This window comes from Amblyomma mixtum, chromosome 2, assembly GCF_055824585.1.
Source record: "Amblyomma mixtum isolate Tamu chromosome 2, ASM5582458v1, whole genome shotgun sequence".
In the NCBI taxonomy this organism is placed as follows: Eukaryota; Metazoa; Arthropoda; class Arachnida; order Ixodida; family Ixodidae; genus Amblyomma; species Amblyomma mixtum.
Genome location: NC_143013.1, coordinates 94,380,913 through 94,453,001, shown reverse-complemented (window position 1 = coordinate 94,453,001; position 72,089 = coordinate 94,380,913). Strand labels below are relative to the sequence as shown.

General features: G+C 45.8%; 1 pseudogene; it reads right to left on the bottom strand.

Moving 5' to 3' along the window:
* Positions 1 to 50,733: 50,733 nt before the first annotated feature.
* LOC149360210 (uncharacterized) lies at positions 50,734 to 52,161 on the bottom strand (annotated as a pseudogene).
* Between the last annotated feature and the right edge of the window lie 19,928 nt (positions 52,162 to 72,089).

Here is a 72,089-nt window from a genome sequence, read left to right as displayed (position 1 = left end):
AGCCTTGTCTAGAGCGCTCGGGCGGTGCACTTCCTTGCAAACAAATCCAGATTTTGTGGCAGCCTTTAGGGTCCAGCTGCAACGCTTGCACGGAAGTAGCGCCAGATAGCCTCGTAAACAAAGCAGGCACGAAAACTTTGCCCTGTAAAGAGGGGCTGCTCTCTAATTTCGGTTTTTGTTACCAAGTGCGCACTGCTCAAGCGCTCTAGACAAGGCTGCTCACCACTGCACACAAGGAACGACGACCTTTCAGATCGCTCAGCCGTGACATAGTTGTGCACCGTAGCCACCGCGATAGGTTTATGATGTCACAAAGTGGCAGCGTTATGTGCCGCGCGCGCTTGTGTGTGCGTGTATGCGTGCGCGTGCGTGCGTGTGTGTGTGTGTGCGTGTGCGTGCGTGCGTGTGCGTGCGTGCGTGTGTGTGTGTGTGTGTGTGTGTGTGTGTGCGTGTGCGTGCGTGCGTGTGCGTGCGTGCGTGCGTGTGTGTGCGTGCGTGCGTGTGTGTATGTGCGTGTGTGTGCGTGCGCGTGTGCGCGTATGTGCGCGTGCGCGAGTGTGTGCGTGCGTTCGTGAAAGCGAAGACCCCCCCTTCCCCAGCGCCCCGAGTCAGGTGCTTCTTCAGGTGAACCCTCCGATGCGCGCACCTTCGTTCACCTCCCAAATTCTACGAACTGCAGTTACCTGAACATCCAAGGTGGGTTCCGTATAGCGCATCTCGCAGTAGAAATAACTATTTTCAGGTGGCAGTTCAGGTAGGATGTGAGCTAGTCAGAGCAGACAGTAACCGCACGGGCAAAAACAACGGTGCATGAAGGACTCCGATGCTCCCAGGCAGGGCTTATGGTGAACTCAAAATTACCACCAAACGTTACGCGGCATCTCCCCGAAGGTTCTGGCAGGAGGTTAGATGGTGAAGGTATGAATTTGCCTAAGAGTCATGTGAAAGAGGCCGATTATAATAACTACTTTCACAGAAATACCCGGCGCCGCCGAAACTCTGTCATAAATGCTGAAAATTCATACGCAACCAGGAAGACTGCAGCAGTCATTGTTTCTTTCCATTTAACCGACCAGTTGTTATCGTCAAGTGAGGCCATGCCTGTACTTCTTTTATGGTAGAGCTTCCCTGCACTCAATATGATTATTATTAGAACGAAAGACTCCTAAATAAAGCTAGCTTGAACCCTGTTCACTTTTCGCATACTATAGGCTCATGAACTTCAGGCTTGAAAATGGATATTAATAATTATAAAATCTTTCGGAAAATTTTTTTCAGTGATCCCACGCTTGCGATCAGTAACTTCACTTTCAGCAATTACGTATGTTTGGAGCCCTCTGCAGCTTATTCTGCCCACGCATCTTTTAACCTATAGCGCTTTGATATTGATGCGCCATTACACAATACTCCATGCCTGAGATACCCACGATTAATTCAACTCCGGTGAAATGGAAAAATATCAGGGCAGTTTCTTCGAGAGTGCGATAACAAAGCAACACAGGCAACGCCACACAGTAGCGGAGCCTTTGGCGTCAGAATGGTGGTACTCCAGCAAGAGCGTTTTTAAGTGACGTCGGATTTTTTTTTTCAATTTTCTTCATATATTTACAAAATGCAGCACGCTCTTCACACCCCTTGCAGGAGAAGCAATACAGTGCATCTATAGACTCCTTGGACAGAGTTTTTATTTGAAGATTAAAAGTTACCCGCACTAATTACTGACCTACTTGGGTCATCCTTTGCCGAAATCAACATTTTTCACAAGGACCCTCTGCGCATGCGCGCCTCTTCTCCTAAAGCTCCGCTGGTAGAAAACTAAACCACCAGTTTCTACTGAACATATGCAGTTCATGTTCACTCAGTAGCAGACCAATTTCTGCCACTCCCCAGAGTGGCGCACATGTTGCGAAAAACGCCGATTAGCTGACTGTTCGTGTCTATACATAATGTTAACTGCGGTTACCCCATCACTGTGCCCAGTCTTAACTAGCATTTTACGCGAAACGGAGCAAAGTGCTCCAATCTACGAGTGCGTTCGCCCTCCTTTGGGGAGAATGAAAGCGTGATGCGCATCTGCTCTGCGTGATATCTGTTCTGTCCGGAGAGCAACAGCAACATCTTTAAGAGTAAATATATGAGGAATCAGCGGATTTCGCGTGAAGCTCATATTTTAGCAAGATGATCAGTGTGCTCGATCCTGAGGGGCAACGGCATAAAAAGTTCAGGCATAAAAAATTTGGTTCTCTAAAGTGCTGCAAGGCGCAAGCCTTTTCTGACAAACTGTTTGGCATTGATATCTTAATTTCTCTTTATTTTTATTTTCTTTTATTGATTTTGAATGGTGCTTTTTTCATTCTGTTTAACTTTATTTTTCCTTTTTTAATTTTTTGTGGTTTCAATTTTAATTGCTTATTTATTTTTCTATTTTTACTATGATTTTTATTTCGTTCTTCTTAATTTACTTTATTTACTGTGGGTGACCTCATTACTCCGAATCCGCGTACTCAGACGTCATAACCATTTCGACCAACCGAAAAGTATAGCTCTGCTGACAAGCTTCTGCTGACAACTTTCTGTCGACAACCTTCTGTCGACAACCTTCTGTCGACAACCTTCTGTCGACAACCTTCTGTCGACAACCTTCTGTCGTCAACGATGAGGCATGAAAGGCCACAGCGTGTTGAAGAGCTGCCAGGGAGTCCATGGAACGCCATCGCCCGTTCGGTGCGACTCATTGCCCTATGGACAAATCGCTTGGAGTGTTAAAAGTAGGCCTCTGGAAACATTCCATCAGCCGCCCGAAGAGGTCACGAATGGGCTGCAATAACGCTGCTCCCTAAATTGGCCGTTGTGCGTCTCAGTTGTGACTGCGATTTTAGAAGACAGGAAAGAAGCAGTAATTGTCTCACATATCGGTAGACACCTCAACCACGCCGTGGGGAAGGGGGAAGTTGGTAGTGAAAGAGACAAGACAAAAGAGAGGCTCTAATGGTGGTCTGCGTCTTCGATGGCATCTCATTCGTTGACCACAACAGCACACAGACGTTTACATCACAGGCGCTCTGCGGTACGGGCTCTATGACGTCGCAATGGTTCACGCCCGATGAAATGATGCACTCACGTCCGGTCACTCGTGCCTACCCGCCTGGAGCCTGAATAAGTCGCGAAGGGTTGCACGCACGCTGCTGCCAGCAGAAAAAATGGTTTTTGAGGAAAGGAAGTGGAGCAGTACCTGTCCCACATCTAGGTGGACACCTGAACCACGCCGAAAGGGAAGCGATGGATGAGCAAGTGAGGGAAGAAAGCGAAAAAATTGGAAGTGGCTTAGCTTTGCTATGCCAGGATATACGTAGGGTAGCGTGAGGTGAGGGCGACGTGTCCACATATCGGTGGACACCTGAACCAGAGGAAAGGCGCATAACTGCCCTCTTGGAACAGTGTACGCCTCAATCGTGCTTTAAGCTAAGTGGCGATAGTGGCAGGTGTCGCTGCATGTGTTGGCATTGACAGCGTTGTGCCAGAAACGCGGGTGGTGGTGGTGGTGAAAACATTTATTACGAATGAACAGGAGGTATGTTTGGATCAGCCCGTAAGGGACCGATCCTTACAAACACTAGGTGGAGGTCCCTAGTAGGGGACCCCAGCGGTGGTTGCCGCCGCCCGGGTGCGCCCGACTAAATATTGTTGGGCCTGTAAGTCGTGGCAGCCGAGCAGGGTCGCCTCCCAGTCCTCCCGGGTTGGGTTGGGGATGGGGGGAATAGCGGGGTTGGAGGGGCAGGCCCACACCATGTGATAGGTGTCAGAAGACACTGCACTACAGTGTGGGCAGCTGCCGCTAAAGGAGGGGTCAAGATGTATTAGCGCTGCCGGGCACAGCGATGTATTGGTGAGAAGGCGGAGAAGGAGCCGCTCATCCGCCTTCTTCAGGCCTTTACATGGGCTAGGGTAAAGGCGATGACAATTTTGATATGTTGTAATATCTTTGAATGTATATACCGGATTAAAATCGGGTTCCTGATCGGATGGGGAGGAGAAAACAGCCCGGTGAGAGAGCGCGCGGGCGGCTGCGTCTGCTGCCTCGTTTCCTGCCAACCCCTGATGAGCAGGGCCCATATGAGGTAACGGTGTGCGGGGTCCGTATCCCGTATGCAATCTTGGTATATTCGATAGGCTAGGAAGGGAGTGCAGCCCTGTTCGACGTTCCGACAGGCCCCTCGCGAGTGGGTGATTATGTATTTTGAATTGCAATGTGAGGCCGCGAGAGCAATCGCGACCTCTTCTGCTTGTGTTGCACTGCGGGCTCTGAAAGTTAGGCCGTTAACTGTGTTGCTGTTGTGAACTACCGCGGCCGTGTACCATCCCCCGTGGTGAGGGCCGGAGGCGTCCACGTAGTATACACCTGTTTTGTTGCCATAATATCGGGCTAGCGCTTCCGCTCGTGCCAGGCGCCGACCATTATGATCTTCATGTGACATGTTTGCTGGAAGAGGCCGCACGTGGAGGGCACGTCTCCACAGTTCCGGGATGCGAAACCTGCCTTCCATTGGAGGGGTGTGTTGGATATGGAGTCGAGCAAGAAGGCGGCGACCCGACTCCGTTAGCCACAAGCGCGTGTACTGGTTTGTAAGGTGCGCCTCCCGGAGCTCCAGGGCTTACGAGGTAATGAGGCCGCTGACGCGGCTGCCCGAGCGCTTACTCACCGGGCTCCTCATCCCAGCTCTTGTGGCTCGGAGACTAACCAGCTGCTGCTGCGATTCAGGGAAATATTAACACATTATAGCGACAACCACCGCCTTTTCCCGGCCCCTGCAAAAGGGCTGAGTAAGACGGAGGAGCGAACTTTAAGGCGCCTGCAGACAGGTACTCTACTCTGTCCTGCATTAATAAAACATTACGATCCTAACACGGATGGGCGATGCCCACACTGTGGGGAGACCTGTGATATCTTCCACATGGTGTGGGCATGTACTCAAAATCCCCACCTTCCCCCTTCCCCTACCCCTTCCAGAGATGCATGGGAGACTGCCCTCCTCAACTGCTCCTCGCTTGAGTCCCAAAGGGCTCTGGTGAAACGGGCGAGAGACGGGGCCTCGTCATGCGGTGTCCCGGACTAGGGACGCCGACCATGTAGCGGGGCCACTCTGTGGCTCCCAAACTCTTTTTCACAAAATAAAAGTTTTCACCACCACCACCCGGAAAGTATTCACCACCCCAAGAGCCATAAGCCGGCTGTTTGAAGTAGGGATGGGGAGGTCAAGGGCACGTTTAACAATTTTGCGAAGGATGACCTCAAGGGCGTCCTCCTCTTGTTATCTCGTAGGTGGAGATAAGGAGTCGAATAGAGAATTCGACTCGCTGAAGTCATAAGCTTTCGGCGCTCGTTGTGATCATTTTAAGGAAAGGAAATGCGCATAACTGGCTCCCTGGGATAGTGGACGCCGCGGTGGCTTAGTGGTAAGGCGCTCGTCTACCGCGCAGGAGTACCCGGGGTTAGAACCCGACCGCGGCGGCCGCGATTCGATGGACGCGAAACGCAAGAGGCGTCCGTGTGCTGTGCGATGTCAGTGCACGTTAAAGATCCCCAGGTGGTCCAAATTATTCCGGAGACCTCCAATAAGGCACCTCTTTCTCTCTTTCAACATTTGGACCGATTTTCAACTTCCTCTATAAACACCGGAACTTCAGCATTCTTCATTTCCTTGGTAAGGGTCGCCAATGAAAGCTAGAGGTTAAATTCACGCGCTGAGCACAGTTTTATTATTTCTGCTATACACTCTACACGAACAGAAATGTACTATAAAGAAATGCTGACCACTAAACCTCGTAAAACCTCGCGTGCCCACACCGAAAGTTGCTTAAGCTATTCGTGGTGACGGCATTTGCTAACTGATTAGTGCTCCTGGGAGAAGGCATGACACAGTGAATGAATGAAAGTTAGCGGTTATGATAGTACTGAGTGATCCACTTTCTATAAAACGACTTAAAGGAGACCATACAGGCACAAAGATTTGTAATGATGATAATAATGATAACTGAAGACGCATGCATTTCGTTTTAGGTCTGCTACCAAGTTCTGCAATAACTTACATGATAAAAATTAAAAAATAAATCTGAAGACATAGTTTACCTGGCACACCGCATAAATGATGGAAACGAGTTAGCAGCGCTAACCGACGGGATGAAATAGAAGGACTCAGACTGATGTGCTAACAACAAAATGATTTATTCTTAAAAACCCGATCTCACGGTTGATTTGTGAGACTTTTAACATGCACATCACTGGTGAAACACATGTCAGCCATCCGTCGGGCGCGAGCCATATTTTTGTTCATTTTGTGTTACTTGCAACTGCTGTTCTTTTGTCATTTTGTCTATTGTACCCCACTCCCCTCTGTAATGCCCTCGGGCCCTGAGGGTACTGAAATAAATAAATAAATAAATAAATAAATAAATAAACAGCTTGCGCGTCTCTCATACCCTTAGTCGCTTTGGGACGTTAAACCCCATAAACCAAATCAAACAACAGCTTGCATTTATTAATAAGTTATACGATTTGGTGCACTCTGATTGCTCACAATGGCCGAATTATATTTGAAACTATGCGTATTTGCGAGCGTCTTCCCTATATACTTCCGCCTTCCCTGTCGTGAAAACCATTTGGTTGCAAGTCTGCGCATATATCTTCATTCTTCTCTGCCTTCCTGGCTATTAGAGATGTTTAGTCGTTTCTATCAACCCAACCAAACATCCCAACTAAGCCCTCTTTTTAAATCACCTAAGTATATTAAGTTTTCGCGTTTGCATACTTTTACAGGCTGTTATCTCACACGGCTTGAGATGAGCGCGACTTTAGGAAGGTTTTCTTTTTTCTTTTGCCGAATATTACTATCAAGTTCCCTGTTAACTGTTTTCGAGAACAGCATGCACTTGTTATACGACAAAGTTTCCTTCACAATATGCTCATTGCACAACCTCTGTGAATTTTTTTCGGCGACAACCATACATAGGAAAATTTCCCTAACGATGGTGCCGCTGTCGGTGCCTGAGTAGTTCGAAGACTTACGCGTTTACACCGAGCCAAGAGACTGCAGAGCAGAGGTCCTTCTCTTGAAATGTGCCATGTATAGTCGTTTGACCAATGTGTTAGGGGCGCTACAGGCACCGGTTTCATTTCCTTGTGTCTGAGAGGTGGGAAACAACGCACTCCTAATGTAGTAAGTAGTGCTCCCCACGACAACGTTGTGAGCAATGCTCGAAGAGCTGACGACGCCGTATGAACGAGCATACGGTCTTAATGGATGAGCATACACTATAGAGCCATGTTGTCTTTCATGATAGCAGCATGTGCAACCGTCTACCTCGCCTGCACGTTACGCCTCCTCTTTCGCCCTCTCCAGCTCACAATGCATGATGGGCAAGACTGAATAATCTGCCAGCAACCTTATGCTCGCTAGATCGGTTCCTGATTAGGTGTAACAATCATTCGTTCCGCCTAATCACCCCAAAACCACGTGGAGGCGAAAGTATTCAACGAGTATTATCACAACCTGCAACAACGAACCCTTATCTTGCTTACGATCTGCTGGCTTCGAATTTCAAGCTGCTCCTCTGGTTGGATAGAATACCAGCCGCACTGCACGGCCTATCCGGAAAAACGGCGCAGTGAACTTGCCAACAAAACTTCTAAGGTACAGTCGACAATTTTTACTGCGTACGTGGATAATAATATCGCGCTGCGTTCACAGGTGCGTTCTATAACATATGAACTGCTAGCTAATGGCATACCCTCAGTTCCAGAGAAATGGTGAGAACTGATACAAATTCTTCAACGGTGGCGTCTATGCAAGCCAAATTTCATTTCAGGGAGTTAAACCCAATAATTTATATTTAAAATTGAAATTTACAGGAAGAGGAGCTGAGACTAGAAAAAAAACTGCAAGTACTGTAGCATCAATAAAGTACAACTTTTGCACATGGTTTGCCACAACCAGTTGAAATGAGCGGCAAGGTACTTCGCGTTATTTTTAATTTTTTTTGCCCAGACAAGGCTGACCTCGATCTGCCGACGAATCCACCGCCATGCACGCACGGACAAGAAAACAGTATCTCTCAGGAGTGAACTTAGGCGCCAGCCTGTGAAACACTGCTGAGATGCGTTAAGTCAGCCGTTGGAAAGGTGCGGCTGTGCGCAAAAAGTTGCAGGGGTTACTAAAGGTCCGCCTTAAAGGGACATTGAGGAGAGCTCTATTATTGTATTTTTAAAAGCGAAATCCGATAGTTCGGCATTTAATGGCTTTGTTGCCACTTGGCCAGCAGCGAAAGATGCATTTATTTCTAAGAAATTTGGATTCGAAGTTGAAAAAGTTTTTCCCGCCGCTCTGATTCAAGCTTGGGATTCTCTTAAGACGACACAGGACTAAGTGACGTGAAACATGACGTGCACATGACGTAACGCAGACTCCGTGATTTCTGGCGGCCAGCGGTGCGGCCTAGCAGCAGCCGAAAAGAAAGCTACCGCCGGCCGCACGTTGAAGGCATCTATCGGCTATTGCGGCCGTCGCTACCGTCGTTTCGTTTGCGTTTGCACCGACGTTTTGCCAGCGTTACGATGGATCCCGCTCTCGAAGTCGTCAACGAAGTTCTCGCAAATAGACACCTTTAGCATACCGTGTACCTTGATACCGTTAGCGGAATAGCGGGAGCCCGCCTACCGCCGACTATTGTTGTTAAAGATTGCATTTGAGCATGCGTGGCCAGGTGTATAAGTATGCGTTCCCAAGAAGAAGTAAACAGTTGTTAGTGCGATTGTGTGTGTCTCTGGGTCTTTTCTTCGTGGTTCCTCCCGTGGTTGCGCAACCTACACCTTCACAACAATACCGCCGGTGAGCAGGCGCTGATTGGTCCCGATGCTGCAAGCGCGCGCGTAGCTGCCGGGTACGTGGCGCCATCTGGCGAGGTCAAGGAGATTTGCGCATGCATTGGCTGCGGCTCAGTGATTTGTAGCTTCTCGTGTCCTAGTGTTGCTAGAACCAATGGTTCTAGCAACACTGTTTTGTCCTATGACGTCATCACGCTTGTACTTGCGAGTTTGGCCTGTGGCGGCGACACATGTATTTTGGTTCTTGCTCTTTTCTACGTTACAACAGCTTTCTTGTTGGTATGAGTGTCGTTTTTGTAATCAGGAGGTGGTATTCTGTCGATACAAGTCAACTTTAATTTCTCCTCAGTGTCCCTTTAAGGTTATGACGCGATAGCGTCAGCGGGTTAGTAAGTGCCCATAGATGCGGAATTCACTTTAATTGGTCCCTAGGAGCCCTCGCGCCACTATGGCGCAGTTGTGCAGCGGCAAAGCGACTCACCACTGCCCTATAATGGCAGGTAATGCCAAAGTGCGTGCATGCACAGGCAAATGAGCACGTGTGTGACAAACAAGCAAACGAGTAAGCCGAAAAACACACAACGGCTAAATGCGGAGAATGGCCACTACAAGTGTGTGCCGGTGCACTAAACTGACGTGCAGACTTACATGCAAATTTTACGATTAATCATATGGGCAGCGCTTTACAGAGATGAAAGCACTGCGTAAAACAGAAATAAAACTGAGTGTGCGGAGTCGTGCTGAATAAAAAAAAAGCTAATGGTCGCATACGTGGGTCACTACAGCACTCTGCTCTGAAAAGCGGGTCACATTTTTACCAACCAGCGAATTTTTCGCTGCAGCCACTGGCCGCAGATCAGTTCTTGGCTCTGTCGTGTGTTTGTAACTATGCCCTTTCACACCTCCTAACACATTTTCCGTCTGTCAGTAAGGAATTAGTGGAAATTTATGTCGTCTGTTGTGTTTCTTTCTGCGAGTCTTGGCCTGGTTTGGAGGAAAGCATCAGTAAGTGCAAAACAAGGTGCTTGTTAAAGGGGGCTCGTTAAATATCCTCAGTTTGTTGACAAAAGCATGAAGATCTCCACTCAAGGGCGCCTTCCTTACAGTGCACAGTGTTGCTTAAGCATCCTAAATGGTTGCACTCCGATTTGTTGTCCCTAAGAGCCCAGTGATTGGGCCTGCTGAAGAATACATTTTGTCCATGCTTAATCGTAGAAGAAATTGCATCGAACTACTCAGGACATGGTGCAAAAATACAGCCACTCCATATGCGCAGTTACGCCAAATACGAATTAGGTGCGTTTGCACACTATGTTCATTGTTATTCTTTGTCTAGGTTTTGCATTCCTTGTCATAGTTATGCTTTGTGATTGATATTATTTCTACGTAAATCTGGTAGTACCTGAAATGTGTTCTTTGTGTTTATTTGGCACTGATGAAGCACAGTGGATACATGACAATATTTATTACAGTCACTCTATGTATGCACATAAGTCACGGCTTCCTTTCTGAAAAAACTCCGGCGTTGTCGTCGTGCTCTTTGGCGGTGTTGTGAGCGGAAAATAAGGTGTATAACGTTCCAAATAGGCCACGTTACCTTGTCACGTCATCACAACTTGCACACTATGGCAGGAGGTAAACGCCTCTTAACCGGAGGGCCCGCACGACAAAAACTTTTTTCGTCAATGTGGCCTTTAGTGCTAGAGGTGTAAAAAAAATGGCCTGGCTTAGCTTATGGTTAAGCCTAGGATGCGAAGCATAGTTTTGCGGTCTGGCGTGCCGCCCTCTCCCTGGCCGACATCTCGCTGCACAACTGACTCAACAAGTGCGTCACCTTTTGCGTGACGTCAGTATCTCCTAGCGGTAGGAGCAGGAGTTAGGCCGCCGGCGGAGGCTGCGCGTCCGCAAGCGAGCGCACGAGGCCCCAGCTTTCACAGCTGTTGTGACGTCATATCACGTGGTGCGCCGATGAAGGTCAAGTGGTAGCTACGCGGCCGTGCGCGGCGCAGCAAGGACGAGCTCGGTTGTGCGGCTAATATGCTTCGCATAAAAATATAGACGATCAACGCGATTCGCGAGGGAGAGCGCGCGTGAGCAAGTATTCCGCCCGGACGGACCACTCTCAAGAGAGAGAGACCACTCTCAAGAGAGAGAGAGAGAGTGTCTCTCTCTCTTGAGAGTGGTCCCATGCGCGGGGGTGATGAGATGCGGGTGCTCGGACTCTGCATCCGCAAACGCAGGCGGCCGGACACTGCATTGGCCGGGCTCCGTGGGGTGGGGGACCGGGTGGGCCGCGTGGTCCGCCGGGTTTCCAACGGGCGCGGAGGGTTACGAAGTGGGGATGCCTTGCGGCTGGCAGACGCCTTCGTAACTGGTCGAGTTCTCTATTCGACTCCTTGTCTCCACCTACGGAGGCGGGAGGGGGACGCCCTTGAGGTCGTCCTTCGCGGAATTGTTAAACGTGCCCTTGACCTCCCTATCACTACTTCGGGCAGCCGGCTTGTGGCTCTTGGGGTGGTGGATGCTTTCCGGGAGCTCCGGGAGGCGCGCCTTGCAAACCAGTGCACGCGCTTGTCGCTGACGGAGTCGGGTCGCCGCCTTCTTGCTCGACTCCATATCCAGCGCGCCCCTCCAATGGAGGACAGGTTTCGCATCCCGGAACTGTGGAGACGTGCCCTCCACGTGCGGCCTCTTCCAGCAAACATGTCGCATGAGGACCGTAATGGTCGGCGCCTGGCGCGAGCGGAGGCGCTGGCCCGATATTGTGGCAACAAAGCGGGTGTATACTGCGTGGACGCTTCCGGCCCTCACCACGGGGGATGGTACACGGCCGCGGTGGTTCACAACAGCAACACAGTTAACGGCCTAACTTTTAGAGCTCGCAGTGCAACACAAGCAGAAGAGGTCGCGGTTGCTCTCGCGGCCTCGCATTCCAATTCAAAGGGGCCTGTCGGAACGAGGGGCCTGTCGGAACGTCGAACAAGGCTGCACTCCCTTCCTAGCCTATCGAATATATCAAAATTGCATACGGGATACGGACCCCGCACACCGTTGCCTCATATGGGCCCCTGCTCATCGGGGGTTGGCAGGAAACGAGGCAGCAGACGCGGCCGCCCGCGCGCTCTCTCACCGGGCTGTTTTCTCCTCCCCATCCGATCAGGAACCCGATTTTAATCCGGTCTATACATTCAAAGATATTACAACATATTATCAAAATTGTCATCGCCTTTACCCTAGCCCATGTAAAGGCCTGAAGAAGGCGGATGAGCGGCTCCTTCTCCGCCTTCTCACCAATACTTTGCTGTGCCCGGCAGCGCTAAAACATTTTGACCCCTCCTTTAGCGGCAGCTGCCCACACTGTAGTGCAGTGTCTTCTGACACTTATCACATGGTGTGGGCCTGCCCCTCCAACCCCGCTATTCCCCCCATCCCCAACCCAACCCGGGAGGACTGGGAGGCGACCCTGCTCGGCTGCCACGACTTACAGGCCCAACAAGCCTTAGTCGGGCGCGCCCGGGCGGCGGCAACCGCCACTGGGGTCCCATACTAGGGACCTCCACCTAGTGTTTGTAAGGATCGGTCCCTTACGGGCTGATCCAAACATACCTCCAGTTCATTCGAAATAAATGTTTTCACCACCACCACCACCACCCGGACGGAGCAGCCGGTGACCGGTTATGACCACGCGCTGGTGGGCCACATCATACCCCCTTCCGTACTGCTGATCCAATCTAGCAATCAGTGTGACAAGCCATCCCCCTCTCCACTCTCCCGCCTACCCTCCGTCGCCTTTTACCCTATCTTCATCTTACCGGTCTACTTTCCTTCCCCCTCCTCTTGAACTGTGAAAATGTGAAGAGGAATTTCTCTCTCTCCCCCTGCTCATGTGCCACGGGGGCAGGTAGCTCATAAGCTACTGGGCATAATTCCACCTGCGCAGTGGCCAGGTTTGATGACGTCCCAAGCTCACGTGTCCTCTCACGACCGATCAGAAAGGTAACTGCCTTCTGCATGGGGGACAGTTTTGTCGCAATCCGGAGAAAATATTGCCACCTGCCACGATGGGCCGGTCGTGATAGATGGTTACAAGACTTTGGTTGCAGGTAAGCTACTGCTTTCCTTGGCACGCCTATACCGCCAACGTAGAATTTTCCGCTGAATGGATCCTTAATTCTCTTCCGTTATTTTTTGGTGAGCCATTTGCAGTTGTCGTTGTATGCAACACAGACGTGTGCCACAAAGTGGCAACGGCGCACGGACTTTTCTATAGAACCAAAAACCAACTTCAGTTATTACCTTACAGACCTCCTAAATTTCAGGCTGCTTTACCTGGCTGGCTCGGCCATTCACGTGTCACTTGTCAACTTAGGAATCCTTTGGTCAATCCAGTGCTTCAAGGAACTTGGTGATGGCTTCGAGCGGTCCTCATCTGATGGAGCAATTGCTTTCGAAGGAGGCGAAATATAGCTTCCACTAAAATGTTTCAGCGATTTAAAAATAAATATCCCCTTCTTATTCTGGCCTCAGCTTCCACAAGCGCTGCTCTATTTTTATTTATTCTGCAGGCGTTCGCAGTTTTAGCGGCAATGTTTCTGCTTCGGTAAGAAAATAGGCCGCGCAATTTCGCTGGATCCTCAACCTATTTTTGTAGCATTCTTTTTAAACAAGATACTCCAACCTGAAATAAGTGTTTCAATCTTCCTAAGCCTACTGGGCGCCAGAACTTCTAAACTTGCTGGAACATTAGCCGCAATGGAAGATGTTCTTTCATTATATCTTCCTGTCAATCTCATTTATTTTCTTACGCTAAAATTGTTGAAGAACGCTCTGGATGTGTTCGAGGTTAGAAGCAGAATAACAACTCTCTGCCAGGAGGTAGCGTTCCTAGTCATAGCAAAACTTTTTTCACAACGTAAGCGGTGAAATAAGGAGGGAAAATTGGTCTTAGGCCTCGCTAATTGCGCTGTGGAAAGTAATCTCGGCAAAGTTAGGCTCAAGTCGTGAGCAGAATTTTGAAGAGATCTTCTTGAGAATTCGAGCACCGGCACAACAAGCAAAAAGAAAGATGTAAATTTAAGATTAATGCTTTTATTCATGCAAAAGGGAGTACGGTAAAGCAAAATCAAAACCACCGAATCGTGGTAGCGCTCAAGTAGAAACGTCTGGCGGAACGTAATTGTAGTCATCCGAAAAAAAATTAATCGTATAGACATTCTTAGAAACCAGGCTAAGTGGTTTCGCGGGCTAATAGGAAAGACGAAACAAAATGTTTTGTTTGAGGAAATAATTAATACATTCAGTGAGAAAGAATTTTATAAAACAAGTATATCAATCTTTTAATGTTTTTTTTTTTTGTTGTTCCAGTGAACTAATCAGATTTGACCGTAAAAATTGTAATGCAACACAAAAAAGTCCATGAACGAGAAAGCTTAAAGGTATAGGGCTACAGTTCAGCTGACTGTTCTCGAATCTTTCTCTTCGAAATAATGTTTAGATCTTCGCATTCCTTTTCACCACACATTTACACAATCGTCTCCATGGTACATTTTGACCTCCTTTCACATGGTGGCATTAGATGTCTTCGCCAACACTTAAGCAGAGGAGCTGTAGAAGATAACTTTCACTGATTTTCTCAGGACGTTCCTTCGGAACAAAGCCACTAAACTCAACCTAAAAAAAAATTGCAGGGGACACTTCAGCTCCACCTTAACAATATTAGCCGATAGCTTTAATGATTTAATGCCTATATGTGTAGAATTTTCCATCCTCAACTTCCCAACCTTATAATAAGGGAGTAATTACTCACTGACATCCACCCAAGCGCAGCCGTACGGCTACAAAGGAAAGCTATACAGCTTTCTCAGAAACTTCGCAGTTAAAGAAAAATTCGTCCTGGTCCGGGGTTCGAACCCGGGTACCACCGCTTCACCGCAGCAGTCGCTCTACCAATCGAGCTAACCGGGACGGTAAGCTTATGGTAGGGCGAGAGCGAATTGATCAATAACTCGAAGCGGGAACAGTGTTGGTCAAATGTTTAGGGGAATCCTCCAAGCTGGAGTAGATTTCTAATAAGGGAGTAATTACTCACTGACATGCACCCAAGCGCAGCCATACGGCTCCAAAGGAAAGCTATACAGCTTTCTCAGAACCTTCACAGTTAAAGAAAAATTCGTCCTGGTCCGGGGTTCGAACCCGGGACCGCCGCTTCACCGGAGCAGTCGCTCTACCAATCGAGCTAACCGGGACGGTACGTTATGGTAGGGCGAGAGCGAATTTATCAATAACTCGAAGTGGGAACAGTGTTGGTCAAATGTTCCGAGTGTTTCTGAAGTTTCTGAGAAAGCTGTATAGCTTTCCTTTGTAGCCGTATGGCTGCGCTTTGGTGGATGTCAGTGAGTAATTACTCCCTATTACAAATGTTCTCCACTTTGGGGGATTCCCCTAAACATTTTTCGCAACCTTATGCCCCTGAGAGTCCTCATACCACTCCTTGTGCAATGGTGCAGCAGTTACGGGATGCGCCACTGCCCTGCGATGGCAGGCGTTGCCTCCGTTGGGTCTTGTGCGACACAAGTTTCTCTTCCGGAGTAACCTTTCGCGATCAACCATTAATTTAACTGCCACTTTCGACGCTGCTCAGTTTGCTGACAGTCCAGTAGGTAGGTTTTCAAGACCCCACAGAGTCACGTGACCTAGCTTGCCCACATAGGTTGCTTCTTCAGGGGTGGCCGCCTGAGCCACCCTACTTCTCGCTCGCAGCGCCGACACCGGATTATCTGCGTAACGATGCCTTTAACGCGAAAGCTTTAAAAACACCGCGCTGATCAAGAGTTGAATGCTGAAGACGAATGTTGTGCACATGGTGATTAAAATTTGTATGCAGCGGCCTTCCAGAGTTGAAAGAATAACTCATGATACCAGTCACTATACTCATATACAAAGCGTTATTTTTTAGCTGCAGAAAACTTTCATTAAAAGGACTGCTTAAATTAATGCATTTTTTATTCTGCCGTTTGGTACAAGGATGGCAGCCACTCGAAACACGGGTGGTTGTACACCGAGGCGCCTGATTTACAAATGCAATCTAATTACCTTTTTCATTATTTACTCTGGAGGGCATGTACCCAATAGGAAAATTCCAAATTTAAGGCGGCATTTAGATGCACCTGCGCCACGGTGAAATTTAACCAAAAAATACCGTGGAAGGTTCTACAGCGACATTATTCCACCTTCCATCCCGTCTTTAAACCAATACTGGCCGGCAAAAGCGCGAATTGTCGTAGACGTCTCTGAATTTTTTAAAGATTTCAAAGAAGCATGACCCAATGATTTTTTTAATAAAAATTGCGCACCATACAGCCCATCAATGTGTTTATTAATGCTGACGGGTCAAAGGCGGTTGATGATGTCCCAGTAATGAGCATTTAGTACGTCGACTGTTCTTTCATTTTGCAGGAGTTTTTTTCTGCAGGAGTTATCCTCCTCAGTCGAACCAATTTTCCTGAGCAATTGCCACGGTCTGTTTAGAATAAACCCCTGTCGCAGGAGTCCACACATCGTCCGAAGTCAGGCATTCAATTCTTGGTGCAAGCTGATGTGGAATGAGTAAAGTCGATGCCGTGCAAGTGCGCTCTTGTCTTGTGTGGGGTGCCCCCTGGGAGACGGCGGAATTTCACGGATGCTCGCTTCTGGCTTGCATGCCACGTGCATGAGGACGCAGGTCTCTCGAACTCTTCAGCGATGATATAGTGCTGCTTTTTCCTTCGCTCAATAACCGCTGTGCCACTTGATGTGAACTTGTGCAACACCCGTACAAAGGAAGTGTCGCCAACAGCCTAACGACCTGGATGCTGAGCAGCTCAGGGTTGAACAGCTAGGCGAGAGTTTTACTGGGCACCATAACAGGCTATCTCCATTAAGCCTAGATAGTTGAGCTACATGATGGTTTGAAAAACTATGAGATATCTTTCTAGCAGGTGGGGTCAAATCTGCCGCTGCTGAGGGTTTTCAGAGCTAGAAATATGTTTTTTTTTCTCGAACCGGCAACCTTGTCTCAACCGGCCGTGCCACTGAGGCGCGCTTTTTTTGCAGCGGTGCAGTGTACTTTCGTATTTCCTATGTGCGCTTATTAGCCTTCAAAGCCCTACAGATAGATTCGTTCTATCCAGCACGCTGCAAGAAAGACACTGGTGATCACAGCGTTTGTTGTCAGCATGACACGGGATTTTGCCGTTGCCGTAGGAGGCAAGGGAAGTTTCGCGCACGGCTGACATGGACTGCAGCCGATTTTGTCGACAGTGAAGGTGTGGACATCGACATCACCGTCTCTCGTTCGCCGGCCAGTTTCAGATTTAAGAGGAGTACGGAGGTGAAATTATTTCGCTTGTAGAACCCACAAAAAACATTCCCCCTGTTGCTTGCCGTTCGATGCTCTTTTGCAACATGCCTTTACAAGTCAGCAATAAAAATTCAATTGATATAAACTTGTAAAATAGCCGCCTGATTGTACAATCGCTTGTTTTACGAAGCTACTAAGACTTCCCTTTATGAAAATTTGGTGCATCTAAAAAAAACATCCAGTAAACCGAGGCAGCGGTAGCTGTTATTTACGACCAACTCTCGGCAGTCCTTTCATAAAGAAGGCACCTAGAGAAACGCTCGCTGGAACATAAAATTTAAAATGGAAGGTGGCGACTGTACGAAGGAGTGGCCACTGACCTGTTATAGTGAGACAGGCAAAATATTAATCCATAACCAGTGTCACAGGCGCAGTGAGAAAAACGGAGGGGGTAAAGCAACAGTGCGTAATGCATGCCTACCGTACACCATTAGCATATCATTGGTTATTGCACCCGGCTACTCCCACTCTCTGCAAAATAGATTCACTAAATCACTCAAGCGTAGTGGCACCAGCGCAACATACATCCCTCACCTGTAGCCAGAGTTACTAGACACTTCCAGTGGAATCAGCAACTGTCAACATCGAAGCTGTCGCTTTTCTGCAATGGTAAACGCCCGCGGAATGTTCTCACCGCGCTACGAATGCGATGGCGTGGGGCATAAAATGCCGTTGTTTGTAGTTTATAAACTGTTACTTTTCCCTGTGCTTTCTCGGACCGACCATCGATCTATTTTGGGATGAACGCTGCAATCATGCCGCTGTTTGTTCCGAAATTTTGCTTTTCCATCAGTTTCTCGAACATAATCATCATAATAAAACATGAAATCAAGCCCAATACAAGACAGTGCCACCAAGGTTCGCTACCAAGTACATGCAGTGGTTAACAAGCAGTAAATCTTCTCTTATGCAGTCGAGAAGTTATAATAACTCCGGTTATGTAGCTGCTTGAACGTCATACATGCGCAGAGGACACTAAGAGGCCACAAAAAGTCTTTCGTATTTTAATTTCTGTACTGAGAGGAACGTGCAGATGCGCTTGCGTAGGTAAGGTACACGCGGCTCTTACCCTGGGCCCACAGTGATCACGAATGGAAATGGATATAGACTGAGGCTCAACGACGACTCATTATCCCAAGCAGAGGATTTGAATAATCCCCTCCGCTCGCTATTTTGCTGTATAGGCTTAGTCCTTTGCGACCTCAGTGAAACCCGCCCTTTAACCGAGAGACGTAAAGGCTTAACCTCTGCGCTGAGATGGATCCTCTCATTATCCTACAAAAAGCTTTCCTCATTATGAATATGTTCTCTTGGATATCTAAATCACTTTGCTCTTCTAATTTTTACTGCATGAAATCAAAAGTAGAAAATATGTGGAAACCTTTTTTTTTTTATTTCATACCACAGCGCATCCGAGGTGTATCTACTGACTGTTTAAAAATGGGACAATAAATTGCAAACCACAGTGCAAATAAAAAGCCCTATCAGAAGCGTATCAAAGCGATTTCAGTAGAAATGCCGGCGTTTTTATCGGTATATGATGTGCTGCGAAATACCGCAGTGCTTAATAGCCATAAGGCATTAGTGTATGAGTATCCGAGGGCACTAAGCCCAGAGCAGGTGAGGGGTTTGAGGTTAAATGTTCTGTTCAGTTCGTTCTTCTGACCATGCCTGGCCTTGCAGCCTAGCAGGGCAGCTGAGAAGGCTTTACCAGTGGGTATCTAGGGATATGAGCGCGCGCCTTGCACATACGACGACACCGAAATGATCTCACAGTATGACACTCTTGGAGCTATCACTAAAATAAAATAAAAATGTCACCAGGGCATGCCTTATTCTTCTGAAGGTTTATTCCTTTATTGGTGCGAGATATTAAAAGATGCTGCAAGGCAGGGGCACCGAATGTTTTAGAGAAGAGAGAGTGAAAAATATTGCTAATGCGATCTTCGTTCATTCGTCCGTTCGCGTCTTCGCTTGTTTCTTCGTTTGCTCCCTTCATCGCTCATTTATTGTTCTCATGCAGCTTTGCATTGTTGTTTCGTTGCTTGTTATATTCGTTTGAGCATTCAGTTGTTATGCATATTTCTCACTTTCAAGTGAAACACTAGCGAACGGAAAAAAGATTTGATTACAGGTTAGGAGTCCAGGGCCCCTCCGCTTAAATACAATATCTCGTAAGAAACGAACTACAACACTCGTCCCAAATGAAAGAGGATTATTATAGATCACCAGCACATAAACGTCGAAACAAGAAGAGCACATGTCTTACCTGTTTTGAATGAAACAGCACACATATGGCGTGATTCCCCACCGGCAATAACTAGTGAATAGAAAGGCTAACCACTGAAATTCAGAAATATCAAAGCCTCACGAAATACATCACTCAGCTAACCTGGAAAAATATCCATATCCCCTTCACGACACAGATCAATGCGGCGATTTGAAATTATGCTTAATATTTTTTACGCGGTGAATTAAAGGAAAACCAAGGAAACATTACTTGGCCATTTATCCTTTAGCGATTTAGTGCACCCGTGACGACATCACCTTAGAAGTGTAGCTCCCTCTAAGAATATTAAGTTTTTTAGGAAGCTGAGAGGTGGAATGTTGATTGCATACGTTAGCAACAACTCGATATTTTTTTTTTGTCTGCGCTCGGGTTGCCTTCAGTGGCTTTGCCCCAATGATGAAGCGAATAACATACGTAAGAGGCTGACAATACTCACTATATGAAACGTTTCAGTTTTTCTGGTAGAATATAGCTCCGACATAGTAGACTCGAGTTGGCACTTCCAAACTGTTAAAAGCTGTCAAGTATCACTTGGCGTTTTGCATATCATTCAATTCCCGATTCGGATGCTCGACAGCAATATGGTTTCTTGTAGCGCCGTTCTCAGATCACTTTCGACTATGTAGCTATTAATACGAAAACATTATATGGCGCATTGGCAACTAAACCCGATGTCCATAAAAAATTGGCAGTGGCTCAGCTCAGCTAGGCCAAGATATACGTAGCGAAAGCAGTTTCGCCAACCAACATTTCTGCAGCGACACGCCTTCGTTGTCCTTCAGCAGCTTGGCGGTGTCTCTTCGCGTGACATTCCTCTCATTCTTCTGGCGTTTCGGCCGCCCGCTTAACCGTTCTCGCCTCGTTTTCACGCCTCGCCGGCCTAGTACCACGCGTCCACTTCTGGATCGGAAGACTCAATTTCACGCCGCCTGTACTTCTGCCGTGAGGAGGATGGGCGCTCTCGTTCTCCCATGGTGCGTGTCTGAGGAGCGAGCACATCGCTTCCGGCTTATATCCCAGCTGTGCGGCGCGACTCTGCGCATGCGCAATGCGGCGCGGCGGCTGCTGCGCCATGGTGGCCATGGTACTGGTTGCCTTGGTAACGGCGCATGCGCAGTAGTGGCCTCCGGCAGGTACCGTGAAATGCGCTTCTGCTATCCTTGTGTAGCTTTCGCTACAAAAGTGGCGTCCCAAAGCCCACGCGAGCTGGCAAAAAAAAAAAAACAATGAAATTTCTTCCGAAAGGGCGGAAAGGCAAACCCAGAACTTTCAGATTGTGAGGCGAGCATGCAGTGCATATGCCATCAAACCGCGTTTTTTTAACACGCATTTCATTACACTGAAAACATGTTCTATTTATATGAACTACTTAGAAAGCTTTGAAGAAAGGCCACGAAACACATCTCAAAACGACAGCACAAGCACAAGACTGGAGGTAAGGCTCAACGCGTCACAAAGAAGCAGCTCCACTCCGGTTTTAACTCGATCAGTTCATACACTTCCTTCAAATGAATATGCATTTGACTGAAATGAGGTTTCGTCGAAAAAACTTTTTCATAGTGCCGGAGCATCCTACCAGTTTTCCAAAAGCTATGCAGTCAAAGCAGAAAAATACATATCAAGAGGTTCATCGACACAATACATTCCCGTGAGGTATCGTATGGTAAGAAAAGCGCGCTAATTTTTTGCGGACCAATGTGGGCCTTGTAAACATTTTTGTCTTACTATTGTATGCTAATGAGCAAGTGTATCGTTAGAAAGTAAGGTAAAAAGTAATGTAGCTCAGCAGAATGGAAAGTTGGGCTAGTTGGAAGCTGTTCATGGTGAAAATGGGGCGCAAAGAAAACGGAGACAAAGAAAGAAGACAACAGAACGAGCGCCTTCATCTTGCCATCTTTCTTTGTCTCCATTTTTTTTGCCCCCATTTTCATCGTAAAAAAATAAAACAGGTTAAAATAACAGGAAAAAATAAAAACAATGATTTCGCATTCAAAGGACATAAGTAGGACTAAGTGCCCTCCGTAACTTTTTTTTTTACTTTGCTCCAAAATCCGACTTGACAAATATTTCTGCGTCACCTTCCTCAGAACGCAGGTGCTTCGACCGCGATCGCACCTTCCGACTTCGGGTCAGGAATCGAATGCCACACCCACTCGGCCACCACGACGCTTATGTCTTCGGTCAGGTGGACACAGAATGAAAGCCGGGCAGCATGCACTGCTGTATTAATAGTAAAATTTTTTCGTCTATTTCCTCGCCTAGAGTAGGTGCGAGCAATTAATGATTTGTGGATGGGTGGAGAAAAACGCAACATCCGGATTCTCTTCCTAACTTAAATAGCGAAAACAAACTATTCGTCGGAAGGAAAAATTATGTCAAATAAAAATAGTGCATTATTCTCATAGACGATAGAGGGTATTCACGTATTTTCACACTCAGTATGGAGGCATTCATTTTTAGCCGGTTACTGACGGATACTCCCACCGTGACGGACAAAGCGACTCGATTTTTCGTCTGAATGACAACTAGTTGCTGCATGGAATAGATCCCTCCACTCTGTATTACAGCCGACAAGATTTTATACTATATTTCTGCCGAGCCAATGTGCCAATATATAAAATGAACTAACGACTCTCCTTGCATATTCACGCCGTCTCTTTCCCAATGTGTTTGTGACAGTAAACGCTTAGATTGTTTCTATGATGCATGCCACTGACTTTCATCTGGCCAATGCAGCAAGGAAAAAATTTAGGAGAGTTAAACTGGATGCATGTAGAAGGAATGCGCTAACATTTTTCTTTCGCCGACATATTGAGATTGTAATCTAATTCTGAGTCCATTTCTTTTACTCATCAATGTATTGTATTTTCGATTCTATTCTAATTCTTATTCTGAATCTATACGATATTGATTTTACTCTTACTCCATGTCTCTTTGTAGTGCCTTATTTTATTCATTTTTGCTGATTCAATTTTAGTACGGCGTCTGGCTCCACTCCTCTACAAGCAGATAGGAGGAGAGAGAGAGAAGAGGCGGAGAGAGAGAGAGCGGGACATTTGGCAGGTGGAGGCGCCACACAGACGCCAACGCCGCTTAACTAATGCAGTCATGGCCATCCTAATGCTGTGGCATGAAAAATTTTAGCATTTCACTGTAATGCCCATCGTTGTAATGGCCACCGGGGAATTTCATTTCCGCAACTGCTGTGCGCAGTACTGCCGCTGACTGAGTGGAGTACAATTTTTTTCGATGCTGCTCAAAAAAGCCTGTATCCGGATCCGGTAAAGTCCAGTACATTGTTGCAAACACTTCTGGTTGTTTTCTTCGCGTCTCTTCGTTGTTGTGCTTCGCGAGCATATTCCGTTATTTTTCTTATCTCCGGCTGCCTTCTCGCGACTCCGTAATGAATATTTATTGAAGATAACGGCAGAAGATAACGATCTGCTATGTCGTGTTTCTTAAGCAATTTTACTTCTACATTCGCGCATCTCTGTTTTCGGGAGGTTCTTTTTCTTTTTTTACTGTGAGCGCTGGCCTGGAAGCAAAACATTTGCAACGCTTAAACTATGCAGCGTGAGTCGCTAAAGGCCGATTCACACGACGGACCGTTCGCCCGCGGCCCGCGCACTACGTGCTCATGCGTCAGCACATTTAGAGGCGCGCTGCCGGCCGCGGCCTCTCACGGCCAGCAGCGCGCCTCTCAATGTGCTGACGCATGAATACGTAGTACGCGGGCCGCGGGCGAACGGTCCGTCGTGTGAATCGGCCTTAAGCAGGTACTTAGGTAAGCAGTTGTTTCGACAATCACAGAAGCACAAAAGAATTCATTTATTACCTTCCCATGTTCTTTTTTTTTTTTGCAAAAGTCACCACGACAAATACAGTTCGTTGCGCACGTTACGTACCATTACGCAAGGTTGAGGGATGACGCTGTACCATCACTGTCACAGCATAAACGCTCACAACTTTTCCGTTAGTTAGGTGGTGACGTGATATAATAATCAATGACCAGTTGGTTTACTGGCCATTGATCGGCGCTGGCTCGAGTATCCAACATTCACGACATCGGCTCCAGCTTACTGACAGTGTGATTATTTATACGCACAGTGCAAGTAGTAATTGCACCACACCCAACTTGCCGTGCCAGAGCATAACAAGCGCCCCCCCCCCCTCCCCCATTCAAGGTTTGCCCGGGAGGCTGCCAGCAAACTCTAAGCGCGTGCATGCACTGATTTCAGCCGTAATTATTCTATCGCATTTATAATGAAAAATATTTTTTTGGTAGCTGCAAGTTAAGTGACTGCTACTACGTCCGTCTAGATAATACATGCGCAACTTTTAGAAAATATGCAATCACACTGCCTGCCAAACATAATTTAGTAGCATTGCGCCACTGGAAAGTTTCAGCGCTGCTGAATATATGACGAGAAAACGCACGCACAACGACATTGTGGTCCCGGCAAAGTACTGCGTTGAGGTCATTGTCGCTAAAGAGGACACAGCCTGTAGGTGACTCCCCGTAACTTCCAAGTGCTCGCTAAGCCACTTTTGCGATGTTTGGAAGGCACTTGTTCCGTGTAAAGCTACCTTTGGGACGCGTTGTTAACTGCCGCACTGCACGCGAGAGCCAAACGAGAACTAATTCCACTTGACCGAAATTGGTTCTTTGCAGAAAGACTGCTACTTTGTACCGCTGCTAACTTTGGAGTAGAACTTCATTAATTATGCACCTTCCTGATAACTTCCCCGCTTTCACGAAAAATAGAGTTGCTAGGGCCACAAGAACGCCGACAGAGACGCTGTCTTGTGTAGCGCCTTCGGTGTTAACGCGGAGCTAAATGCAACAAAAACACTTTCGATTAGCTTAATGAGAAATCTAACCCACGCCCAAACTCGACAAGGAAGTTCATATGCGTTGTGCATGACAGGGGCTCCTAAGAGGGGAGGCAACTTCACAAGAGATTTTTTACTCGACAGCGTATACAGCGCTGGTTCGGTTGAAAAGCCGTCGGCGTAATAGTAGCGAGCACCGCATGTCGGAAATAAACGGGGGCTGCGTAGAAAAAATTGTGTCTGGTAATTTGTAGGTCTAGTGATTGACGATTGATTGGTGTGTGATGGGCAATGTTGAGTTAATGGAACCAATGTAATTAATAGATTAATTGAAAAATAAACAATTAAAGATGGAAAAAAGGGGATAAAAGGTGTCACAATGCTCAGAATGAGAAACTAATGATTTATCATGGTAATTACAAAAAATTAGAGTGTGAAACTGATCAATTAATTAATTGAAACGATTGAAAAAATTAAAAATGCGTTCAAAAGTGTTTCTAAAAAGCAAGCTATCGCGCTGAACCGGAGATAGCGTTCCGTGGACTCCCGGCAGCGCTACACACGCTGTCGAGTTCCACTCAACTGTGACCTGCTGCGTTATTCCCGTCGGCTAATGCGTAACATTTACTTGCATGCGGAGGCATTTGCTGATAGCCCTACAGCCCCACATAAATTACTTGTCCTGAAGGAATATCACTTTCCGAGAATTTTTTTTTTCTTGTATTTGCAAACACGGCATATCTCAAAGGAAACCTTAGTCCCTGTTTCGTTTCAAGATGTTGGAAAAAAGCGATTTTGGGTGATTATTTTAAAGTGACTGCATATTTTGTCCTTTCAAGAAATGTTTGGTTTGGTTTTGGGGGGTTTAACGTCCCAAAGCGACTAAGGCTATGAGAGACGCCGTAGTGAAGGGCTCCGGAAATTTCGACCACCTGGGGTTCTTTAACGTGCACTGACATCGCACAGTACACGGGCCTCTAGAATTTCTCCTCCAAAGAAATTCTAGCCGCCGCGGCCGGGATCGAACCCGCGTCTTTTGGGTCAGCAGCCGAGCACCATAGCCACTGAGCCACCGCGGCGGCTCAAGAAATGTGAATTGTGTAAAGTTTGATAGCTTTGAAATTTATGGTAGGCGAGGCTTCCAAGCGGCCTGCCTTTGAAGCATGCGGGAGCTCACCCAGTATCTAAATCTACAAAACAGAGTCCGCTATCTGTACGATTTGTTATACTGAAGATCGGTACTACTGCCATTGAGGGATAATTCACCTCAAGTCTTAGCGGCGCTAGAGAAGTTGCCACAAATTTCTGATAATGACTTACGTAATAAACTGAAGAAGGCCAATGCCTCCTTCGAACTTCAGAGTCAGCCAGAGTTAACACACAGGCGCCCAGCAGTCGATACACTGCCCTTTTTTCTTTTTCAGAACTGAACGAAACAAGCGTACTGCTTTTGCAGCGACAGCTACAGCTTTGATTAATGTTATTCGCTACCGTGCTTGTGACCGGTTTGGAGGCTGTGGAACTGGCTGAGTGAATGCTCCACTATTACAGTTCCTCCCCAACTTGGCCAGTTCTTTTTTCTCTCTTTAACCTCTTAAACAGCGGTGGACATGTTTCTAACACCTAGTACAGGAATGCTTCATATTCTGATGTATGGAAAAGTAGGAGGGGTTGTTTGATAAAGGGAACGTAACAAAAAGGCTACATATACGGCGCCTTAGCGAACAGTGTGCAAGTTAACTACCACGCGGTCAGAAAGGCAGGAGACAAGTCAGAGGCAAAGCACAACGATGCGAAAGATTATATGCAGGATAGTTACAGTGTATGGGGTTTAACGCCCCAAAGCGATTGAGGCTCTGAGGAACGCCGTAGTAGAGGGCTCGGAAATTATTTCAACTACCTGCAGTTTGATGAGCACGAGTCGCATCTATACAGTACAGGGGCGCATTACGCTTAGACTCCACCGAAGCGCGGCCGCAGCGGCCTGGGTTGAATGCGCTTCCAAGGGCTGAGCAGCCGAAGGCTCCAGCTAATGATGCAACGCGGCGGGGTAGTGTGAAGGATTAACCATGTAAGAACTGGTAAAATTGAGCAACAGATACGAAGAAACTGAAAACGTGGCTCTGTCAAACAACCTTGCGAATTTCAAAAGCTGATATGCTCAGATTCCTGGAGTGCAATCCCGTTGAATAATAATTCTCTCCATCATCCTATGAGTTATGTGGGTTTGAAGCCGCACTTCACCTAAAATATCATGTGAACAAAACGAGCGCTCGATGTTCTCGAGATAGATTATGTTGGTGAATTAGGTTTGAAAAAGCTTTTCATGCTTATTTCACTTAGCTTGTAGAATTAAGTGTGCAGGTTCATGTTGTGTGCGAAATTCCTCTCGGAATCCCCACAAATTTTAAGCAAACACTGTTACCAGAAGACACGCTATCAATGGTACAATTTTAGATATTTTCTTAATGATGAGCGCTGCTAGAGTACTTCGTATCCGTACCTAACAATTCTGGATAACATTGTTTAACCAGGAGGAGTTTATGAACGCATTTATTTCATATATTGTAATATTTCTCTCTAGCAATGTATCTCCAGATCTCCCGTCGACAGGCTTTCATTTTTTTTCAATTAACATTTTTGCTACCGTCAAAGCGTTTCCCGTTGGTTTTGTATGGCAGTCTCAACTGCTCGATGAGAGTGACGGAAGCACTACAAAAAATATTTTGCTGCGTATCGGAATAATGGACTATTATCTTCAATATTTTCATATCAGCACCTTACAGTTTTCCAGTGTTCGAAATTTTTATCCAAGGACGTTTGATATGAATAACGTCGTGTCGAAAACACTTAACTGCTGCATCGACCACCCGCCAAACGGAAAATTTCAAGTAGCTTTTTCAACTATGGGAAGGAATTTTTTATTGTTTGATGTCTTGCTTCACTGACTGATCAGTTTTGAACTTGCTTAAATACTCGCTTCCTTTCGTTTGCCAAAACAGCACAGGTGTATGAAGGGTGAAGATGAAAGACAGCAGGCCTCGCGTTGTTTCTGTCCTCGTCTTTCGTTGCACACGAGGGTTCTTTCCACCCGTTTATTATACGGCGGAAATCCGTAACATTTACAGCCACAAAATGTAACGCTTGTATCAATAACACGTGCACTAGTTCTTTCAGCCAAAAACCACAACATCACGCTCTAGCGCGAGGAAATTAATGCCATTTTATAGTGAATACCATGTAGCGTGGCAAAAACTAAAATAGATCAACTATTTTTGAAGAGTACATGGACCCATCACCAAAATAATCTGTGGAGCAGCAAGCAGGGTACTTGGGGTGGGTTCTCAAAAAGAGCGAGAGGGAAAACAATGCGGTAGAAGGCACAGTAGACAGAGAAAAGTAAGAACAGAGCCCCAGGAGCACCATGGAAAAGTGCTCTTCTCGTTTCTGTTTAAGAAGAGCAGCCGTTTGTTCTAGTGCGAACACAACGGCCATCTGCGGACAGACAGTCTCAGTTTATTTCTAAGCACATCCATGGGTGTAGACGCTATGATTACTATTTGCCAACCCACATAGATTCAGGGGCACTGCTGCAAACTCAGCCGCAAATAAGGGAATGTTTAACGACTTGCCTGAGAACTTGCTGGAGAACTTTTGTTTTTGCCTGGTGTGCACCCTCTACAGTCAAAAGTTGGAAGCAAATGTTATTCGCCCAACCTGGAACTACTATATTTCCTGTGCCAGTTCAAAAAAACAGGTCCACAGCAAAGAATCAAGCAAAACCATTGCACCCTCCCCCCTCCCCGGAAAACTCCTTAGGAATTGTTTTGTGTGTCCCAGCTAAGACCTAGGAACATCGCTACTCTTAGATTTATTTTACTGCTCACCATTCCCAGTTCAAACCCTGAAGCGATTTTATGATATTAGATACAAAAAGGCAAGCACTTTGTTCCTGTTTCTGTAGCAGGCTACCCGTCACCAAACTTAAGACCAGAGTGCTGAAGACACAATATTCAAGGACCACCCCCGAATGACCTAAAGTGCGTTATTGATGGTCAATTTTAAAAGAATAAAAAAGCCCTAAATGTACGCAGGACACAATACAAGAGAAGAAATAGACAAGACACGCTTTCTTAACTAGCCTGCCTTTCGGTTCTTCTCTTGCGGAACCAGTTTTGTATTCGCAGCGGTCGTAGGTTACTCTTAGAACCAACCTCCTTGCCGCAGTTCGTGTTGAAAACTGAGGAAACTTAACAACGAACAGCATTACTGCAGTTGGCTCAGTATTATATTTCACTGTAGAAAAACCGGCATCAAGCTCACTATTTCTGGTTGGGCATACAACTGGAGCGCTTCTTATGGGCGTAGCTTTATTGTGAGCTGGTGTGCATTCTGTAACTGCACGTTCTTCGTCGTATTGTGATTCATAGCTCTGGACGCAAAAATCTCGCGATCTGATGGATTAACGCTCCTTAACATATTTCATGCTCAGAAGAATGCGGAACCGGTGATGACCGCAATGCACTGATTTATCGTTGGTGCCGAAGAAGTGTGCGAGATGAATTATTTAAAACGTGTATTAGGGTAATGGTCGAGCAAATTCACTGAGTTTAGCCAGGAGTGAAACATTGTTTCAGCGGTCTTTGTTTACTACCTTTATTTGCAGCTATTTTCGTAGTTCGATTTGGGAGTAGAAGTCAGCCCGAACTAAAATCTGATTTAAAATGGCGCCTGCAAAGCGCTGTAATGCCTGCTATAGCGATCGCCGGCGGTCTTATGAAATGATGAAACGAGCTGGCGTCACCAGCTGTAAGTGGTGGAAAAGCAGACGCGAATAAATTTTCTTTTGCATAAATCAATTTTCTTTGAGCCACGCGGCAATCAGGCCGTAAGGTACGAAAATTTAGAAACGAACGTCCGGGCACACACGAAAAGAAATAGATATCCTCTGCGAGCTATAACGCAGCAGCTCGCTTAGTTTCACTGAATACTATTTCCATGTCGAAGCGATGTTTAATATGTGAAATTAGCGCAGTTTGTTGGCTTGCAACAGGTGTACAACCTCAATACGAACTGTGCCTAATTTTGTCCCCCTAGTAACATAATGGAAAGTCTTCTCGTCCTCAACAGACTGAAGTCAGGAATCTCAGAAAATTAAAATGCCAGCCTGGAACGACGTCTCTTTCTCTGCAAGCGACGGGTGCGGAATTCAACGCTCGGACATCACACCAGCACGAGTGTTCGGACAGAATCGCACATTCCTGATATTCTTGCGATAGTGCTCGAGAAGGCAATATAATTTATGCCAGCACAAGGATGTTCGTGGAAAATGATTGTGCATTCCTGTCAGCGGTCATGCTATGGACAGAATGGCAGATATGGTCACCGATAGAGTGAACACTTACAGCCCTTTTTTCTTTTCCTCAATTTTTCGATATCCTTGGAGGAATGGATCAAGAGAAATGACGATTTGCTAGCTCTTATCTGGTGTCTGCGATGTACCTATCAAAAAGGACTTCGAAATTTTGCCCTAAGCGCACATAGTACGGCATTTTTTTTTCCGCAAAGAAAACAGAAGAGGATGACAGGGCAGAGGCCGGCATTAAACGAGGCCGCCCGTATATGAAGTCAAATTACTATGCAGTGGACTATACTATGCAGTGGACTCGTAACTGACAGCAGCACAGTGTCCTCCATCGCTAGTACTAAGCGTTTACGCCAACTATAGCGAAATTGTCATTTAATAAATATTACTATGTACAATGTGCATATGTAATGCGCCTGTGTAACTTGGAAATATTTCGTTTGTTAGATTCATTTTTTCTTCCTTTAGTGAGCACTCGCTTTCTTCGGCCTTCCGAGTCCACTACCTTCAATTCCATGTATTATTTCACTAATTTATGAAAGCTATATTTGCTAGTAGACCCCGTTTTGACATACACCATCTTTGCTACCGCGCTATACACACTACAAAACGGCAAAGGGCATGGGCAGAGGTCTCTTGAGACTAAATCCTCTGGAGGGTACCCTCCAGTACGGAAACTTACATGAGAGTAGGATTGTGTTCTTTGCTCCTCGTGTGCATATGTAATCAAGGCTAGAGATCGAGCTGGTCTTACAGGTTTCTTGTCTGTTCCCACGCCTCTCTCTGTTCCACCTTTTGCGGAAGAGCCGTACAAACTTCCCCAGCTCTTAATTTTATTTTAGCGTGGAAAATTATTGACTTATATTTAAAGCATAAGCCGGTATTTATGTGTAAAACTTATATTTATTTGTTATGCAAGGTTACGAAAAAAATAATACCCGTCGTCCTGCCGATAATCGTTGGTACCATGGGTGCATCCTGCAATGTGAGGACGCATTATTGTGCCGTCTCTGCCAAGAGGTAACAAAGCAACGGGGTTTGTTTCTCAGTAACGTAGTAGTGCTCTTAATGCATCCTAAAACTAAAAGGTCTCGAAAGCTAAGGAGAAGGGCTCTCCTTACCTTACACAGGTTTAGATCTGCGAGTGTGAACTAAGTGCTTGGCTATAGCGCTAAGAAGAAAACCCCGTTGCTCGGTTACATTTGGCGTAGGCGGTACAAATTCTCACTTGCTGTTGACCGGAGTAACCGCCTGATAGACGGGGATGGCTAGCAAAAGGCTGACGCTCAACTGGAAATACTTATTCGGATAGGTTTTGCACCCAAACAGAAGTAACTTGGGGGCTGCGATAGCACTGAGTCCAGTCGTGGATCACCGAAGCTCGAAAAGGTACTACTCTCGGCTGCACAAAGTTGCGTATTGACGACGAAGTTTCGATATTAGGCTGTACATGGCCGACAACAAGTTGAAACATCGCATAAGGATCGCCCGTCACCATGCCAATTCCAGGGCTTATGAAACCTTATGAAAGAAAACAGACCGACTTTTGAGACCACGTATTGAATTGCCCAAACAGCCTAAAGTCTTAGGTACTCTCAATATTATGCATCCAGATCTCGTACGAACTAGTAGTTCCAAAACCTAACGCACAATTCCCCATACATTACACGCCTACCCTTACTTAACTGAATTGTCGCTACAAAATATATCCGAGGCCAGATATAGGAAGACTTCACAAATATTTCTGTTATACCTAATTTTGGTGTCTTCTCGACTTAATCCAGGTTAGTTGTGTTGTGTTTTACATTATGCATGACTGTTCTCATCATTTCGTAATCTCGACGTCCGCTGCATTTGTACTTTCTATTACTTATGTAACTTATGTGCGATTTCCAAGTGTCATTTTGTTTTATTTTATATGGGGAAAGCAGACCTCTGTGAGGTGTTTATAGATTATTTAGCATGCTCTCCCTCGATTTCCAGCCTGTGTACTGTTCAAACGAAAACAATAAATCAAATAAAAGCAAATCACTCTCCTCGCAATGCTTCGCGAGGTCAGCAACGCGACACTACACGCTGCTGGCGACACAGAAACCAGCTGAACAATCTTTCTTGATACGAACTTCGCTATTTTGGGGGTCATATTTTTGCAGTGTTAAACAGTCCGAAGCGACAGCGTGGCTATGCGGCACGGAACTTTTCGCACCGAAGACGACCAGCCTTAGCCTCTTTTGCTATCCGCGAGCATCTTCGTTGCGCCTCGGTTAGGACGCGCAAGGCATAAGCAACGGGTTTCCAAGACCCTTCTTGACGTTGCCAAAAGCGGCGCCTATTCCAGTTTCAGAAGCATCAGATGTTACCTTCGTAATCCTTTTAAGATCGAAGATCGCCAGTACAGAATACTTGCTCAGACTGCCGCAAATCAGGTTTCATTCCTAAGCGTGGTTTTCAGTCCATTCAAAGATGCGATCTTTTTTTGAGCGTTTCGAAGAAGTCGTGTGCGGTCTCTAAGTCATGGTAAGAATTTTGCAAAATAGTTAACACCGCCGAGCATACGTTGCACTGCTTGCTTGTCAGCCGGTGGTGCCGGCAGTGGCATACTCAGCAACAAGTTTACCAGCGCGGAGTTTAGGCGTATGCAGTGTTCCACAATAACGACGCCAAGAAAAAGACTCTTGCACATGCGTATGCTGCATTTCTGTGCATTAAATTCCAGGCCAGCTTTCTGTGCTGCTTGCAGTACCGCTCGCAACCTCTCAACGTTCTCTTTTCTTGTGGCCTCTCACACGACGACCGTCCCAACGTAAGTACTCTCTCATTCTTGGGCAGCGTCTAGAAGATTTCGCTAAGTGTCTTCTGAAACTCTTCTGGGGCGGATGCTACACAAAATTGCGGCGTCAGGAATGGGTAATGACCAAAAAGAGCCGTGAAGTGCATATTTTTTATCTTTCATCATGCAGTGGTATCTGGTGAAACCCCGAATTTGCGTCAAAACGCGTTAAGAAACGTGCTCCCGCTAGTTCAGAATCAATATCTTCTCGCCACGGCATTTCGTTACTTTCGCGCTTTAGACTGTCGCTAATTTTTCTAGGATCCATGCGCAATCGCAGTTTACCGTCAGTTTTGCTAAAATTCACCAGGGGACTCACCCAGTCCGTCGGCTGGTCTTGCTTGACTGCAATGGAGGCTTTGAAAATGCGGTCAAGTTCTTCGCACAGACGCTCCCGCAAGGAAAGGTGCACATGGCGGGCGGTATGAACGACCGGCAGAGCGTCATCGCGAAGAACCTTGCGGTATGGTCGCTGAATAAATCCAGTCCGAGAAAAAAGTCGTCGAAATTGTTGAACCATTTTCGCTGCTGCTCATTCCCACGTCGTTTACGGTTCGTGAGAACAGTTCAAGCATTTCGCTCGCTTGCAGTCCAAGTGTGGCCTGTCTGTCCTTCTTCACGACGAAGAAATTGATCTCTGCCTCCTTGCTTCCGACCGTCATGACGCCGAGCTGTTTGATGACGCCTCCGATGTAAGCCCGTAGGATATAGTTGTTCGTAGTCAGCGGTATCCGCGGCTGCAACTTCTTGAAGACTGAAAATGGCAACAGGTTGGCTTGCGATCCTGTGTCCGCTTTGAAGGCTAGCGTCGTGTCCGCAACTTTCGCTCGGACCACCGAGTCACGGTCAAGCGCTCCTCAAATGCTGTTGACACATATATCCAGGATATCAAATTCGGCTTCGCAGTGTTCGCTGCTCCTTACTTTCTTTCCTTGCTTTTTCACGTTGCATTCTGCCCTAGGCATTTCCTGCAAATTTTGCCAAGTGCAGGACAACTTGCCGTCGCGGTGGCTCAGCGGTTATGGTGCTCGGCTGCTGACCCAAAAGACGCGGGTTCGATCCCGGCCGCGGCGGCTAGAATTTCTTTGGAGGAGAAATTCTAGAGGCCCGTGTACTGTGCGATGTCAGTGCACGTTAAAAAACCCCAGGTGGTCGAAATTTCCGGAGCCCTCCACTACGGCGTCTCTCATAGCCTTAGTCGCTTTGGGACGTTAAACCCCATAAACCAAACCAACCAAACCAGGACAACTTGACGGACCGTGCCTACGTCACCGCCCGCGGAACATAAACGTTGCAGGTTCTCGCCTCACCGGTGCTCCTGCTGCTTTTGGCGGTGTCGATCTGTCCGTGTTTTCGAGATAAGATTTCGTTGTGTGCGGCCGTCATTTTCACAGCCCTGCAGATTTCTCCCGCTTTAGCCAACGTCAGCTTCTTATTCTGCAGCAACTTTTGCCTTTCTTTACCGTTATTTGTTCCCGAAACTCTTTGGTCACGTGTGAATGATTCTGCGATAGTGCTAAAGTTCCAGGAGTGAGACATTTTCCTGTGTTCTTTGACAAGCTGTTCTGCTGGCTCACCTTGAGATTGGTTGCGTTGCCGAAACAGGTAGCATTCATTCACTTCATTGAGGTGCTCTTCGCAGTAGACGTTGAACTTGGCGATGACAGTTGCATAACTGTCCCGGCTCTCGTCGTCACAAAAGGTGAAGTCGGTGTAAATTTCGAATGCGTCGTCGCCTGTTACAGTTAGCAGTAAAGCTAACTTCGCTGCGTTCTGAGGAGGCTTTCTATCCCACTCGGAAGCAACCAAAAAGAGTTCAAACTTTTGCTTGAAAAGTTGCCACTGGTTCCTGATTTCTCCGGTGAAGTGGACCGGCTCAGGTGGCTTCACAAGTTCCGTGCTGCTGCTTTGCCACCAACACTGCGGCAGTACCTTCAGAGCACGTCTGACATCATGTATCGTTGGTTGTGTCTGCAGAGTAACACTCAGGACCAGTACCGCACAAGAACGCTGGCACGTGTCGCACTCGACTTAGCTCCATGATGCACCGATGCCCGATGCTTTCGATGACGTCGTCATGCGCCCTCCACTTGGCATTGTGCACTGCGGAGAAGCTTGAAGGCCGTCGCGATTTTGAATCGGTGGTTACGCCACCATTTCAAACGCTAGCCCAATAATACTTCGTATGCTTTACCTGCAAGTCCCACACATTGGATCTTTTTAAACTCATCGATTTCTAAAACCTATGCAGCTGCCCTCTAAACCCACTGAAACATAAACAATTATAATATGGTGGCAATAGAGGGAGGCCCGCACTCGCGCTTTAGGTAGAATTTTCTGTTTTGTGACTGGGAAAATTTTTATGTTGCCTTCTTTACTGGTACCCCTTGACATCATCGCGGCTGCGGCGGTTCGAGTCGCTTTTACTTTTTGTAATTCTGATTGCGATTATCAATGGCCAATCTCAGATCGTGAAAGGCAGTATAAGATTTTCGTTCATGTTAAATAGTATATTGTTCGAGCGTTTGCATCTGAATATATTTGTTTCAACCCTAACTGCTTTGCACGGCTGATTGTGCATTATGCTCACATCAATCTCACGCACGCTTCCGCTTTCGAAAGATGCTTATAAAAGGTGACTCCCGCATTTTTTAGAAATATGAGAGAGGAGTAAGCACTTGAACAACGCTCTCCGTCATGATACGCTTTAGCTGCCCTCGTGAGCAAAGTCTTCTACATAACTATGATCTACGTCCCGTGGGAGAGAATCCAGTCTCAGGCAATCTGTTGTTAGAGGTACGTTGCGACGCATTCATTTATCTTTATTATGAAAGCAACGCTTTATTCTTGTTTTGTCGGCGCGTGATATCCGAAATGGAGCCCTTCATCGAAGAACACGCGGTCTTTAGGGACTAGACATAGAGCATGAATCAATTGTAAGTGACCTTTAAGAGTAGCTGTGCCTTTTTTACAGAACAGAAGAAACAGCCAGTGCTTTTCAGACCTTTTAGTTTCTCATTCATCTATAGTTTAGACGGTTTTGTTCTCTAGCAGAGCTGAGCTGCCTCGTACACCACGGTCGCATACTTGCCCTTAACGACAGTCGGTACAATGAGATATTAAAGAACTGTCGTCTCTGGAATATATTCCCATCATAAAAGGTACTCACTAAAATGTTAGAACGGCTGTATGTGTGCCAATCGAAAGCAAAAGGTTTGACCATATTTGCAAATGGATTCTTTATAAGATATTATTTGCTGCAAGAAAGATTAAGTCATGCTCCTTATTAACCATAGCCTGAAGCAGCTGAAAGAAGCGCTATGGATCGTATTCCACTTTCACTTTGTACTATAGTCGTTTCCACCTGCATTGATTCAGTGACTCAGTTAAGCCTATAGGTGTACAACTGTTTACAAGAGAAATTCAATATTCGTAGTTTTTAGCAAAATGAAGATTTCGCACAGCGTACAGAAACCAGCAAAGCTTTGTTTAAACACAGACAGCAGAGATACAAAAAAAATTAAACCGAAGAAGAGCACTGTGAAAATAAGCAGAAGGTTGGCGAAGCAACTAAATAGCTCATAAAGCGGTGTGACGAAACACTCCCCAGAATTGCCACCTCCTCTCGGCAGGTAATACCGCGGGGGACTATTACCGCAGACGGAGGGATCAGAGCACGTGTGCTGAGCCACAGGTGCTCGTTTCATGTTAACGCAGGAGGGTGGCGTAATCCAGATTTAGCAGCCAAGGCAACGACGAGGTTGGGGCAACTGCGCGAGTCGCAAAGGCTTTGTGAGCTCATGAGATCACGCGGGATTCACTGATACTACATTAGTTCTTTATCAAGACACCAAGGGGTGCAAAGGCCAGCATTGTTCACTGTACGCTATTGCCGATTGCGAATGTTGGAAAATCTTAGTTCTTCAGTTGTTCCTACGACAGTCTAGGGCAGTAGTATGGTGCGGATCCAACATATCTTTATCGAGAATATACCCTTTCAGCGCACCTAAACCTATTAAAATGAAGAAAAGTCATAATTCTAGAAATACGCCCACGACGGCTTAAGCAATGGGGTTGGTTCCTATGCACGACATTTCTTTTTTAGACTTAATTCTCCGGGTGCACCATAACAGCGTACATTAATTAAATTAAATAGGCACCTCCAGGCGAAAGTCTAAATTGTTAACTTCTTTACCAGCGCGTCAACTTTTTTTCTTCAGTATTTAGCACTATTATTGTTTCGCAGCATACGCAGCGCCGTCTTCATAAGTATTTTTCTTTACGATGTTAATTCAATGTGGCTATTTTATTTTTGGTCTACACAAGCTGGTTTTTTGACGTGCACAGATGAAAGGGCACGCGAATGGCTTCGTCCTGTCAAGGTACACTACAAGGTTTGGTAAACCAAACCAAAAATACAAGGTTTCGGTCAATAACTGGGCAATTTGCGACCGCATATAATCAAGGCGGTTAGAACGGTTAACAAAAACTGGTAGTTTTGCTATCTTTCTGGCACACATTTATAAGAGCACTTTTGCTTGTGCATTTCTTGCGCTATTGATCGCTTATGGGATATGATGTCCTAGCTTCATTGCACTTAGGAAGGCTGTTGAAAAAAATGTGGGTCACATTTTTTCGCTCTTTAGATAAAAACAATCACTATAGCCATTTGACCCACAACTGCCCATTTAATCCATTTTTTTTATTAAGCGCCTTGCGTGATTAGAAGCCAGCGAAATGGCAGTTCTCGAAATTAATTTGCGTGCTGCTGTATCCATCAATGTCCCCAGCGCTACGGCTCTTTCTCTCTATCTCCGGCGTCCTAGTTTTTACCGCGCTGATTAAATATCCTTCAAACTGTACTCAACTTTTCCCACCCGCTTCACCGGCAGAATAGCCATTGTGATTGTAAAAGTTAGGCCAAATTATTTCGGCGCCTCTTTTTAGGGGCGAAAAAGAAACCTCGGGACTTCTCCTCTGCGGCAAATCACAATCGTACGTCTACCTCACACACTACCACACAAAGCATTCACTTAGACAAACTCTTGGCACCGTCAAAGTTGACTCCCTGAGTGGACGAAGACCATTCCAACGAACTTCGACTCCAAATCTTACTTCGAAACTACTAATTTCGAGAGTTTTTTGTTAGGACACATTAAGGCCCGTTCACACTTGCGAGTCGCAGAGGTCGCGCGACCGTTTTGGTCGAAAAGCGACAGTCGCAAACGGCTGCATTGGTCGAAAAGCGACAGTCGCAGACCAGTCGCTCACTGCTCGATTTTCCAGCCTCGCGACTGCGAGTCGCAAACCGTTGAACCAATCAGCGAGCGAGCCGAGCTTTCGGCAACGCCACCGCTCGCAGGAGCGCCGGGCGACGAACAGCGCTGCTCCGTGGGTGCCCTAGTCGTCGCTAAGCCTAGTTGGTTTCATGTCGATGCGGCAGCTGGGGACGCTTCGGATAATGGCCAGCGCTAGTAATTAAGATGCTGTTTTTGTCACCGCTTTATTGTGAACCTCGTCTCGTAATAATATGAAGACATGCTCGACTTCCGCGACGCCTTCAACAGCGGGACTCTCAGACAACAGTCGAGCCGCATTGGGCCGCAGCAGCAAAGTGGTTATGGGAATAAATTTCCTTGTGTCGCAGTCATCACTTCTACCAGAAACTCGGTATTGGTTACCGATCTTCAAAAATGATTCATTTTTTGCATTCCTCTACCCAAGGGCTTGGTATGAAGGCGAACAAGCAGTACTGACGCATTTTTCTGACGTCGGCGGCCGGCATACAGGCTGGCAGGCCGGCCCTGCAGATAAGCGCGCCTCGGTCATCATGACGCTTGTACGACCGCGTGCAGATCAAGACCGCCACGACATCCTCCTCTTCGCTCAGGTCGTCGTAGTAAATTGCGAATAGCTGTTTAAGGGACCGAGTGCGAGTGCAGGAGGCTCGGCCAAAGCAGACGAAACTCTCGAAAGCGCGTGAACGTCATTCCCGAGTGTTTTCGTTTCAAACGAGAATCGGACGAGAAGGCGACCCGCGGGTCTCACTTGCAAGTGTGTACAACGGCGTCGTCGAGCTGCTGCCTGGTCGCAAGCGACTGCTGGTCGCATGCCCTTTGCGACTCGCAAGTGTGAACGGGCCCTTAGTAGTGCGACGTCGACCCTGCTTGATGTGCGCCATTTGACTCGGAACGCGTGTTGTTCGGTTCTGGTACAACTGAGCGTTAGCTGTCCCGAGGATGACAATGAAGACACAGTAAGTCATTTGAAGCACCGCACCGGCGTACCACGTAACTAATTTATGTAGGAAAGGAGCCGGCAGAGATACGCGTCCGTCGAGCGTGTAGGCGCCAGTGGTTGAATGGGGGTCCCCGTTGCCCTGGCCTCCTGGTTCCCGCCGCCTGTTGCCTCTTGTGGCTCCTTGGTTCTTGGCCTGCTTTCCTGTGTGGCCTTCTGGTTACCCGTGGCTTCGTCTTCTTAGGGCCCTCTTGGGTCTCGCCTTTAATTTCGGTAGCGTCTTGGAACGTATTACGTGGATGCCAGCCTGCGGCATGGTCCTAGCGTTGCAGTCCACCGACTGCCTTGATTCAGTAAAGACTTTTTAAGGGAACGAGTTACCCATAACTGCGCCTGGCCTTCTTTCATCACTACAGACGCTCCCTCTACGGTGAAAAATATGCTATGTACCTTGGCGCATGGACGTGTACGTTATGGTACAATGTTTGTTTTTCTGTAAATTGCGCCATAAAAGAAGACAGTGTTTGCTGTTTTCTTTTTTTATATACGTCTTCATCAGTTTCTTTAGCTTGTGTTATCTTCCATATAATGAATGTTATAGCCGTTCCCTTTGCCTACCCCTCAAGCACCTGCTCAACCCGAGGAAACTCCCATACCACGCTATTGCTCTCCTGAAAGGTTTGTACTGACAGAACAGCGATGACCTCCGGTTAATTCCATCGCCGGCGCGAAGATTAATCGCAGGGTGCTGCTTGCAAACAGCCAGGAGCGAACCAGCTACCCACTGATTGATTATTTTTTCCCGCGTAAAATCCTCCCACGCAGAGTTCAGGCAATATATTCTTTCTTGTTATCGACCTTTTTCCTCGCTTATTTCTGTATTTTTCTTACGCATGTATACAAGGCGCCAGTTCCCAACGTGCTGGCGCCTATCACCGGCATCGCTCATTAAGGCCTGAGAGCTCTCGGCCCTGGGGATAAACGTGGCCTGTGGAAGTGGATCGATGGGGAATGAACGGGACCCGGAGGATGATTTTCCCGTTTATTTTTGTTCATCGGCTCTGATTGATGCCTCTATGTAAGCAAAGCCGTTTTCGGATCAGCTTTGCAACACCCGCGTTCTGAGCATGTCCCTCAGTTAAAGTTTTGCGAGCCAGTAGGTCCTTGATCGCAGCTGCGGTGGCGCTCTAGCAGTTTGGCTGCGGCTTTGCAAAATGACAGTGGAAGCGTCGATCTGCACATAGAATCCTTATTTCTCATGACTGACCAGAGCCTACATACGGCCTTACATGTCGAGAATACGAACAGAAAATCGGGTGCATTCCGGTGTTTATAAACGCTTCTGGGAAAATACACCAGTGGTTGCCTCTTTGTCTGCCATCTCGATTCGCATTCTTTTCTTCCGTTTTTTGACACCGAACCGAAGGGGAACACAAGGAGACAGAGAAATTATTTCATTATAGAGGAACGCGCCATACCGTAAAAGAAACCAGTAGTGAATGCAAATGGCGCCAAGTGGGCTCTTAAGTTTGTTGGAAGTTAGCGAGAAAGCACGATTTGTGCACTAACTTGTTGGGTCAGTGATTATATCATGTACTGCTCCGTATCTGTCGCCCGCCATAATTTGATAAGAAACTGACTACGTGTCTGCAGTGCACAGGATCAGTTTTATCTCCACGATTTAGTCAGAATTATGTCCTTTCATGTCCGTTCCTGATTCGAGGCACGGAATAGACACTTTTTAGAGTATGTTTCCCTCTCGTACGAAAACGTTTTTCTAATTTTCCAGAAAAAGTAGCCTCTGCATTTATGCTGCTTTATTAAAAAGCCGTTAAACTATGCATGTCAAAGTCCTTGTGCCGAAACTCGGTATTTGATTCACTTAGCAATATGCCAAATGTACCTATTCGGGCTTTGGTGACGCAAGGGAAGAAGTTACAGCCTTTATTAGAGTTGCCGCAGTCGGTAAATGTAGCCAGTTATTCTGATGCATAGTCATGTCTTCCTTAACGAAAATGAACGACATTGTTAGCTCATAACAAACTACACCAGTGATCAGTACCAGCATGGACATATCCTACAACGAAATATCAATCTGGCAACATATCAAAAATGGCAGAAAGCTATATCCTGTTCTATTTACTTTTGTTTGCGTCTTTAGTTGCAGCGCAACATTAATGAATCAAAATGTGATGAATGTGTGCACACGCGCGAAAGATGACCTGTTCACGTATTAGATGAGAAGGCGTTTCTGAGCTCCGCGATGAATCGGCGCTAAAAGACGAAGACATATCCTGACGTTCATCTTGATTCAGTAGCCATTACAGAAAAATCATAAGTTTACGCTCATTGTGCAGGCTCTGGTGCCCTGAAGAGCGGCAAGAGAGAGTTCCAGCGCAATTTATAATTTCCAGATTCACTTTTCTGTTCATAAGCGAGCTTGTGTGCACCCAACAAAAGTAAATTGTTCTGCCAAAAAAAAAACAGATTTATACTCTCCGGTTCCACTAACTTCAGTCATACAACACCCGCAACGAACTCTAATCGAAGCACTCTTGGTGGTATGGGTGATCCGCTAATGGAGGGATTCGAAACCATTAAAGGATTTTAAATGGCTGAAAAAAATATCCTTCCCTTGTTCGAGCCTCCAGGTTTTCTCGTTTACTGTCGTAAACGCCGACCAGTGCGCGCGGTTGCCTCTTGTAGAATTGAGAATATGGCGAGTCGCCTGAATTCGTTAAACAAGAAAACTACGAATAGCTTTTGTGCGTTTCAAAGACAACCTCTTTATTGCGCACTGTCTGGTGGTGCGATTTGTCGACGCTAAAACGTGCCGACATCGTCGTATTTTATGCCACTGCCAGGTGCATAGTTAAAGCTTGAGTAATAGATCGCAATTTCCACCTCCGAGAATTAACCGCGAAATCCGACAAAATAATGTGCGAAGGAGCGTCTAGCATACTGAAAACATTTGCGCAGAAAAAATGAGGACAAAGCAAGACGAGACAAGGACGAGCGCTCGTCCTTGTCTCGTCTTGCTTTGTCTTTATTTTTGTGCGCAAATTTTTTCAGTATGCATATCAAACAACTCGCCCAGCTTTCTGCTCTTCTGAACGTCTAGCAAACGTCTGTTGTCGCGCTGGGCTTCTGTAATGACTGCTCTGAGAACATTATGGTTTTTTTGGCGTAGTGCTCTGCTTCAGAGGTGTGGTGCGGTAGGCACCAGGGAGGAATACATCACAAATTTTAAAGCATTGGAATCGTTTCAAGTGCATTGTGGTTGCCCCTTTCATGGTAACAAGAAAAATAAAGAAAAGGGAAAGCGAAACGATATGCGGTAACACATAACCTCATCTTTACTTACGTCCAAAATAAACCACTCCGAGCATGTGCAGCACAGCTTACTTCTATTGCTATTCGTAGTTTCTATTCTTTCATTTATTGTTGCGCCGGAAACTACTTAAGAGGGGCTGCAGCTAAAGGCAACAGAGAACCTGACAAGGGTTAGGCCCCATGGCACAATAAGCATAAAACAAATATAGTATAACATAACGTTCGATGAAGCAGTCGTGCTATGATCAGGCAATCCCGTCTGAAAGTTTCCATACGACGAGTTCCATGAATCCACACGTTTCGGTACGAAGTTTTATGGAGTCACTATGGGGCATATGAGGTCGGTGTGGACTATATGGAAGTTACGTATAGAAACCTACGGACTCCATATGACGTCGAGTGCACTGCATGGAAATCGCATGGAAATTATAAAGAATGCTATGGACTCTGTCCAGGCAAGATACGAATTTACATATATATTCATATCTTATAAACTACATACTGTCATACTTTCATACGAGCGACTCTTATGGAACATTACAGTTGGAATGGGAATTATTGCATAAATGACTAAATCGTAAATTTATGTGAAACCTAGAATTTCGCTGATGATCAGTTCATAAATCGCCTACCAATCTCCACAATCAATAATGCGTAGAGGAAAACAAAAATTAGGCAAGAACATTCTTTACGTTCCAGTTGTTTAGATCTGTCTACATATAGTTCTGTCCTTTTTAATAGCGGAGAGCTACAGGACAAAAAAAATAGGTACTAGACAAGTAAAACCGAAGAAGTAGCCCATAGAGGCGGCCCGGGTGTGTACAACGCTGAAAGTTAGTTTCAACCGAATCAGCGTCTAATGAAATGAAATGTGGAACAAACTTATACTGGCATTATTAAGTGGCAGACAAGAACACGAGGGATTGAAATATATAATCTGATCTCAAATTAAGCTTCATTCCTTCGGGGTGTAAAACAATTAAGCAACCAGTGTACACGCCACTTGACAAAAGAGTGCCGTGCATTTGCTGTTTTCCGAAGCCTAGATCTGTGGTTTCCTTTTACAGTTATTTCAGTGGTTGCACTGAACCCTGCTCTTTGCATAGTTTAATGCTTGCCTACTGCATGGTATTCCATTCCTGCTTAGACCTTTACGGCCAGCAGTATTGCAGCGTTGAATAAATTAAATTACTGAAATACCCGTAGTGTTGTCTTCGCGTTGCACTTGGAAATTTTCTCGTACCTTTTATAATTCATTCCCATTTAGCAAAACCTCATTAATTTAGCTATGCGCTGAGCAAGCCCCTTGAGGCCCATGCTCTGCATTCTTAAATTCGGAAGCGCGCCAAGACGAGGACTGACAAAAAAAAAACACTTGAAGCACACCCAGCCCACCAATTAGGTCAGCGTAACATCCTTTTACATTGCGCTTTCTGCAAGAAACGCTTGGACGCCCAGCTGAAGCTGGGATTCGGCAACCACGAAAACATCATGGTTACTGAGCGAAAGCGGCTACAAAAACAAAGGCAGTTACGCAAAGTAGAAATATTGCACTCTGGGTCGAAAGAGGCTTGTCGTCGCTTTCGGTCGCAGATGTTCTTGCGTGTAACAACGCACCGGAGACCCCAGATCTGTTGTTTCGGTTAACCTTGCTCTCTCCTACCTCTCTTCGTCCGGGCGATTGGCGATACGGTTATTTCAGCAGCAACTCACGCCATTGCTCCCAAAGAGAAACGAAAAAAAGTAAATCTGTCAACGAACGTGCAGAAAAATTTTGTTCCAAACTGCTGCTCCCTGTTCCGCTTGTAAGTTCTGTTCGAAGAGAACTCTGCGGCGGCCACAAAGGCGTCGAAGCGATGCTTCATTGACAGTGCATTAAATATCTGCGCTGCATTTGCGGCCGGCCCGCGGAAGACTACTACATTAGCTGGAAAAGAAAAGAATCAAGAATCCCGTCAAGTTGTAGTGCCTTGAAATTGCTTGATAGGTTGCTTGGCTACGGCTCAAGAAGTAACCCCTGTGGGAGCCTGTACTCGGCAGGCATTGATGCGGTGTTCTACTGAGCGACTAAAAACTGCTGCCGTCAGTCCCTTAGGCCGCGACAAAAGCGGGAACACATGCGAAACGATTTGTAGAACGTGTATGGCTTATAATATCCCTTTCCTAAGAGCCCTCGGTGTAGCCGAATTATCTGGCACACGCTACGCGTGGCTTCTAGAAGCTTATACTTGCGAGCTTTAGCATTAGTTTACTAGCACAATGGATTAAGGCACAAGTACATGAATTAGTAATGACACTTGATGGCTGGTCAAGTAGATGTAGTGTTAAACTTCTGTAAGGCATTCGGCAAAGATGAGCACAAAAAATTACTCAAAGTTAAAATGCAATGTTCAACTAGTTGTCTCAATAAATAGATAAGTTGAGCCCTCAATTACAGATATCATTTCGCAGATATTAATCGCAAAATTTTTTTACGTCCTCTATCTAACTTGTGCGGTGCCGCAACGCTGCCCGAAATTAACCGAAGAAATTCCTCACTGTTTCCGTTGGACTGTTCGCAGTCTGCCAGAGCAATCCATTTCTTCCATAAAATAGGGGTGTATCTCGGAAGCAGGAAACAGTGCTTCTAAGGGTTACCCGAAGGAAGCATTGCAGACTTTAATTATCAGTATGTTAGCCGCACTGTTAACGAGAATTTATCACGGATTATCCATATTTCAACTATTTGTTTATCCGCCATGGCAAACCTTTGTTTTCTCAGACGTACGCTCAAAGATGCGGCATCCAATCTTAAACTTCTGGGTTACAACACGTGGTACATCAGTTTAAACTTGTGTATTACTCTATCGTTTGGGGCCCTGATGCCTGAAATAATACTTGTCATCTTGAACAAATGCACAAAAACGCGGTGAGGTTCATCTTTGGTTAATATAAAAGAACAGACTCTCCTACAAACCATATCATTGCCAGTAACATTCCTGCCCTGGAAACTCGCAGAAGATGACTCTTACTCTTGATGCACAAAAGTTTAAAAAACCAACAGAATCGCAGCCCGCCGCCATATGTTCAAGTTCTCAGCACAACATGAACAAGCCACCACCGAAATCACTGAACTACAGCCAGTCTTTGATAAAGAAAAATCATTTATGGGCAGTTTTCATTCGCGGGCAATTTCCAATTGGAACCCTCGCCCAGAATGCAGAACAGAATTCTCAGACTTTGACCAGCCACTGCAGCAAAACTAATTTTGTTGATTGTATGGTGCATTTTTCTGGCTTTGCATTTTTAATCGGTCCGTTAGTTTGATGTACTGATGATTTCTCCTGTCTTTTTCTATGGCTCGTCGTCTACTGTATTCGTGTCATTAGATTGTTTCAGTTTGTAAGTTTCGCAGGTGACTTAGAGTTCTCGCCATTTTCTTGCTTGTACACTTTAATCATCTATGCCACTGCTGCTACGGCCAGAATACTGGTCTGCAGTGTAGGGAAATAATTAAATTAATATTAATAAACTTATGCTTATATAAACCCACGAAGCTGGTGTAGAAAACCAATACGTGTGCTCCAAAAATGCTAGCTGGTCTCGCTAGGCTGTGTTAAACATAGAACTATGACCGCAAGGGCAAACTTGAGCACAGGTTGCCTATGTCGCTACAAATGAAAGCTGCATGCCTTAAATTTGTGGCTCTGCGGATGCTACTAAATCATTGCCCCATTTAATAAATAATAGATCTAGGGTTAATCTCTAAGCTACATTGGCCTAAAAATGCTGGTTTCACAGCTCCCCTCTTTCCTTCCGAGCAGAGATGGATTAAGTACCATCAGTTAAGATGGCCGCTTACTGGCAGTCACTCTTTCAAACGTTTTCGTGAACTAGCAGTAGTATGGGTAACCACATGTAGAATGCTTTATAGAACAGTTTATTGTAACATCTCTTGTCAATAAAGAGCATGATATCAGGCTTGTGAAAGGGGGGGGGGGGGGAGGGGTGCTTGCCGTTTAGTGAAATTACGAGCTGGAATGAAAACAGTTAAGGCATATTAACGTTAAGCCATATTTAATACCTCACCTGGATTTTCGAAACGCACGTCATTAACTGTGAGGTCGGCTTATAACCTCCGCCGTCCACACATGTAAGCGCTCCGTCGTCGACAGTGGATGCTAACGAGCAGGAATGGCTCTCTTGGAGGGGAGGGGGGGGGGGTGGAGGTACTTAAAAGGGCCTTCTTGTAAAGAAGGAAAACTACTTCTACTATTTTAATTGTAAAAAGGTCCACAGTGCCAGATGTGAATATACTTTCAGGTACGAACACGTTGTTTTCACTTTTTTTCCAGTAAGACATTCATTCGCCATACCCGGAACTCGTCTTATTACCGTCACTCTAGCTGATGTATGCACAGCCCGTAATTAGAAGTAACAAAAATCAAGGCCTTCCATTTTAACGCAAGGACACATTAACTGGCCCCTCATCATTCAGGGAAATGCCCTGCAGATATAGCGGGAGTCATCTGGCTCAGTATTATTACCAATTCTTCACTTGTAATGAGAAGATCTCTCAGGGACGTCCTCCACAATACCTATCGGCCCTTATGGAATGCCTGATACTTTTAAGCGGAGATCGGCAGTGTGGGTGGCGTAAAGCCTAGCGATAATACTGAAGCATCGTTCGCCTTTTAAAGCTTCCATTTCTCAGGTGAGTGCTGATAGTCACCAATGTGAGCATGTCTGGAAACCCACACATTTTTCCTGCAGTTTAGTTGAAGTAACCAACATTAGTTTAGCGCGGGCTGCGATAAAACTGCAACAAACCACGACATAATTGCCCGCGTTAAATAGGGAAACAAGTGAAGGAGAAGGGAGTCTACCAAAAAAATAAGGATATAAAAATAATATACTTTGCTGTGTTCTATTTTTTCCTACTTCTCTGACGAGTGCCTCTAGCAGATAACATTCACAGATTACATGAATATACCGCCGGTATACCAGTGTGTATGTTGAAAAACGGCAAGTCTGTCCATATTACGAACAGGTTTAAATCACGTTCTTCTCATAACACTGCACTCATCAAAACAATCAATGACTTTTCAATGCATTAAACAAGAGGGAAATGCAGGATGTGTTGTGAGGCTAGATTATCGTCCGCTCATACCGTCACGAAACTTCTACAAATGGCAGCAGTCAGCAATTGGATAAAGTCGAGTTGTGCATACCAACACCTGGAAGAATGCAGTATGCGGGAATTTCATCTCAAATTTCTATTCTTGTAAAACTGGACTGCGGGCGAGCCGTAGGAATAAGTTGTAGGCACGTCGAGTGCTGACTTCAAAGACCTCCACTATTTTAAATTACACTTGATATGTCAGTTGAATATAGCAGGAAACGATACGAATGAAAGTCGCTTCTTTGTTGAGTGAAAATGAGTGAGCGTGACTTAGATAGGAATGTAAGTTCGGTACTCGTGGTACTTTTTTCGGTACTACTACTACATACTTAGGGATTGCAATACAGCACCACGGCCATGGTACACGCATCTCACCAAGAGAAAGACAAGTACAAAAAAGTGACATTTGCCCGGGAATGTAGAGGCTATAATTTGTAGGGAGTATTTCAACACTCATAATGCTTGTCATCTAGTTCTGTATGGATACAAGTGATGGATGGTAAATGAGGATTTGATATCTTTAACATTTCGTTCTTTGACTCGATCAGATAACGCGGGACGTGTTTCTTAAACGGGTACAGGGAGAAAATTTTTTGGCGTTCGTTTTTTTTTCCTTTGAAAAAGGCCTACGGGCCTAGTAATCGTGCAAATGAGCTCAAAACATCGGTGTAAAGAGTTAATATTTAATCGAAGATAGTTTTCTACAAGCAGTTTCAGCCACGGTAGGCGCCGGCAATGGAGTGCACCTTGACGTCATGGCGGACCGGCCAACCTTGGCGACCGCCTTCCTTATGACATCAGCTTCGCCGGCCGGCATTGGTTGTTCCTGTGAAGAACCAGTGGCTTCGGTGACATCACAGTAGTTGGAGAAAGTTCACTTTGACGTCACTTAATGCCGAGAAAAGCCAAGTGGCTTCCGGACAACAATAACAATAACTCAACGCCTGCAACTGAAACTTGCTAGAATGCACATTACGCCTATGAAACAAATCATGTAGTTTTAATTCAGAATTTTGTGGTTTATGGTATATAGCGGTTTAACTTCCTAAAGCCACTCAGGCTATGAAGGACGCCGCAGTGAAGGGCTCCAGAAATTGCGACCACCTGGGATTCTTCAACGTGCACTGGCATCACACAGTACATGAGCCGGTAGCATCTTGCCTTTATCGAAATGTGTCCGCCAGGGCCGGGATTGATTCTGCGCCGTTCGGGTCGGCAGCCGAGCGCCATAACCACTGAGCCACTGTGGCGGCTGGCTCGAAATTTGGTCTCTGTACCGGTTAAGCCTGGCCTCAAAAACATGGTTCTACGTTCAGCGTCTTGCTTGCCTTTTGCTGTTATTAATTTTTAATGCCCTTAAAATAGCACACGCACTAACCGCCTCAAGGAAATTTCTTATTAGCGCCCAAAGCAACATGCCCATGCAGGTTGCACAGGGCTACTAGCAGGTAGCACAGTGATTAAACTTCTAATTGTTCTATGCTGTTTTTTTTTTGCTTTCTTGGTGCTACCATAGCGATAGTGAACTTTCACTGTTATATCCACACGTGACGCAAACAAGTTCATCGAGTTGTAAAGTCGGAATTCAAAAAGTGTAACAAAATGGACAACTTTGAATTGAACGCGGAAAAAGCTTTTTCTTTTTTTAGCCAGCGGTAAGCAAGGTTCGGTGCGATTTGCGACGAAAACAAATCAAAAAGCTTGCCCTTGATGCACTGGATGAAATAAAGGCATTACGCGCCCACGAGAGATAAACGTCCCGATGCCCCTTTATTCTCCCCGACTGCCTTTTGTCAGACTCACTTGCTATTGCAGTGGTCCTTTCGGTGACCTGATAACTGCGGATTTTTGTGCCCAAGTTTTCGGGCTGTCCCTTTTTTAGACACTGCACACGGCAAGGCAGCTGAGGCTCTCCGATTTCTTTTTGTTGAAGTATAACGCACGACTGCAGACCCTTACTCTCATGTAATTCTTTGGACCAGCAATGTGATCTAGTAAACATCAATCTTCCTCTCTTGAACAGCTGCTTGTGAAATATCAATTTGCCGCCGCTTCGAGCTGTCTCTCCTGAGCACTGGAGGATTTTGGGAGTCCTATTTGTATCCGTTCGTATTCATGCAACTCTCAACCCTACTCAGTTTCCGAGTTCCGAATTTCTAACCTTAGAAGATTGAATGTCAGCGAAACATTTTGGATTCGTTCATCTTCATCATGAAAAAAAGTTTCCTGTTGTGAGTAAAGGCTTGGTATAAAGGCTTGGCAGGAGTAAAAGCGCTCGGAGATAAATGTCGCCCTCTTCCCCAGGGAGAGAACTCTGCTCATCGAGCGCACATTTGCTTCACAAGCCGTGACCGAAAGAGCCATGCCTTTCTTTACATTCCCAGACAAAGTAAATGGCCGCAAGCTTTACGTCGCTGGCCACCACTTTTTTTGAGTTTCTTAACATAGCAACTAATAGTTCTCGGGAGCACACTGCGATATGCGGATAGCAAATTGGCAATGAATATGCGCTTAACACGGAGGTAAATCATTTAAGAGATGAAAAGATAAATGGAAGATTACGAATAAGCACCCTTAAGTTATTAGGAGCAGTTTGCCGATATCTCTCATAAATAAATTAGGCAACACTAGCATTAAGCTAATAATCTCGTGTGGGACCAAGGCCTGGAGACACTTAGTTGAATTCCCGCAGTAAATTGAGGACGGAGCAGCTCAGTACGGAAAGAAAACGGTTAGAGGCAGAGACGCTGAGGACGAAAAGAACAAGTGGATCGTGAATTAGAAGATATATAAGGTTAATGATATCCAAGGGGAAATAAACTAGAGGAATTCAAGTTTCATGCGACAGCTAATGCAACAAAAAATATCGACAGTCTCTTGGGGCATCAGGATATAGTTCGTCGATATAAAACTTAGCGGAGGCGGCAAAAATAGCCCTTTGTGTCACGGCGTCTAAGCCTGTACACGCGACATTAAATTTTTTAGGACCATCTAGTGCTCTTTTCAGCAAGTGAATGATTCCAACAACATCTTAAATCTCTGCTGGACAGAATGATAGGGCCATTTCGTGTTTAGAAAAGAGGATCTTTTTTGTGCGCGAAAGCACTATTGTGATGAATAAACGCCGAGCCAGATCACATGATGTTTGTGTGCACGTGTTAAATGAAATAAAAAACCAAAGCAAATAAACATCCGTGACTGAGATTCGAACCCGCGGTGGCGTGAAGATGACAGCTTTGCTTTCCACTGCGCGAGAGCACCAGGCTATCACCGCATTTTCTTCCTTTCGTGGTATTTATTCACATGGTTTTGTACAGAAAGGATATATATACATATGTGTGTGTGTTCACACACACACAAAGAAAACTATTTACACAGAACCTAGTTAGGGCCTAAATGGCACAAACATTATATTAAGCATAGTAAGGCCGGTAAGAATATACAGTGCATCTGGAGAGGAAACCAATTCGGTAAAAACTCCTGTTCTTTGTAAATGTCCGTTACCTGCAGCAACAACATTCGGCTAAAATGAATTCTGAGCAAAACGAGAGGTTCAACGTTGCGGTCTTCCATGCGCGTTTTCCAAAGGCTACGAAGTCCAATCACAAGAATCATATCATAGGGTATAGAGTCAGGTTGGGAAACAACAAGGTAGCGCAAATTGTAGGAATTTAGGAGAAAATATTTCGGAAGCGTCCTCTGCAACACATCCCAAAACAAAACCGCGTATTTGCAGTCTATAAAACAATGTTAAATTTTTTTATGCACATTGCACAACCGAGAGCTTACAGAAGACACAAAAATGTTTTTCCTATCGAGCCACGTGTTGACAGGTAGAGCTTTGGTGTGCAATTTATAGAAAAATGTTTTGGTGCAAGGAGAAATTGGCATTTCACGCACTCGCTTTAAAATATCATGGCCCAAGAGCCCAAAGTAGACAGAAAGATGCAGTGGGGGCGGGAAGAGCGTTGATATCAACTCCCTGTACAGATTTTTGCGCAAAACAGAATATTAAGTACTCATTTGAAAACTGAACTGTCAAAAAACGCACGGAGGCATAAACTTCCTGCATAAAGCCTAGTAAACGGGGTCGTTCAGTAAAATTGGAAGAAACTACTAAGTTCGGAAGTAGAGTTATGAAGCTAACCTGCAAGAATGCTCTAATAATCGGAAGGGAACAAGCACGGAAAAAGAAGAAACGGGCAACCAAATGTCTCACATACAGGTGCTCTAGGCCCAGGCCACCTGTACAAACAGGCCTGAAAAGGTTATCACGCCGCATGGGCTCAAATTTGGAGGACCAAATAAACGTCGCCAATATACGATGGAAACGCTGTATGTAATGTCTGGCGCAGTGAAGGACCTGGAGTACGTAATAAACCCTTGTTGCCAGAAAGGTGTTGCAAGCCTGGGCTCGACCGAAAATTGAGAGGCGATGCGGTACAAACGTCCGAGCATAACGCTCAACAGCCGGCACTCGCTCTCTCCAATAATGGGCACTGGATTTGTAGGCATGAAGTGGAACACCAAGATATTTAGGAGGCACACAAGACCATTCTATTCCAGCATAGAGGGGCGGGGTTGTGCCCCATGAACCAAACCATAGGCCAGAACTTTTGCAGCGATTCATTTGGGCACCCGAAACGATGCCAAATCGATCTATCGTGGACAACACATCATCAATGCTGGGCTCGTCAGTACAAAAAAAGCAAGATCATCAGCATATGCTACCAATTTGACTTCATTACCCAAAACAGGGAACCCATGGATCTTACTATTACGCAAAACACTCAAAGAAAGCGCTGCCAGGTAAAGAGAAAAAAGCAGAGGAGACATCCCAGGCAGCACAACAACATTGACCGAAGGTCGGTCAACTGTTGGCAAAAATTGGCACGAACATCGGTCCTACACTGGCATTTGGGCCGAGCGCTACCACTTTACACATTGGACCTACTTTCATGCCAGTTTTGGGCCAATGTTCGGACGATCAAGCGGCCAACGCAGTACCGATGTTCGTTCTGCAGCATGGGCCAGCAAAGGTCTCATACTGGTATCCAACTTTCAAACATTGGTAGCCAGCTTTCAAACATTGGTAGCCAACTTTCAAAGATTGGTAGCCAGCTTTCGAATAATGGTTTCCAGCTTTCGAATAATGGTATCCAGCTTTCGAATAATGGTTTCCAGCTTTCGAATAATGGCATCCAGCTTTCGAACGCTGGCACATGCAATTAACCCACTCGCCAATGACCGGCACTGTGGATGGATGTACATACCATTCTACCTAGCAAATATTCATAATAGAGGGTGCGAAAGAATTCCAGAAAAAAGACCCGTTTATTGCTTTGAGTTACAAGAATCACGCTTTTAGCCCGCACAGGATGGTTTGCGCTACCACCAGCCACCCTGGGGAGTAAAGAAAGGGGGCCCAAGAGCATGGTGGCAGAGGCTGTGGGAAAACAATTTATTTCCAAGTTTGGTGCGTGCCGATCAGGTTGGGCAAAGCATCTGGGCAAGCTGCTGCGGCACGGCTAAGGCATCCATAAAATGCTCAGCGGAGCTGTCCTCCAGTGAACTGATCAGTCATATCCGAAGTAATCGTTGCACTCCACTTGCAAGACGGCTGCTGGACTGCATTCAAATAAATTCCTCGTCCAGCTCTTGCACGATGGCCTCACGAAGCGCCAAGCCTGCAACGATCGAGATGCATGATGTCATGGTAAGTTGAATTATGGCCATCACAGAACAAAAACAAAAATGATTAAATAACACCGAATTTTGTGAAACACAGTCATCGTGAAGACACTAGCAACATATTTTACAGGATAATTTTAAATTTATTCTTAAGAACCAGCACCAATTAGTTGCACAAAGTGGAATTTAATTTACTAAACTTCTCTTATACCAAATGGTTTAATTTAGTCCAATGCGTCGTGTCGCACTTCCAGTAAATATATTCAATGCGAGATAAGCAAATTAATGTGATATTGAAAACAGATTAATGTATTATTTTGTTTTAATATCATAACTCGTATCTCTAAATTGCGAGCTAATTTTTTATTCAAGTAAATATGCACAGGTTGTAGCGTCTCTTCCACATGGACGTCAAAACAACATTTTTGATTAGTTTTTTTTAATAGGGTTAAAAATACGGCTTGCGATTTTTTGCGAAATACGCTGAACGCTAGGAACTCAGGGCACCTTTGTTTTACCTTTGTCGCTTCGCATGCATGCTATAATTGGATTCGAAACTGCGACTTGCAAGCCACACAAAAATACTAGTCTGATAGCCCAGAGTAATGCCCTTTTTCATTACGAGAGAACTTGGGCAAAAGCTTTAACCAGAAATTGCGGATTTTCTATTGAGTCTGCAAGTGTAGAAGGCAAGAAGAAACAGTACGGAAGTATTACACATATTCTTACCAACTGGTCTGCAGTGGAAAATTAATTAAGCGGTTCTGATTTCCGTCGTGCATAAGCGGTAAAGGACATATTCCCGAATGCATCCCATCTCAAGTCATATGAGTTCAAACCCGCTGTTAGCCAAAGTAGTGAATCTTCAGTGAGTTCATCTCACCAAAGACGAAAAATTAAATTCTCACCATTCGGCCACAATTCCACTGCGCACGACGTCAAGCAAGCCATTTCGCAATGAGCGTGGGTACACAGAAGTCGTCCTCGTGCTTTTTGGCTCGCTCTGTTTTCCTGCCGAAAAAATAAAGGCACATGTAGTCAAAGCGACGTTTACTACAAAAACCACTTTAACTTCCAGACGTATATCAAGATAAAAGAGTTTTAGTACTTACAAATAATTTCTTGCAGGCGGTATTTTGGGGACCACGTCTATGTGGTCCCCAAAATACAAAGCCCGAGTGCGGAGCAGTGGGAGACTCTGCTGTCCAGCGACCGCTGCGAAGACCAACAAGGTCTGGTACAGCGAGCTCAACGGGCGGCAGTGGCCAGCGGAGCCCTGGACTGAGGGCAACCGACCACTGATTAGAGGCGGACGACTTCGACAGAGAAGGCTCCTGGGGGTAGAACCAAGACGTCTCTAAAGATGCCCCCAAACCGCAGAAAAAACCATTGGTGTAAATAAAGTTTTCCCTTCCCTTCCCTTCCTTGCAGGCGGTACGAACAGCGTCGGAGCTCTCCTAATATATGAGCGTGGCTTTTCGCGTGCACAGACTATGAACGGTGCTAGCTCGAGTGTGCATGCATTTTCGTCGTGTTGGTTGTGCACGTGGTTGGGCTCCGCCGTGGAGTCAAGAATGTCTTATTGTGATGCGTCGCGCGGTTCCAAGACGAGCAGTGGAGACGATAGTGGGGGGGGTGGGGGGGGGGGACGGGTTGACTGGAGGGGATAGAGTCAATTTCCTTTACACAGGTTTTATGCGAAGCATACTACTTTAGCTACCACTTCAGCCCTTCACCGTGGTTATGCGCCTCCAAATCACGTGATACATGACGTCACACCACGTGACACGATGACGTCACGACAGTAGAGAAACGGGGGCCCACCTCGCGCCGTCGCTGTGGTTGTGCGCCTCCAAATCACGTTATACATGACGTCACACCACGTGACACGATGACGTCACGACAGCGGAGAAACGGGGGCCCACCTCGCGCCGTCGCTGTGGTTGTGCGCCTCCAAATCACGTGATACATGACATCACACCACGTGACACGATGACGTCACGACAGTGGAGAAACGGGGCTCCAACTTGTGCCGTCGCTGCGGTTGCACGCCGTGTGAATCACGTGGTATGGTGACGTCACACTCCCGCGCATTTCGAACGCGCGTTCACACTCGGTGTAGGTGCAACGCTCGCTCCACCGGGCAGGCGGACGCGGCTTCCGTGGCAATCCAGGCGCTCACCCAACGCGCGTCTCGGGGTTAGTTGGCGTTCCGCTGTAGCCATGCCGTTGTCTTCCCCACGACGAAGGCTTCTAGTGGTTGTATTAAAATGACCAAGTATTCAACTAAGGAAAGCCATGTATTACCAAGCCTAGCCATCAATATGCTTCGCATCTGACCAGGGTTAACCAAGTTAAGCCTCAGCCATTTTTGTGGTTCCGAGAAAAGTCCTTGAGCTGAAAGGTGGAGACAGAGAGATCGTGGAAGGGTGCACGAACAGTGAAGCGCGCAGCTGCGCGCGAGGGAAAATAGCTTTGAGGAAGTGACAACCAAAAAGAAAAAAAAAAGCGCTTCGCGGGGTGGGGGGTTAGCCCGCTGCCTAAAAAAGCGCGCGGCCGGGAGAACAGGTGGGGAGATATGGGAAGACTTGAAAGAGAGAGGGAAAGGGGCCAAAACACGTGAAAAGGGTTTGGAATTTTTGGAGATCGAGTCACATGGCCACAGGCAGTACGGAAAGCAATACCTACAAGGAACAAGTGAATGGAAAACACGGAAGCGTCAAAGTATTGCTACAAAGCTTCAGCAAAAGCCCGAAAATTTTGAAGTGAAAAACTTGGAGCTTCAAGATGAATTTCGCCAAAACGACTGCAGACACTCGCGTATTTTGTGGGGCCGTAGGATGTGTCTTCTGTTAGTTCAAGATAGCTTAAAATGTTACCACATAATAACAAAAATATAAAGCAAAAAAAATATCCAAGCAGAGTGCGCGCTCTTTCATAGTTTCATGTACCGTACATACGCCAAACAAGCTAGGTTAACATGCGTCTAACGCCAGTTGTCAGTGCATTTATTCAGTGGTCGTCGAAGAATCCTCAAATTGTTTGTTGGTGTGGAAGTTTCGCGCAAAAAAGGCAACAACAAACAAAGGCATGTTGAATTGTGGTTCGCAACTACTTTCGATGGTTTTCATCAATAAAGGTCATGTTCGAAAGAAAAAAAAAACTTGCGAGTAAATATGCAAGGACGTGAGCAAGAGCTATATTGCCCCCAATGCAAATTACGCAACAGAAGAATAAAATGGTCAAAAACAACAATTTCCAACACTACGATTTGCAGAAAAGGAAGGAAATAGCAAATCAGAAAACACGGGAAAGGCGCGATCACAGGGCAAGAGGTAGGGAAGCGTTTGTACGTTTGTATCGCGATCTCCATGAAGCAGACACCAGCTACGCACTGCGGCAGTGAATTCCTAGAGCGAATAAAAAAACGTGATTTTTTTATTCCAAAAATTTAATCAAATCAAACTTATTTGATTTTTGTTGAAGGCGCCTGTTGACAATTTTTGTTGAAGGCGTCTCGGGTGTAATCAGAACGTTAATTCTGATCAACAGGACTTCGATCGCAATTCTCCGAAACGTATTATTGCTGCTCACTGCGCAACCAGAGTGCAGCTTTTCCAACGGACACATGGGTAGCTTTGCTCACAAACTGCAAAAGTGTTCGGTTAAAATATAATAATAAATAAAACCAAATCTTTGAACTCGCATGTTTTAGCGCGTTCGAAAATTATGAACTGCCGATATGGTACAAGACAATAAAAATAATTTTGAACCCATTTTAATGGATGACACAATGTTTACCAACGTTTGCCAGTATACTTTGAACACTGGATAAGCGGTGGCAATCCTAGGCCAATATAGCCAGTTCCCCGAAATGGCACAACCAATTCTGGCAAAGAGTGGAACAACACTGGCTAACATGGCCCATGATAGCCAGGATTCGATGATGGCACAGCCAGCAATGGCAAACAGTGGGGCAATCCTGGCTAACCTGGCCCATGATAGCCAGGATCTAATTACGGCTCAGCCAATACTGGTAAAGCGACGGACAACCAGGGCCATTGTTGGATGTGCTAAGGAGTGGCACAACCAATATCGGATCCTCACTGGCAACTCTGGGCCTAGTTAGGGCCACGCTTTGCCAGTGGATTTCCAATATTGGCCCGCTGCCGTGTGCTACCTGGGAGACAGCCTTGCTTCACGGAAGAGCGGATTGGCACAGGGTTCCAGAGCTGGCCATTAACGATTAATCATGTTGAGCAGTTGCTGTAGCAAAGTTGTACCCCCTTAAGTACAGTTGAACCCCCGTTTCCTTGCTCTAGAAGTGAAAACAGAAATGAATGGCGAACGCGGTCAAACGCTTTCGCAAGGTCGATCTGAAGCAAAGCAAGCTGCTCATGGCAGCTGGAGGAATATTCGAAAACTGTACGCGCAGTGTGAACTTTACTTTGAATGGAGCGGCCTCTCAGACCGCACGTCTGGTGAGATCCAATGAGTACCAACATTGCGAATTGCAGGCGATTTGACAAGACTTTAGCAAAAATTTTGTAATCCACATTTACCAATGTAATGGGCCTGTAACATTCTACGGAGCGCAGTTTTCCTTCATCAGCAGTTTTCGGAACTAGCACTGTGTGAATTTTTGTAAAAGACTGAGGAAGGGCTCCTATATCGAGCCCCACCGTGAATACCCGCAGCAGGACAGGAGTGAGAGTAAATTTAAAAGCCTTGTAAAATTCGCCTGAAATTCCGTCAGGACCAGGTGGTTTTAAGACAATAACACCACTTGTTAGCTTTTCAAAAAATTGCACGTGTCCATACGGGGGGATTCGCCAAGAAGCACGTTAAATTGCGAAGCACTCTCGCGCTGTCCATTGCAGATTGTCTTCTTCAACTAACTCCACTTTCAAACTAATATTCGCTCTTTGAGCTATATGGCAGCAGGCACAGAGCCCACAGCCCACACAAGGTGAGAGTCCACGCATGTATTGGCTTGGACAATGGTGTCGCAGAAACGCCGCACTATAGCAATACTCGCTGGTGCTGCCAACATTGCTGCATAAACGCGGCATTGAAGCATGGGCCGCCAGCGTGCAGTGGGTAAATTCGCATTGACGACGAAAAAGTTGACCACGCGATAACTGGCACTCGTGGTCAGTGGACACCTCAATAGCGCTGGCAGGTACGCGGCGGTAATGTCCCCCTGCAAAAAAAACTGTGCTTTCGCACAGTATTTCTTACCTAGCAATGCTAAACCACCAAGCATTTTTTCTCGAAAACAGGAAATAAAGGTGGACGTCGCATAGTTCTACGATGCGCATAGGAAGAATAGTTTGGTGCTGTTACTTTTTAATTCTCTCATCGGATGTTTAATTGAAGGACACTGTAGCTGATATTTCGTTGCAGAGGCTGCTTCGCAAGATAATGAAAAGAATTAATCAGGCATAGCTGAGTGCGTTTTTTTTTTTTAGTGGGGCTGAAGTTTCGCGAGCGTGCAAGCGTCCGCCGTGCGTGAATTTTAACGTTATCGAGCCATTTGTGTAACTTTTGTAAATTTGGGGGTTGAAAATATACACACACATTTTCAGTTATTCCTCGATTGTAGAACATAATACTTGTCTGAAAGGGATAATCATGGGGAGGTGACAAGAGAAAAATTTAATCTAGATAAGTGAGAAAGAGAATTGGCTTCTATGTGCCATGTTATGTAACATGGCGTAGTAAAAAACTACAAGACACATCACAGTTATTGTGGTGGCAGGCAGGCGGAGAAAAAAAACGAAGGAAGCGTTCCTCTTTGTCACCCAGGTTCGTACCTTAAGAGCACATTGAAAGCATCCAGTTATGAGGAATGCAGGAATTGAGAATTTGGAATTAAATTAGGAGATCTAAAGTAAATAAAAATTGAACTACACGGCTTACACAAGCGTCTTCGCATTTGGTTTCTTAAATATGTGGCTGCCACGGCCGGGTGTCGTCTCCTTCAGTGAATGTTGCATATATTGCATGTATGGCATAATCTTTGAAATGAATAGGCACTGTTCAATCGGTAACAAGCAAATATTTCTTGTCTGGTGTACTTCAAGAAAAGTTTATATTGAACAAGCATATATTAGGCTCTAATTCTCCCTTGCAATTACTATTATCGAAGCTCAGCTGACCAAGCCGTCATATTGCCGACCAAAGTTCCTTATTTAACAGCAGTTCGCTTGTTTTTCAGTGTCATAAAGCAATTGCTACATTATACCTAGCGAGTGCTTAGCTGCTTAAAATGCAAGCATTTCTTCAAAACATTGTTGAAAAGGAAGGAAGAATAAAAGCGCCGCCTTTTGCAAGTTTTACCTATCGGAAATTGAAAATTCAAAGTTTTCGTAACGCTCCTTGCGTGTTTTTAATATCCGCCTTTCAGGCCATTACGAAAGAAAATGCTTCTGCCGCGGGCGCAAAGCTTGAAACCAAAATCGATGAGCAGTCCCGTTAGGATCAAAATAATGTCGATCGAAGATGGAATTTTCGTGCTCCTACACACGTGTCATGTACTGCTTCCTGTGACGCAATGCATGTTCTTGGAATTCCGAAATAACTTGTATTTACTATTGTCCAGTGGCCCACTGCTGGCCTTCTTTGGGAAGAAATTCTTATGAAATTGGCCTTTGACCACATGTTGAGCACGGAAAATACCTTGTGTCATAGAGCTTTTTGGCCATAGTGTCTTTGCGCCATAAAGAGTCAACCGCCGCGTTGGCTCAGTGAAACCGTTGCAATCCGCAACGTACCTAACCAGCAAGGCGGCAGTACATGGCACTGTGGCGCCTTATATGCTTACACAAAAAAAAAATTGCGCCCTGCTTTTCATTTCTAGTACTTCTTTTCTTGGCGCCATCTCCGGATGTCATTTGTGTGCACCAAAGCAGAGCCGAGGACCTAGGGCAGAGAAGAATCCTGAGCAGCAAAAGTTACGCTTTCCCTCCATTACCGTGCATCATCCGTAAATCACACCCTATAGGCAGCAACTTGCTTTCTTGCCGTCTTCCTTCTGCGCTTGCACTTCTTGTCTCATATCTCTCCTGCTTCTTGCAACTCACCTTCTTTTAGTATTCTACCCATTACGCCGTGCTTTCCTCGTTTTCCCATTTCTTATTTTCTTTTGATCGCGCACATTGCCGGCGCCTTTGAGAGAGTGTTTCTTTCACGTCGTAGCGTTCCTCGTCTTCGGTCTGTTTCAGCAGCACTAAAGTGCCAAGTACTCTTAGAATTATTATGCGCTATTCTTCTTTCTCGTTGTACTCGGCCCTTTTGAATGCGGGGTTTCTTTTTCCTTTCCGTCTGCGGCACGATGACCAAGCTGCGTAGATTTTTGCAATTAGTTCTACTTATTCACGAATGGTGTTCCTAATCGTGGAACCGGGCAACTGGTGTTGAAACAGAATTTCGTATTTCGTCGATTGAAAAAAGCGAGGCAAACAATTTTCATCCATTTGCAAAATACCGAAACAACGAGTTAGAATAAACAACGATATGCGAATACGAAAGATTTTTTTGCGCCGCCCCTTTCACACAGACACCGGTTTGGATTGAGTTGAAAGAACAATTTCTTCGAACCAAATGATGCCCTAAATCTTCTAATAAAGCAAAGCATGGAATGGAATTTTTCAAGTGACACAAATCCGCCTGGGAGTAAAGTTTCCTTACCTAATCTCGGATGCTAACGTTCTAGCTCGAGCAGAAGAAGATTACTTATGCTTAATTCCAATGGCAGATCGGGACCGCTCCGTCGGATCGCGTACGGAGCGCGTCGGAGCGCGTAGCTTCGCCACCTCCCATTTTGCGATTGGAATGCGAGTGCTCCCTCGGGAGCACTTGGTGCATCAAGTTTGAGAGCGCGACGCCAGCGCCGCAGCGGGGAGCCGCGGAAACTAGAGGCGCCGTCGGAGCGGACGCCCTGCTAGCTTCGTGTTCAAGTGCGACAGGAGTTGCGCGAGGCGCAATCTCCGCGTTGACAGACGCCGTCTCGGCGAAAAAAAAAGGAGGTAGTACGAAGGCCGTAATGTAAAAACAAAACCAAAGCGTATGTACAGGATGGTCCACTCTCCGTGAACACGCGAGTATGCGGCCGCGGTCTTCGGAGAGTCAGCGACCCTGTCCCTACCGTTCACGAAAGAAGTGGCGGACGACGCGCAGGCCAGTCGCTCGCTACTCGATTTTCCAGCCTTGAGACTGCGAGACGCAAGCCGCTGAACCAATCAGCGAGACAGTCGAGCTTTCAGCAACGACGCCACCCGCGGACACGCCGAGCGACGAACTGCGCTGCCTCCTGACCAACGTTTCTCCCTGGCTGCCGTAGTCGTCGCTAAGCCTAACTGTTTCACATCGATGCCGCAGCTGAGGGCGCTTCGGAACTGGCCAGCGCTGTAGTAAAGGTGCTACTCGCGTCACCGTTTTACTGTATTCCTCGTCTCATAATAAAATAAATACATGATCGATTTCTGCGACGCCTCCAACAGCGGAGCTAGCAGACAGCAGGCCAGCCGCACTGGGCATCAGGAAGAAATTTGCTTGTATCGCAGTTATCACTTCTACCAGCAACTCGGTATTCGCCAATGATCCTCAAAAATGATTCATTTTTTACATTCCTCTACTCCAGGGCTTGGTATGAACGCGAACAAAGAATATTAGCGCATTTTTCTGACGCCGGCGGCAGGCAAACTGGCCAGCAGCTTCACACTCGCTGTCCGTTTCAGACGAATCTTCACTGCTGGACTCTGAGCTTTCAGTGCCCGAGTCGGAACTGTCACTTCCATGAAGCAAAATTAGTGCCGCACGGCTCGAAGCAAGATCATTGCCGTCCACTTTTGACTGGAAAGTGCCCGGCTGTCCCGGCTTGCCCCGCTCAACACGTAGCGACGACAGGAACGAAGCGGCTGCTGCCGGTCGCGACAGGAAGCAGACGCGGCGGAAAAGAAAACGTCACGCGAGGTTCTGGTCAAATCCGCCAATTTCGGCGGATCAAGTATCGCTGCTCCACGGAGCGATCCGGGATTTACGCCTGATCCCGATCTGCCATTGGAACATACAACTCGCGCTCCCATTTTACCATTGGAATACGACTGATCAAAACCGAGCACAAAAATTTGATCCCCATCTGCCATTGGAATTCAACATTAAAAATAATTCTTGGTTCGGTGATTTCCTGATTCTCGCAAAGGTTCACAACGCAGACGTAGCATCTAGTATTACAGAGCGGCACCTTTGGACACATGGAAAAGTTAAAGGCATAAGAGCAATGGGGGATGTGAAAGAGGCCACGGCGTCGGCGAAGAGATTGTCGATGCTCCGGGTACCGCACAAGCGAAACGCGCAAAGTCAAAGGTGGCAGGGATCCTAAGACGCAAGACCAGCTTCTTCCCAGATATCACCTGCCTGCTGGGAGTACATTAAGCTGTCTCGACATGCAACGGGCGACGGTTATTCAACAGGCTCTCGGTCACTCTTTTCAGGCAACTAAGTTTCTGGCGCAACCGCACCATGTGATCCGCACAGTAACAATCTTTTAACCCCTCTGCCAGTTAACTTCTTAAAGGTGAGAAAACAAAAAAAAGCTGCTAACTACACATTGAAACTTTACTCCTCAGTTCAAATCACATTAACAGATGATGATGATAATTTTTTAAAGACGCAATGGCATCTGTAGCCAAGACCAGCTTTGAACAAGGCACCGTCGTCTACTTAAGGTGGGATCAAAGCGTCATTCACCAAGCATTGCACCTGATAAGAACCCAAGCAACATGCCAGGGAAAACTGGTACCTAGTGTATCACTGAAAGCACCGGTGGCACTGGAAATCGAACCCTGCATCTCCAGCAAGCGAGGCGGATGCTTAAATCATTAGACCACCGGAAGTGACATGAAATGTTCCTGAGCTTTGAAGGCATTGTTCGATATTAGTAAACATAATAATGTGTTCCACTAGCGAGTGCTTTAGCTGACCATGGCTCGTACAGTCCGGCGTTCGACACACTTGTATAATGCCGATTAAAACTACCTAAATTATTTCATGAACAGTCCCAGCTGTTGCGCTTGCTTCTCTGGTAGAATGCTAAATGGTCTCAGGCTGTCTCCTTATTATCGAAGCAAGGTCACGTTTCTAGAAAACCTTCGCGTAAATTCCAGATACCAGCGTCTCATGAAAAGATTAATGCAAGTGGAATTCTGCAAGACTCGAAGGCAGAATGCTGTTTGCTGCTTCTCGTAGGCAAGGGTATGGTTCGCGTAACTGTTTCTCTAGTCCGAATACGCAGAAGAACGTTCTTACGTACCGCAAGTTTACGGCCCTGATGGCTTTGGTCCTCAGTCTTTCAGTGATCACTGTGCACATTTATCCGCTCCATGTAACTCGTCATGTCACTTTCTGATGTACAAGATAGACATCATAAGTTATAAAATAGCAGCCTCAAATTAGCGCTGTTAATTACAGCGATGAAACTCGCAACTTTTACAGATTTATTTTATTGCTAAATGTTGTACTTTTTTAAACTTCTCTGCAGACGGAGTGTTTTGCGGCTATTTTTAGAGCGCATTACCGCAAAACGGACGATGTTAAAACCTCAAGAGACATGTTTCATACAACAGCGGGGCAAGGAAAACCTGGAAGACGGCCATGTTGCATCGATGTTTCGCAGGATGTGATACAATATTGATGATTATGACAAGAATGCTGATTATATTTTACTTCACAAGAGGGTGCGTTTGGCATCTAAATAGTCTATCATCTGTTAGGCGGCTTTAAAGCATCCGTAAAAAATTGGCTGTGGTTTAGGTCTCGTTAAACCTAGTCAAACGGGATTTCAAACGGGGTATATCAGTAGGCCGGGGCTGAAGAGGAAGAGGCGTAATACGTCGCAATTCTGCGAACAAAGTAAATCACATATATACTAACCTCTCAGTGACTCTGCACTCAGCGTCGAACCAGGTGTAGCTGAAGTGCGGGAAAGTCGTTTATTATTTTCTTCTCGCAAGTCCCTAACGGCGAGGATCCTCTTTCACGCAGTCGCTTCAAGCAGGGATACAGATGGGGAGAGAGGTAAACACAACCCAGCTGCTACACGCAGCACCTTCGGGGTGACACCTCCGCTCATTAAACTTGCATACCGCGAGAAGAACAGAGGAGCAGGTTTAATGCGGTGGCACCGGTGGCGCCACTCTCTAGCGTTTTTCGCTCTGCGGCGTCGCCTTCTGGTTCTTTCCTACACGTTCTTAGCGGAAACACTACCACCAAGCACGGCAGCCTTCGCCAAGCAGGTAGCGTCAGGCAGTTTGTGTCGTAGCCGGCCTCATCGTTCCGAGCCAAACTCGTTGTGCTCGGCTTCCTACCGTATGTCTTTCCCCGTTGTCGAGAGAAGATGGCTAAACCCGTGCAAAAGACGACAAAGTTGTGTGTACTCTAGCCACAAAAGCTGCCGACGGAGCAACGAGGGTTAACCTGGGATGAGGAAACTCTTTTTATTAAGGTAATAAAAATCGTGTCCAGCTTATCTGGATGGATATATGGATGCCTGCTTTTAAACAGGGTGTGGGAGGATCCAGCAGGGTCTGTAACTTATCTCCAAATGTGTTTTCAGCAGGGAGCGGATGAAATTAGGTACTTTTGTTTGGATAAGGTGGCCGCAACTGGCACAGAAGGGGGTTAGTTGGGGGGATACGGGAGAGACCTTACTACTCTAGTTGTTGTAATGAAGATGATGAGGACCTTTTTATTTCAACCTTAAAAAAGTATTATCGCTAAATACACACGTTTTGAATAAATATTCCTGTGAATTCCGCGTTTTACTGACTCTGGCTCCGGAACACTTGCTTTTTGGTCGCTGTTCTACTTATAAGCCTCCAATCTTACTATCGTTAGCGACTATCACAGTTGCGCTGACGTTGTTTACCTTCTCCTTTGACACCAGGATATCTAAACGGACGGACTGGTGCAGGGTTGCTATTTGTAATGCTTTGGTGGCGAGCGCCACCTTGTCTGCGATAGTCGTGTTGTGCTTTATCTTATTTTAGGGCCAGCCATCCCCAAATCGCGCCATCTGTCGGCAGGCAGTAGCAAATACTGCTTAACACAGTGATAACATTTCTCCTTATAATCGTGTAAAATATATTTAGCGCGGTGATATGCGGTGCAAACACATTCATAATGATAGCTTACTCTTCCTGCTTGGGAATTTACGCCTTCCAAATATTTCCTGCAGCATTGCCGATCAGCTCTGAAGGGAAGAGAAAATTCAGGGACGTATGAAACAGCCGAATGGCCACGTGAAGTTTGCACAGTACGTTCAGTGCCATGACTTACGTGCTCGCAGCCACGGAAATGAAAAGCGTTTGCTCAAATATTTGGTCCCGGCTGTGATTTACCATTCGTTGATTCAAACAACTAACAACTGGTTGATTCTTCCTAAAAACGCATACTTATACCTTTGACCACGCATGCTCAAACACGATCTGGAAACACAAAAGTCATGCCAAACGCTGTTAGATGTATAAATATGCGTTTCTAGGAAGAATAAACCAGTTGTCAGTAGCGCCTGTGTGCGTCTCTGTCGCTCTTCGTTGTGGATCGTCCCGTGTTTGTGCAACCTTCTCCTTAACAGTAAGATGTATCAACTAGACCCTACCGAAGTTTTGTTCTAACTGTGCTTTAGTTTTTAGTCGCAAAGTTGAGCTTCGGCGCAAGTTCAAGCTCACCATTGAAATAAGTTAATCGGTGAAGAAGACGAAATGGCCTGCAGGACATAACAAATTATAACCTGCTTCATGCCTAACAAGAACTGCGCATTCATGGCCTGTGCTGCACGCATTTAATTTTTATTTGGAGACGCTTCTTGATGTTCAAACCATGCCACACACAAAACAGGCAGCGCACTCATGTCGCAGGCCACCCTGGCCAGCATTACGCAAATGTCGCTACAGCATACTCTATACAGAAAGGAGTAAAAGAGAGTAAGCTCTAGTCTAGCTCACTGCCTTTTATAAAGGGCAATGCGCTAGAGGTCAGTTTCCTCTGTTTTTTTTAGATTGTATGCCGAGATTATCCCGGTTCTATACTCCAGTGCACGCTGCTCTCGTGGCGTTGTTAAAGAGTAGTTTTTTATTCATTCAAGCAGTGAAGCGCGCAGGAGTTGCTAATGCATTGATTTTAGCCTCAGTACCAGTTACTTTCATGTTATTTGATCAAGAAGCGCATTCACGGCGCGCAACATTTGGAGAAAGAAATACGTAGCGGAAATTTCATACTCAAATCCACTGTATATTCGTCGAAATTTGAGGATTTCCACCGAGGCTCCACCCAGTGACTATAACCTCAGTAAGATTAAATCTATAATTACTATTAGGTAACATTAAAGACTCAGCAATACTTTTATTTCCGACTTTTTAAACAAACCCTTCATTTTAATAATTTTTTTACCTCCCAAATGTCGCGACCGATCCAGTTGCTTTTCTCTCACGTGAAGGTGATACTTCATATTGAAAAAGAACTGTTGTTGGTGCCAACTGCTCTCTCTCCACCAAAGGCGTCCTCTGTATTCTGGATGACACTACGCATTCTCTCTTGTTTTCGCCTCCACGCTGGACCAAGAAACAGACCCAAGAAATAAAAAGTTTTTCAATAATACAAGGTCTCCTTGCAAACCCACTGAGGAAAAGGGAATATTTATGGGCGGAGAAACACAGCAAAAAAAGTCGCCAGAGGGAAGGGAAGCGAACCAATAGTGCATCCGACACCGCGACGACCATCCTTTCGGCTGACGCCATTTCCGTTTGTCAGCCCTTGGCCACCGTGAGTGCTCTTGTTTGTTTAATACATGCTGCCCTACGCCGTTTCTTTCTATATTCACCGTAAAGCTTGTAGTCTATTTTGCCTCTTTGCATTTATAGCATTTGTCGCAAGAAAATTTGTCGCTGCTGTTTTTCTCTGCCAGTTTCCCGTTCCGTGTCGCTGGTCGTTCACCGTTGGAGTGAAACAGGGCGCTTGAGAAAGTGAAGTAGCGTGATTTAATGTCACGCCTCGGAAAATTGCTTTTTCCGTTCAACTTATGTTTGGTCACGCGTTTTTTATCCTATACAGCGCACTCATGCACGTGTTTCCAGCGTTTTCGAAATCACACCACCGATGTGTTTTCTTGCGCCGCGCCGTGTGGATCGATGCTCTTTGTCGCAGTGAATTTAGAGCCTCTATATAAGAAACTATTCACGTAGCCTGAAGCACGCGTAACATGTCACAGATCTCATTTGCTGAAAAATATTGTAAAATCTTAAAAGTTTCTTCAACAAAACTGGGATCTAATTGCTGTTCAGCGTTCATCTTCAACCTGATTTTGTTTAGAAGGACCATTCACTGCGCAACTTTATCAGCGACGTAGATGTCCCAAAATCAGTATGTCGAATCGAAATGTTTTACCGGTTCAGTGGTAGTTTACGTCTTTCAGGTTCAATGGCGGGTTCTGCTCCTCAGCGGCATTCCTTTCACATTCGAATCTCCTCGAACAGGTTCAAAAAAAAATATTTTTTACACAGATGGGTTTTTATATCGGCCCTGTTGATATTGGATTCTCTTTCTGTTGCTTTACGTTGCTTTCTGTCCTCGTCCCATTTGTGCCTTTTTGTTTCAAACATGGCTACCAAACAACTAGCCCAAACCTAAGTACTTCTCCTTCTGGGGACCTCAGTATCAAAAATTTAAAAAAAAAACAATTTCTTTGTGCGCGAGGTGTTTTGACTTGACCCAGTGTAACTTTTGCAGCGGAAAAATGAATCTTCTTATACGGCAAAGTCAATAAATTGAAATGATCTCAAAATTCTGGCCTGCTCACAGTAATAATAACTATACATTTCAAATTTCCGCAGAATAACTTTTACGGGCCTGTTTTATTAACTACTACGTCATGAAAAACGTCTTTCGAAAACGCATGGAAGAGGGAAGAAATGCGCCATACCTTCAATTACTAGTACACCTGAAGGAAGCCAATTCGCAACAAACGCAAGGAAAGCGTACGGGAATATGTTTTCTCTTTTATAAGTTCTTTGTTGTTGACGCTTTCTCCGATATTGTCGTGTCCGGCATTCAAAGTTTAAGACATAAGTAAACGCTAAAGGAGCGGAAAAGCGCAATATTCTCGAGGATTTAGTTATTTCCCTTCACGACGGCAACGACGAATATTTTACTTTACTCTTTTCTCAAGAGAGCAGGTGTTGATGATTTGGTTACCAACGCAGCGCTTTACCTCAGTTGCTTTTCATTCGAATAATAAGTTGATCTAGAAAATTGAAAAATAAGGGTAATATAAAGACTTCTAATTCACCAAGAAAGTTTAGATAATTAAAATTTTCGTGATCTTCAACAGAAATATGAGTAACCAAGGAGTAATCAGTGATAAGGAACAGAGTATAGGGAGTGTTTATTTTAATGAGGAAAAATTTAGCAAAAAATCGGGTAGATCGCATGTGTACCGACTGATTCATCATTTTCTTCACTGTTTCACTGCTGCGCTAGTAGTAGGCTTCCCATTTAGCCTATTTTTTGGTGTCATTTACTCAATGTCACTGAAGATATGTAAATACGTTCAGCCTTGAGGTGAACGCCTAAAGAAGACAAAGCAATAGGGAAATCTCTAAATAGCAGAAACATCTATTCACGTGCTTAAATATAACGCACCTCGGGCACTAGAGATATATAAAAAGATTTCTACCCACATTACACGAGATATACGGTGGAGAGACACTGCGCTAGAGCAACATGCTACCCTGCAGTGCCTCACGGCCTCAAGCGTGCTTGAAACATGTACGTATGCTAGCGTCATACTATTTCATTACTAACGGGCTGTTAAGAATTTCATAAAGTGATTGACCTATCAGATTGGTTCCTCTTGCTTTAAAGATAGGCGATAACCTAGTCACTAATTCAATTACAGACACCTTCGACTTAAGTCAAACAAAACATCAGGCCGGTTTTCTGAAAAGATGCTTGGCAGTAGATTATATCCATGCCATCAATGAAGTTACAGACAAGTTTTGGATAATAATCAGACACCTTAGCATTGCTTTCTTAGGTTACACGATGAATAGTATAGTCTATGGAGTTGTTGGGAGTAGACGTAGGCATGAAATTGATTACAGAAGAGGCATAGCGCATCTATAACGGCTCGTGGATGCTGGCATGCGCACACGTGTGTTGACCATTGGCTGCCGAACATAATCATCCTTATCCCGCATCTATTCTTCGAGCTAAGCAACGCGCATGATATCGCTGGCTGTTTTCCTAGAGGTTTATTCAAATTGTCGATTACTACAAGACAAAAAGAAAAGACGGGTGACGGCCGCGGAAACTGCTCACTATTTTCGTAAGCACCTCAGCTGAACCACAGCTGAAATGAAGTGCCCAAGGGAGAAGATAAAGAGGTGCGCATGCAGACAAAGGCAACACTATATCTAAGCCTGTATTTTAAAGCATTTCTAGCGCCATTTGCTGGAAAACCTTATATAACTTGTACAACATATTTAAGTTATTGTGCCGAAAGGAACCACGCTTTTATTTTTAATAGCTACAAGCATACACAAGGTAGCTGCCCTCTTTGCAAGCAGGGGAGCACGGTGGGGATGTCGCTGCCTGGACTGCACCCATATACATCGAGGTTACATTTTTAAGTAAATATGGTAGCAAGGCTGACGGCAGATCCGATGTGAATAAATGAGCTGCCGTCTTTTGACGACAGCAAGCACGGAATACCTGTTCGCTTCTAGGTGTCACCCTAGTTTTGCCCGGAAAATCGAAAGTCGCACCACATGCTTGCCGGAGGGCATATAGTCATTCTAACGTGCCAACAATTTTGAGAGATCGGCGTCCGAGTTCTCCAAGTCAAATGTATTGCAACGTTTGGGAAGACACGGTGTTATAGCTCCCAAGTCATCGCTCTAAGAAAGGTTAGCCATTTTCTTCTCCGGGCATCGTGCTTAACTGGGAAGTCTCTTTGGTGGAGAGATTTCGACCCTATCAGAAGCCTATGGTTGTGGCAAAAGTAGGAGAGCAATGCCTGCGAGCACTCCGGAATAGACCATACAATCCATCACTTGATGTTCTTCTCTTGTACACTGCACAGGCACCAAGAAATTGTTACATGGCGACAAGCTGAATAATCAGACGTGATGTCAGACGGCGATGATATGATTCAGTGGCTACGGGCCCAGCCCGAGTCCTCCATCCCGCGCCACTACCCACTTCGTCATCCTATATGCCTTTGCACAAATTATGACTACCAAGCAATCGTCTCGATCGTTAAGTAGAAGGATAAACTTGAAGATGAGCGAATAAAATGGCGCTTGCAGTTACTTAACTTTTTTATTCGAATAGTTTGCTTTGTGATAGGCACAACCGGAAGTTTGTGCACTATGCCAATGCGCATGTTCAGTACAAAAGATCGCCTACCGGTGAATTTCAAGCCGGACACTACTTCCCGCTTCAGCGTCCCCTATTCAATCACGATAGATGCAGATCTCGATATATGTTTCCACAAATTCGAGAAGTCGCTAGAAGGTTTTATTAAATGGTCAGTAGAAAAGCAAATTTGCGAAAGCTCGTTCCATGTAGCATGTGTAGCAGGCGCGAGAACTCATGAAACAGAAATCGATTGCGACAGGTTTCCAACCAGAAAAGTGTCTTTTTCGTTGAGCAACAACTTCAGTCGCAACATGCAGGCATTGTAGAGGTCGCTTTTTATGGCGTCCTGTGTTTTCTGGTGCACGGCTTTCCTGTAGTAAGTAAATGCTTTCTGCGAAGTGTAACTTTCAAAGATGGTAGTTTCCTTAACGCAAATGACGTTTGTGCCCAATTTCTTGCAGAGAGCCTGAGCCCAAACATTCCCAACCCAAAAGCTCGATGATGTTGCCAGATTACGACGCTAGAACGTCCTATAGCTGCAGTCGAATACACGGGATGGTATCGAGAAGAGCGAGGAGCCAGCTTAGGAGAGAGCATTCACCACAGCGATGCTGCCTCACTCCTGAACGAAAGGGGATTCCGGCCCTGCCTTCAAAGGAATGCTATCCGAATGAGCGGCGGCAACGACAGGCGTTTAGTGGTGGAGATCACACATCTGGAGAAAACAGCGCAGGACGCCAGAGAGGAACGACGGCTGTTGGGCGTCTTAAGGGCGCACACAAAGATTTCGTGAAGGATTTTTTTCAGCTTACGCTGACCGGCATACCAGTGAAATCATTCCAGCTTCATGACAGCCCGCATATCCATGGTCGCTTTTGGAAGAGGGAATTGCCGCCGCGCATTTCGTCTTCTTCGACCGCGAGTGTTGCAGCGAGACTAAGCCAATTGAGCTTAGAGAAGCGTTTATGGAAAACTCTCCAATGGGGCCTGTGTGCGGCCTCCTATAATGAGAGATGTATTTTTCAAATGTGCAAAACAGAAAAAAATATTTTAATGCGAGTTCAACGGTATTAATAGGCGATGAGCGCTAGCTTTTGTTTCAAGCAGCAGTTGAATGCGTTTTGAATGCTCGTGCTGTGCATGAGTGTGTGCAGTTTTGTTTCTGCTTTGGGAAGGATGCAAGGAATGATTTGTGGTAGAAATGTGCTGACGCGGACTTAATCACCCGATTGTGCAGAGTATTTGCGGGCACCCTCCTGAAAGTGGTAGCGCTCTGTTTAATCCGCCGCAAGTTTGTGGCCCTGGCCTTCCGCATACATGTATTACAGCGAACAGGGCTAGTTGGTAAGTCTGTGTACTCAAGTTAAACTAGTGCGAAAAATGCGGACAAAAATAGGAGACGACAATCCCAGCGCTGACCCGTCAATGAAAAGTTCAGTACGCGCAAAAAAAAGATATTAAAATTCTCGAGATACGCACAAGAGTGAAGAGAGAGAAAAGCATACAGTGAACTGAGGGACGGCAGCCGCAATCACCCTCACTTCTCCAGATATGAAAGGCTTTTGAATCATCCAGAGTTAACTGATCTTGATGACAGACTAAAATCTTAGCATCACGAAAAGAAGGCTGCCATTATGTTTTCTTTTCTTATTTTT